The sequence below is a fragment of the Rosa chinensis genome, chromosome 4 (genome assembly GCF_002994745.2).
Source record: "Rosa chinensis cultivar Old Blush chromosome 4, RchiOBHm-V2, whole genome shotgun sequence".
In the NCBI taxonomy this organism is placed as follows: Eukaryota; Viridiplantae; Streptophyta; class Magnoliopsida; order Rosales; family Rosaceae; genus Rosa; species Rosa chinensis.
In genome coordinates, this window is record NC_037091.1 from 40097670 (window position 1) to 40169299 (window position 71630).

The 71630-nt window shown below is 37.3% G+C and overlaps 4 protein-coding genes and 1 long non-coding RNA gene across 7 annotated transcripts; all 5 read left to right on the forward strand.

The window, feature by feature from the left end:
- The first annotated feature begins 10860 nt into the window (after positions 1–10860).
- On the forward strand, positions 10861–21220 carry LOC112196494. 2 transcript variants are annotated; one of them, XM_024336853.2, is made up of 14 exons: positions 10861–10999; positions 11077–11153; positions 11256–11367; positions 12205–12287; positions 12706–12771; positions 14160–14260; positions 14505–14623; positions 15484–15524; positions 16807–16892; positions 17674–17851; positions 17937–18053; positions 18828–18872; positions 20121–20249; positions 20597–21220. In XM_024336853.2, the coding sequence occupies exons 1-14, from the start codon at positions 10936–10938 to the stop codon at positions 20729–20731; spliced, it is 1353 nt and encodes a 450-aa protein (XP_024192621.1). In that variant the 5' UTR covers positions 10861–10935; the 3' UTR covers positions 20732–21220. The 2 variants fall into 2 exon arrangements, with proteins under 2 accessions (XP_024192621.1, XP_040373662.1); XM_040517728.1 differs by lacking the exons at positions 20121–20249; positions 20597–21220 and adding an exon at positions 19514–20072.
- Positions 21221–26103: 4883 nt separating this feature from the next.
- On the forward strand, positions 26104–28578 carry LOC112198418 (transcription factor FAMA). 2 transcript variants are annotated; one of them, XM_040518927.1, is made up of 5 exons: positions 26104–26461; positions 26578–26722; positions 26823–27566; positions 27659–28135; positions 28227–28578. In XM_040518927.1, exons 2-5 carry the CDS (start codon positions 26696–26698, stop codon positions 28317–28319), a joined length of 1341 nt encoding a protein of 446 aa, XP_040374861.1. In that variant the 5' UTR covers positions 26104–26461; positions 26578–26695; the 3' UTR covers positions 28320–28578. The 2 variants fall into 2 exon arrangements, with proteins under 2 accessions (XP_040374861.1, XP_024195310.1); XM_024339542.2 differs by having other exon boundaries at positions 26105–26461; positions 26594–26722.
- Positions 28579–37943: 9365 nt separating this feature from the next.
- On the forward strand, positions 37944–40271 carry LOC112200535 (60S ribosomal protein L13a-4). Its single transcript, XM_024341571.2, has 4 exons — positions 37944–38307; positions 38598–38714; positions 38825–38912; positions 39910–40271. Exons 1-4 carry the CDS (start codon positions 38036–38038, stop codon positions 40051–40053), a joined length of 621 nt encoding a protein of 206 aa, XP_024197339.1. The 5' UTR covers positions 37944–38035; the 3' UTR covers positions 40054–40271.
- A 13312-nt stretch (positions 40272–53583) lies between these two features.
- Positions 53584–56131, forward strand: LOC112200347. Its single transcript, XR_002936287.2, has 3 exons — positions 53584–54257; positions 55454–55525; positions 55985–56131. It is a non-coding gene; the product is annotated as an uncharacterized LOC112200347 (long non-coding RNA).
- Positions 56132–57919: 1788 nt separating this feature from the next.
- On the forward strand, positions 57920–60381 carry LOC112200947 (probable pectinesterase 29). The gene is made up of 5 exons (XM_024341955.2): positions 57920–58240; positions 58328–58487; positions 58922–59131; positions 59388–59635; positions 60122–60381. The coding sequence occupies exons 1-5, from the start codon at positions 57990–57992 to the stop codon at positions 60279–60281; spliced, it is 1029 nt and encodes a 342-aa protein (XP_024197723.1). The 5' UTR covers positions 57920–57989; the 3' UTR covers positions 60282–60381.
- The last annotated feature ends 11249 nt before the right edge of the window (positions 60382–71630 follow it).

Here is a 71630-nt window from a genome sequence, read left to right on the forward strand (position 1 = left end):
CATTGGCGGATATCAAGGGAATCAGCCCTACAACTTGCGTCCACAGGATACTTCTGGAGGAGGGGTCTAAACCCACTAGAGAGGCTCAACGTCGTCTCAACCCTCTAATGATGGAAGTAGTGAAGAATGAGGTTATCAAACTCCTTGATTGTGGGGTAATCTACCCTATTTCAGACTCCAAGTGGGTCTCACCAGTTCAGGTCGTGCCCAAGAAGTCTGGGATCACTGTGGTGAAGAATGCTGAGAACGAACTGGTGCCCCAAAGGACAGTCACAGGCCACAGAGTATGCATTGACTATAGGAGGCTCAACGCAACTACAAGGAAAGACCACTTTCCTTTGCCATTCATTGATCAGATGCTTGAGCGCCTAGCTGGACATGACTACTACTGCTTCCTGGATGGATACTCTGGTTACAACCAGATTGCAATTGCAAATGAAGATCAAGAGAAGACAACCTTTACTTGCCCCTTTGGAACGTTTGCTTATAGACGTATGCCCTTCGGACTTTGTAACGCTCCAGGTACTTTTCAGAGATGTATGGTAAGTATCTTTTCAGATTATATTGAGAAAATCATAGAAGTATTCATGGATGACTTTTCAGTTTTTGGAAAGGATTTTGATGATTGTCTTAATAATCTGGAGATAATTTTGAAACGTTGCATGGAGACTAACCTTGTCTTAAACTGGGAAAAATGCCATTTTATGGTTAAGCAAGGAATAGTTCTAGGACATATTGTCTCTGCTAGGGGTATAGAGGTTGATAAGGCCAAGGTGGATATTGTGCGTCACTTACCCTCTCCCACTTCTGTGAGAGAGATTCGTTCTTTCCTTGGCCATGCAGGTTTTTATAGGAGGTTCATCAAGGACTTCTCTAAGATTTCGAGACCCTTATGTCAACTACTCCAGAAGGATGTGCCCTTTCACTTTGACAAGGAGTGTCAAGAAGCTTTTGACAAGCTTAAGGAGTTGTTGACGTCTGCCCCCATCATGTTACCTCCAGATTGGTCCTTGCCCTTTGAGTTGATGTGTGATGCCTCTGACTATGCAGTTGGAGCTGTTTTGGGGCAAAGGAAGGACAAGCTACCCTATGCCATCTACTACGCCTCAAGGACTCTGAATGATGCACAGATGAACTATTCAACCACAGAGAAAGAGCTCCTTGCAGTTGTCTTTGCCCTTGAGAAGTTTCGCTCTTATTTACTTGGTACCAAAGTTACTATCTTTACTGACCATGCAGCTTTGAAATACTTGATGACCAAGAAGGAGGCGAAACCAAGGCTCATCAGATGGATCCTACTCTTGCAAGAATTCGACGTGGAAATCAAGGATAAGAAGGGTAGTGAAAACGTGGTAGCTGACCACTTGAGTCGCTTGGTGCATGCAGAGGATCATCTCCCTCTGGTGGAGACATTTCCAGATGAGCAACTCTTTGGACTTCAGGTAAGTGAACCATGGTATGCAGATATTGTGAATTACATTGTTTCTAGGAAGATTCCTGATACCATGTCACGTGCTCATAGAGATAGGCTTAAGAAAACTATTAAGCAATATGTTTGGGATGAACCTTATCTGTGGAAATATTGTTCTGATCAATTGATTAGAAGATGTGTGCCTGAACATGAACATAATGCTATACTTTCGTTTTGCCACTCTAAAGCATGTGGGGGTCACTTTGGGTCAAAGAAAACTGCATTAAAAGTGTTAGAGTCTGGGTTCTATTGGCCAACATTGTTTAGGGATGCACATGCCTATTGTTTAACTTGTGATAAGTGCCAAAGAACAGGAAACCTAGGTCCTAGAGATCAAATGCCCTTGACTAATATCATAACTGTTGAAATCTTTGATGTTTGGGGTATAGATTTCATGGGACCTTTCCCATCATCTTTTGGGTTTGTATATATCTTACTTGCAGTGGACTATGTTTCCAAATGGGTGGAAGCAAAGGCCACTAGAACTAATGACTCTAAGGTTGTTGCAGATTTTATCAAGTCTAACATCTTTAGCAGGTTTGGAATGCCTAGAGTTCTCATTAGTGATGGTGGATCCCATTTTTGCAATCGGACGATTGAGGCTCTCTTGAAGAGATATGATGTGACACATAAGGTTTCTACACCTTATCACCCCCAAACTAGTGGGCAGGCTGAGGTCTCTAATCGTCAGATCAAGGGGATATTGGAGAAGGCTGTGAACCCCAACAGGAAGGACTGGTCCTTGCGTCTAGAGGATGCTTTGTGGGCCTACAGAACTGCATACAAAACTCCCATAGGTATGTCCCCATATCGAATAGTCTATGGCAAACCTTGCCATTTACCTGTGGAGTTGGAGCATAGAGCTTGGTGGGCTGTGAAGCAGTTCAACATGGATATAGATGCAGCTGGGCTTCATAGGAAGTTGCAATTGCAAGAGTTAGAGGAGATTAGGAATGATGCCTTCGAGAGTGCTAAGATTTACAAGGACAAGACTAAGGCATTCCATGATAAAATGATTTGAAGGAAGACTTTTGTTGTGGGACAAAAAGTTCTTCTCTTCCATTCTCGTCTCAAACTCTTCCCAGGTAAACTTCGTTCTCGTTGGATTGGGCCTTTTGTTATCACTAATGTGTTCTCCCATGGAGCTGTGCAGATAAAGAGTGAACAAACAGGCAACGAGTTCAAAGTGAATGGCCATCGCTTGAAGCCTTACTATGAGGCCTTTGTGGAACATGAAGTGGAGGATGTACCCCTCCAAAACGTTCCAAACCCTGAGGATTAAATGGAGGTACAAGTCTAGGCTGAAAGACTATAAACATTAAGCGCTGCTTGGGAGGCAACCCAATTCAGAAGTAGCTGTGGAGGAGTCGTCAACGCAGATTTGCTTTCTCTTCCCCTTTTTACTTCTCCAATTTTTCTTTATTTTAGTAGTTATTTTCGTAAATTTCATCCCTATATGCTTAAGTGTTTCATTGCATGCTTTTTCTTGATTACATTGAGGACAATGCAATATTTAAGTGTGGGGGAAGGGATTTACACTTTTATTTTGAGTCATATATTGAAAAATACAAAAAAATTGAAAAATGTCAAAAATTTAAAAATTTTCGTTGCTTTTGTTTTTGTTTTAGGATGCCCTTTCAACTGTCTAGGATGATTCTATATCTCTGAAATCATGACTAAAAGAGGATCACAAAATTGAGATGGCTTAAACATGGTATTCTTTGGTTAATTGAGATATATGAAAAATGTGTGCCTTGTAGTGGATATGGATTTCGAAACTTTGGTACAGAATATGAGCATGTTAGGATGAGTTTTGATTCATATAAACCCATGTGAGATATTTGAACCCATGTCCGTTTTTCTTGGAGTGAAATGAAATATATATTCTTATTTTCTTGGCGATGTTTTGATGATCTCATTATTCTTCATTTGATTGACTACTTGCCATAGATTAAGTTTGATGGACTAGAGAATGCTAGAATTCACTCTTGTGCTTGTTGAAACGTTATATCAATACATGGCCCTGATTCTGGAAGGGATAGAGGCACCCTAGGAATTACCACCATTGCCAAATAAACCTGTGTCCCCAATTGTGCCCGTCGTGGGACCCCCCTAGATAAGCCCCTTTGAGCCTACATTAAGCCTTTTCATTCATCACCCTTAAAACCCTTAACCATGAAGCTTAGTATAGTTACAACCCTACCCTTTGTTCTAAGAACTTAGTGGAGCGATCTTTTGAGACATACTACGTGGGTTTGGTGCTAAGGATGAAAATTGAGAAGAGGTTAAAGTTCAAGTGTGGGGGTAGACTTGTCCATAAAGAAAAAAAAAAAATATGTGAAAGCGTGAGAAAATGAAAAGAAGAAAAAAATTGTGTACGGCTAGAAAGAAAAGAAAGAAATATTTATGGATTTTAGTCCCCCATACTTAGTGATTTTGGAGTTTACGTTGAAATGAAGGCCTACTAAAGAAAAATTTGGCCTTTGTCCATTCACTATAGTTCAGGGGAAGTTTACAATGAAGATTGGGCCCAACATGAAGACATTAGGCCCTTTTATGTTACCTCTAGGGAAAGTGACGTTTTTGCAATGCCTTGGTGGATTTCTTGAGGTCTCTACATTTACATGTGCTCTGCTAGGTTTTTAGGACACTTTGATAAATCCTTATCCTTCATTTCTTAAAACCTTGAGCCTTGGCCCCATTACAACCTTTAAGAAGACCTTCTTGATCCTTAAGATGGGACAGCCCTTGATGTGGAGATGAGTTACAAGAGTTGAACCTATGGCTTGGGTCCATCTGTGCAAGTAGTTGGTATCCTTCATGAGATCTTTAAAGAAAATTATACATGTGCTTTCGTTTCTTGAATTATGTGATATACTTGCTATCTTTCACATATACTTGAGTGTATAAGCTTTTAAGCATTGCCATGATCTGAGAGAAGAAAGAGTGGATATAACTTGTGAGGATTTGAATCATACTTGTTTGAAGCATGCTTAACAGAAACCATCACCATTGTTCCAACCAAGTCCTACTTGTGTATATGTAACTTATGTGTTTTAATTAACTCTCGAATGCCTAAACATTTATTCTTGGTGAAGTGCTAATCTTGGTGTTGTGAAAGTAAGAGATTGTTGAGACAAAAAGTTGAAAGGCTATAGAGTCTTTGTATGTTTAGAGTCTTTAATTTCTGTTGAGTCTTAGTGTGATTTTGCTAAGGGACTAGCAAAAGCTAAGTGTGGGGGAATTTGATAGGAGCATTTTAATGCGACGTTTTACTTGCTTTTCCCTGCATTTTCTGCGTTATTTCCTTAATAAAACCCTGTTTAGGAAAGTTTCTATTCTTTGATTGGGAAAGTTCCTATTTGTAGAAAGTTTCTATTTTTGTAGTTTCTATTTATCATTTTTAGTAAGTTTCCATTTTCAGTAATTTCTATTTTTCATTTTTAGAAAGTTTCCCATTTTCAGTTTAGGAAAGTTGCCATTTTTCATTTTAGGAAAGTTTCTATTTTTCTTATTAGTTTCTATTTTCAGGACCTCCGAGCTAAAAAGTGGAAATGAACTCACAAATGGAAAGAGGAGCTTGCGAAAGTCAAGGGGAGCAAAGATGAAGAACAATGAGCCACAGAAATGAGCAGAAATGAAGAAAAGAAGTTTTCCTGGTCCAACCAGGAAACCCTGCGACAAGGAGGAAAGCTTACCTATGAAGTTTCCAACGTTATCATGAACTTTAAATGGAAAAATGAAGTGTTATGACGTTGGAAGGTGACAAGGCTTGAAGTTGAAGCAACAAGGCCCAAGAACTCTCAAGAATGAAGTGGATTTTCGGCAAATGGATCAAAGGCCCATTAAGCCCATGCAAGTAGGGTTTATGACGCATGAATAAACCCTAGGGGAGAATTTGCCGTCCAAAGCAAGAGAGAAACAAGGAAGTTGGCGTTAAAAATCAGAAAATAAGAAGAGATTTTCTAGGGAGATTTTCTAGGGCTATTTTTATGGAAAGAAAATACTTGGAGATAAACCCTAGAGATATTATTGCCGTGGAATTCCAAGAGGAAAAGAAGGAATTGCCGTGAATTAAAGAAGAAACCCTAGAGAATTCGGCAAGGAGAGATTCAAGGGAGAAATAAAAGGAAAGAGAATATGTGTTGAACACAAAAAGCTCTAAAAGGAGTCTAGATTCATCCCCTTTAATCCCTAAATATATTGTTGCCGAAATTGGTGTATAAAATCAGAAATTATCTCTTTATTTCGGCAAGAATTATTTAGGGAATTAATATTGGAATTTTGTGATTGGTTGCACCACCTCATTGGGCTTATGTGGCAAGAATTCATTGGAGGAAATTATGTGGAGGAAGCAAGCACATGCCGTGAACTTCTCTAGGGTTTTGGACGGCTTGGACACCTAGGGGCCGTCCCCTATATATTCTCACACATTCTCAACGTCAAGGGTTCCACACTTTGACGTTTACACTTTGAAAAAAATCAGAAAAACTCTCTCTAGCTAGCCGTGCTCTTCTCCATCCTCTAGGGCAACCACGAAGTTCAAGCAAGGCCAAGGAAGAAGAGGTCAAGCCGTGCACATCCTCCATCACCATCCTTGAAGATTGCTTTCGAAATTCAAGAGACCATTCATCACTTCATTCATCTCATCTTCATCACGGTGTAATCCGATTCTCCTTGTAACCTTTGCTTTGTAATTTTCGTTGGTTATGCCTTAGTTGACACAATTGTTTGAACAAGTATTTATTTCTGGAATTTTATGATTAATTGTTAATTTTCAGATTCATATATTGCGATTTATGGTTGCTTTTGTGTGAGTGTTTGATTAAATTTGCATGATAGAAATCTTTTGTATGATAATCTTGAATGGTTCGAAACATTTAGGGTTTTTATGTGAATGTTGCTACGAATTTGAGAACATGGATCAACTTTTTGGTTTTGTGTTCTTGAATCGATAAGTAGTAAAGGTTTTGTACAAAAACCGAATTTAATCAAAGAAGATTGCAATTAGGTGGACTTTTCCATACTAAGTTGCACATTTGGGTTGATAGCCTTTCTAGGTGCTTAATGCATTAAACATGACATGATTGACTAGCTTTCTAGGGTTTGATTGCATGTTTGATAGAATTAATCTAGGTGCTTTCGCTTAGGTTAATTAGCATTGAAAGTAAAATATGGGAAATTGTTTGCTTTTGAACGTTTCACATGATCAACTCCTCTTGCATGACTATGATGAACAATGATGAACTTGAATTGATTTTAATTATATATTTCGGTTTGATCTTTGTTCTTGCATTTCATTTGTATTTTTATGTTTTTGCATTTTAATTATTTTGTTAGCTTAGCTTTTATTTTCGAAAAAGAAAACCAAAATCAAAAATATCCCCCCTTTTCGTAAATATGTATATATTTTGTCATATATTTGTAAATATTATACTTTGTTTTAATTTTAATTGTTTGTTTGTCCTACAATGACAGGTGTACCCTCAATCCCCAGAATAGAACGATCCCTATTTACTTTATACTACTAATGACATTTCAGGGTTAAATTGGTCGCTTCCCAAAAGCGACATCAGAAAGTAGAAGACTTTGGAGTTCATCAAAGGCATTTGGACCATGCCGCCGGCGCAGGCGTGCCATACCTGAGGATCCAAGCTTTTCTCCATGTCCTTCATGGTTTTGGGTTTTGTTTTAAGTGTTATGTTCTGGGTTCGATACTTGGTTTGATTGACTCTGCTATTTCAAAGCAATAAAGGCTTCAACACCACGAACAAAATCGAGAAGATTGAGTGTCCGCCAGACCTCGTTCTCCTACAAGTCCTCGCTGTTGATGAATTTTTTTGGGATTTATGTGATTTGAGTTTTTGTTCAATTTGGTTTTTATTGGGTTTTTTTATGATTTTCTTGTTAGCTTTGGTTGCTGGAAAATTGAAGACAAGAGAAGAAAAGAAAATGGAATGGGCTCTGTTTGAATCTGATTGTTGGTTTGATTTTATTTGAGTTCCCAAATTTGTTGTTGTGATCATTTCTTTCAAATTTTAGAAATGTAAGAGTTAATGGGGAGCTTGGCAATTTGGATCCTTTGTATATAAATGTTCAGAAAGATTTCAACTCTCTATCATTTCTTCTGGAGCTGGGAGAGAGATAGGGGCAACTCTGGAATTTTGCCTGATAGGTGGGGCCCACGTGGTCTGACATGGCATGCCTCGCCAGCGAGTTAACGGTTCAAATTGATGGAATTAAAGACCTATTAGATGAGATTTGATAATGCAGGGGTATTTTTGATGAAATTGAAAGTCGAGGGACTGAATCGATGTCGGACTCAAACTACAAGGTACTAAACAGTATTTAGCCCTTGATGATATTAATCAGGCATTTTCAAACTTAACACTTCATGTCATCATCATTCATCGAAGGTTAGTCAAACTAAGGAAACTTCCTTGGTTTTGATTCTATTTATCTTCGCATCTTGCTGTTGTGAATTCTGTAATAAGAAATCAGTCAATCATGAGTCTTTTTTTTTTGTGCCAATTTGTTCTTTTTTTATTTGTGTCTCTTACTCTATTTTTTTATTTTAATCTGAATCATTGAAGGCTTCAAGCTCGAGCAAAATAAGAGCATTGGAGCAAACATTTGGAGCAAGAGGTTAGTTTATGTACCAAACTATGGAAGGATTTTATATGTTGTATATGCTAGTGCTAAGAATTAGACAATTAGTTTGATGCTCTAAGAATGTTTAAATGTTGGGTTATATGCTAGTGAAGTGTTTTTTTCACTTTTTTATTGAATTAATGAAGTTTTAAAGAGGGTTGCTACTTCAATGAAGACCAAGTTCAACAAATATTGGGGAAGCTTCGAATCAGTGAACAAGATAATCATGATAGCTAATGTTCTTGACCCAAGAGACAAGTTGCAATGGGCAAAAGTAGCTATGGAAAAGGTCAATACAAGCTATGAGATGATTAACTCAATTCAAGGGGAGTTGAAGAAAATATTGCTAAATATGTATAATGAATATAAGGGCAGTGCGGGCAGCAACCAAACTGAACCTATGGGAGAAGATTTTGGATCGGAAGGGGATGACTTGGAGAACCTTGATGAAGTCAGCAGGCAAATAACAAGGGAGAGGATGCAGAGCAATCCCAATGCATAAGAAATGAAGTTGATCAATATGTCAGCCTCTTTGCAAAGAATTTTGAAATTCACAAGTGGTGGAAGAGCAATGAGCAAACCTATCCAGTCCTATCAAAGCTAGCAAAAGATATTTGTGCTATTCCATGCTCAATAGTGGCTTCGGAGAATGCATTTAGTTTAGGATCAAGAATGGTGGATCCTTTCAGAGCTTCATTGACACCTAAAATGGTGGAAGCCCTTGTTTGCACTCTGGATTGGTTAAAATCTGATCCCCCAAACTTCTACAAAGATCCCACTAAAGATGACCTTGAGATGTACCACACTAGAGGTGGCAAACGGGCCGGCCTGGCCCGGCCCGACCCATTTTAAGCGGGCCTAGTCGTGCTTTGTGCCGTGCTTAGGCCGGCCCATTTATTATCGTGTCGGGCTCGTGCCAGCCTATTTACTTAAATATTAAGCCCGGCCCGGCCCATGGCCCGAGCCCATATATGTGCCGGGCAGTGCTCGTGCCTACCCACTATAAAGTACGATTTTAAAATCTTAATTTGAACAAATAAAAATTAATTTTATTTAACTATTTAGAAAATTAAAATAAATTAAGTTCTACAACGTTTTTCTTAATCTTAGCTTTTTAAGATTAGATTTCTAATAATTTTTTATATTCCACTATAAGAAAGAAAGAAAAAAAAAACTCAAAATATATTGTTTTTAGTATATTATTGTGAGATTAATCTTTATTAATATAATGAAGATTTAGTATCTATTATTCTTTCCTTCATTCTATAGTTGTATTATTATGAGATTAGTCTTTATTAATAAACATATATTTAATATTTAGAAAAAATACTTATGTCAAAACAAGGATATAATGTTTTGTTTCATTATTTTGACAATATAAAAGAAAGCATTGGTGAAATTGTCATAAGATTTTAAATAAAAATGTCTCATATTCAAATCTCATCATTGTAGTTTTTTATATTTTTAAAAACAAAATGAATTTTTGTGTGTTGTAACGGGCCGGCCCACAATATGTTGTGCTCGGGCCGTGCCGGGCCTATTACGGGCTCGGGCCGGGTCGGGCCAATGGGCCAATATTCTTAGGCCCAGCCCGACCCGTTATTCTAACGTGCTCGGGTCGTGCCGGGCTACTAACGGGCTTGGGCCGTGCCGGGCCGCTTTTAAGCGTGCCGGGCCCGTGCCGTGCTCATGCTTAGTGGCCCGTTTGCCACCTCTATACCACACTTTGGAGGAACTTGAGAGGGGTAATCTACTGAAAGTACATATTTTCTTATTCGTAAATGAATAATCATAATATTGTTATTTACCTCTTTTTTGTTCTTTTGTAGAAAACTCTTTTAATCAAGGAATTGATGCATCAATGAATAGTACCAGTTCTGTTCAAACTGATGCCTAGATGTGTTTTAAGGTATGCAGTTGTCTAATTCCATCTCTAACTAGCTTGTTTTAATTATTGTATGTCTGTGAAGTTAAAACAGTTGTTTGACTTGTTTCAAATCTAATGAATTATAGGTGATGTAGTCTTCTCTTAAGTGTTATTAGATTTTTGGTTCATTACTGAGCTTCATTGACACCAAACAAATTTGATATGTATGATTGGTGGAATTGCAGATTGGCAGAATTGGCAGCATTGCATATTGGCAGATTAGCAGCATTGCATATCGTCTACTTTTTTTCAACTGCTACTGTCTATTTGTTATTTTGTTTAATTTCCTTGTTTTTTCATATGAACTTTTGGTTTAGTTATTCAGTTATTGTATATTTGTATGAACTTTCAATTCAGTCATTTATTTTATGAACTATGAATCATTGAATTAAAATTTCTGAATTTGTATGAAGTATGAACAATTAAGTGATGAAATGAAGTAATGAAGTTGATGAATCATGAATCATGAATGAGAGTTATTTACTTATTTTTCTGATTTTTTTCATTTACTTATTGGTCTGGGTTTTTTAAAATTAGGGATGGGTCGTATTGATTGGTCTAGGCTTTTTAAAATTACAGATGGGTCGTATTGAAATTTTGGCCCAATCATGAACTCAGTTGGAGGCTAACCAACCGATACCAACCAAGTCTCTTGGTATACCGACTTCAGTAGTTGATAATGATTCTCCATTTTATGTACCAAACTAGTTCGATACTATACGTGGTTTTGGGCCTGCGGCTCTGGTACCGAACTGAGCCCAGCCAAAAATAAAAAACAAAAAACTAGTGACTAGTGAGTGAGGACGTCTGGGCAAAACAAAAGAGACTATTCCAACTTTCAGGGTTTAAGAGGTTTTCCCACAAAACCATCACCACCTGGTAGCGAATGGCGATGATGAGTCGCACTCTAAGTTCCAAGACGCTTCCTTTGCTCTTCCGCAACCCCAAAGGTACTCCCTCTCTCTCTCTCTCTCTCTCTCTCATACACTCTGCCACGCTCTAAGCACTGTAAAATGAATGTGTGCAGTGAGCCCATGTGAACTCTGGGCACTTCCATCCCAAGCCCTTTTCTCCACACACATTGTTGGTGAAAAACCAGTTCTTGTAAGCCACTTTACTCACTCTTCCTATCATTTTCAATTTGGACTCTTCACTTTATGCAATTCAAGATAATTGGTAAAAAGCTTATGAATTTAATTGGGCCAGGTTCGTGATTTCATTCATTCTGCACTATATGACCCTCGACATGGTTATTTCGCTCAAAGATCGAGGTCGGTTGGTGTGCTTCAGAAAGCCATTAAGTTCAATCAGATTGAGGGTATCTAGCTCAAACTCTGATATTCTGTGTTGATTTTTATATGGGTTTGTTAATCATAATGATAATTCTGTAGAAGTTTGGGTGGTTTTGGCTCCGTTTTTGTGATTATGCATTAACCATACTGGAACAATGACATTGGGAAGATTGAACGTATCGTCTAGGATGCATTGGCTGTCATATGGTGTGTATTGTTTCTTCTCAGGGTAGAACATATCTGCTAATATAGAACGACATAGAGATTTCTTTGTTGTCTAACCTTTTCGACTCATCTTGTCAACTAGTTTGTTTGACAATTTAGCTGAATTGTTAAAGTGAATTTGTTTATTTTCATACCAGTCATCTTTTCTTTGGCCTAACATATCAAATGAACAGCATTCCACTATTCTTCTTCCTGAAAAAGTTTATCCAAGTAATCTCTCTGCAGAGTTGAACTATATATATATGGCGGTTCTATTGTTCTTCTCCACTTTTGTGTAACACAAAACTTGTAGCATTTTTTCTTCTCTTGGTTGAGTTGGATATGTTATGAAGAAATACTTTCCATTTTTGTACTTAATGCAATATGAAGTACTTCTTTTCTATGCATTGCGGATATTATGATTAATTTCTTATTTAAATAGTTATGATGGTCATTTTGGTAGATATTTCTATTATTGATACATCATTGGCACTTTTTAAGGACATCAGTATAAATAGCCTGTGTCTGCAAAGAATATAAAGCTTAGATTTTTGAGAATTAGGATCAATTACTTATAGGCCAACTATTAATAAAGTGGCCACCATTATGGTGGCTTGCAATTTGTGGAAGGGGATGTATACTGACTTTATATATTATAGGCAGGAAAGCTTACATGAAATACTTGGATAAAATATACAAGGGAAGTGAGATATCGTGGTTTACTCCTGTGGAACTTTTTAAGGTTTTCTCTCTCTCTCACATCTATTTTCTGGTATAAAGAAAAATCAAATTCTAAGATCCAGAGAGAAATCATTGTTGAAAAGGCTTCATTTATGTTCTCACAGGAGAAGAAGATAATCTCTTGTAGAAAATATTAGTTTCCAAGCATTTACCAAAAAGGCAAAAACATTTCAATAATTGTCAAAGCAGTCGTTCATATCTGGTTGCAAAACCTTCAATTATATGTTATACATGTCTTTTCTCCATTGAGCCATATAGTAAAAAAATGTTTGGAGATTCTCTAAATATGATGTTAGGATGAACTTAGAGGATGACTTTATAAATTTACCTGGTCTTGAAGTTTATGAATGATGGTAATTTCTCATTTCATGCTTTTGCAAGCTCAAAAAGTTAACATTATAAACTTTTCTTCCTTGCAGCCTTGGTATGCCCACGGGATAGCTGAAGCCATAATGCGTACTGCTAACCTTTCAGTTCCACTCAAGGTAAGATTCCTCTTTTTGAGTATCTACTAGTGGACATTTCACTATTAAATGTGGCAATTTGTATGCTGTTGGTGTGAATGCTTATTGCTCCTAGTGCAGGTCTAGTGCAGATTTGAAATCTTATTCAATTTAAATATTTAGTTTTTTTTTTTGGTATGTAATTTAAGAGAAAACTTTTTCATCTGTTACACCTTGGCATTCATCTGTTTGTGTCTGATTAAAAATTTAAAGTAATCAGTGCATGCCTACGTTTGTTGATATATCAGAAAATAAAACCCAAGTTTTAACATTTTATGGATGCTTTTACTGAGGGTCCAGTTTTACCTCTCACCAAACAGAATTGTCAAATTACATTGCAAACAGCATAATATTCATGTGGTTTAAGTAGTAGCTAAAATATCTTTATACTAGCCGAGTCTTGTACCAGAGATTTGTAACTAAGCAGCGCATTAGGGTGATTGGTGGGTGAGTGAATCTTTGCTTGATGGGGTGTGGTTGTCTTAGTTTGTTCACTTCAGTGAAGGCACTAAGCACGCACCTGAACCCTCGGGTTATATTTTTTCCCCACACTAGATGGCTAGCGAACCACAAAATATCCTTATACGATGCACTTCCTCTTTATTCTTGAAACTTTTTTCTGTTTTCCTTGTAAGATATGTACCCGTTTTATGTCTCATTTCTAAAATCTTCACTCCGTGCCTTTCAATTTGGAAACCATAGTTGACTGACTAGTGATTACTACAATTGATTGGCAAGGCCTCAGATGAAAAAAAAAAAGAAAAAAAAAAGAACGCTATTTGAGGCTATATACTCACCCTACTGCCTAAAGTTAACTGGATATGTCAACTTAATTGTGCAAGTTGCAAGGTTTTTTTGTCCTCAAGCTGACGATATAAGTCAATAGAGTTTCCAATGTAATGATGGTTTACAAATCAGGTTGGAGCACTTAATTGCACTCAATACAATTCTATCTTTATATTGAGTCTCCATACAGACTTTAGTATCTAGATGCCAAGATGAAGTCCTTTCAGTTTTGCTAGTTTGCAGTCTAGCATTGTGGAAAGCAGATAGGAGGAATTTGTTTATTACTCAGACATTCAATTTGTTTTTTTATTTTTATTTTATTTTATTTCGTTATGTTTCTATGTGCCAGATATTTGGATCTTTTTATTCATTGTTTGTTTGTTTATACTACTTGTATTCATTGATAATCCCACTAAAGGGAAGTACACACTGTTAACTTATAATTTTGAGATCTTTGTTTATGGTTCTAAATGGATCCTTTTCTGTTTATGCCTTTTAATGTTCGTTCCTCCTGTTACATATGCATCGAAGCGCTTGATACTAGTAGGATAAAGTTTAATCTTTCCTTTATAATGTCCACTCAGATATATGAAATTGGTGGTGGATCAGGAACTTGTGCAAAGGGAATCATGGATTACATATTGTTGAATGCACCTACCAGAGTTTACAACAATATGACTTACGTGTATGTCCTTGACTATACCTCCATGTAACATGAATAATTGAATATCTATATTCTTCATATAAGCTATAGCACTGAACAAATTTTACTTGAAGTGCCTAATTTAACTATGGGTTCTAGCTGATTAATCTTTTCAATCTGTATTGATGTCAGTGTGTATGTGACTTGTCTGCATCAAGATATCAATATCTTGTGTGTGTATGTGAGTATTTCTACTGACTACAATTACAATCATGTCAAACTGTAGCTCAGTTGAAATCAGTCCCTCACTGGCTGAGCTACAAAGAGAAACTGTTGGAGAAGTTCGTAGTCACTTATCAAAGTTTCGAGTTGAATGCCGTGATGCTGCTGACAGGAAGGGATGGGGTATGGAGTCTTAACTTTCATTTAATCATTATCTATATTTTGTCTAGTATAGGACTGTGTTGTTTCCATAGATGATATTTTCTTATAATGTACTTAAATCTTTATGGAAGATTTATATATGTACATGTGTTTATCATGTATTAATGATATGATGTAAGCTTTTAATAGAGTTGGGATGCGGCTATTTGCAAGCAGGACTCATTACATCCCATAATGTTTTTTATTTTTTTTAATATATTTATTTTTATAATTTTAATTTATTTTTTAATTTTAATTTTATTTTTTATAGTTCTATTTTGTCCTCTCATTCTCTCTCTACACCCGACCTCCAACCTCATAGGGTTATAAATTGCCACTTCTGTACGTATCTACTTCCTTTTAGGTATATTCCCTAATTTTTATGTGGTTCTTGCGTGCTTTCAGAAGTACCTTATTAGTAGCAATCTTAACCCTGGGCTTCCACAAAATGAGAATTCTTCTGCAACTGTGCTATCTTTATTTCCTCGCAAGGAAAAGATGTAAAGTTTCTCCTCAGGCCCAAAAGTACAGTAGTAAAAGCCACACCTTTACTAAACTGCTCTAGCTGTCCCGAAGATTGCCTTATCTACTTGATAAGATTTCTCTATGACATCTATGCACAGCAAGCAAGTCCGAATGAAACTTAAATAAAAAGGACTTGCCTTAATTAGAAATATGTAGAATTCTCCACTCTAGCATTTCACATGAAGTGCCTATTATTTGGGTTTGCTTATCCCAGCTCAGTACCTTTTCCATTTCTAGGTGGTTCAACTCTTTGTATTTATTTCACAGTGCAGTTGGTATCTATGTCTAGTTTTCACACATTTTTATTTATTTGATAGGGGATGTGGAGCAAGAGCCGTGCTGGGTAATAATGCTCGAGGTATTTTCTATCCTTGAATTGATAATATTATGTCTGTTATACTACTGAATAATAGGATCAATGAATTTTGTATCAAAGTTTATTTGTTTTTACCATTTTTGTTGGATGTAGTGAATGAGAATATTGTCTATTGAGCTTATGGAATCCCAGATCAGGAGTTTTAATCGTTGCATAACATGATATAAGATCTGAGCCTCTCCATCTATTGCCAATTGATTTCAGAGTTGGAAGTTCCAACTTTAACATTGTCTAATATGAAACAATACCAATGAACCATCTGAATTCAAATTTGTTGTAACTAATCCTTCTAAGCAATGGGTCATCTGAACTCCAAAGTTATTTTAAGTAAGATAGTTTCCGAACCAATATTTGTAACCCATCCATGATCAAATATAACAATGATCATCTCTTACAACTTAAGAACTATACTTGCCTGCATAGAAACCCCCGAATCAACAACCTTAAGCTTATGCTCAACAATGTGCAGGGCAATGATCTTTTCCAGGTGGGGATAATGATGGGAAATCCTAAGTGAGGAGGACGATGATGGCCTAGGGTGAGAACCCATCCTTGTCCGTAAGTCTGTGAATTGTGGATTAGAAAGTTTGAAGGTGCAGACAAACAAAAATTGAGTGAGATTAATGAGAGATAGTGTGAGGCTGAGAAGGAAGGGGCAAAAAAAAAAAAAAAAAAGAGGAGAAAGTTTTTCAGAAAAAAAAAATGACTATTGTGCATGAGAGGAGGTGGTTTTAATAGAAGTTTGGATAGCACCCTAAAAGTTTGATGGAAATGGGACATTGGCAGGTTTTTGAAAAGCTAATGGAAATTATTATTTATTTTTTCTTTGGTTCTTTTTTGGGGTGCTAAATTGATAATCTGGCGAATAGTAGGGGCATTGGCATTTTGGATATTTGCTTATACAAAATACCTTTATGTACTGATGCAAAAACATAAACCTAAATTATTATTTATCTTGAACTATGAGATTGACATTGGATTAAGTTCCATTATATCTTTTACTAATTCCATTCTTATCTGTCTGTATATTTTAACTTTTCAATGATGGCTGTTCTTAACTGCCTTCACAAACAGCTGCTGATATATAATGATGGCACAAATTTTTCTCTTGTCTGTTTCTCTCTATTAACTATACTAGTTGTAAATAATATCAATAGCCAAAGAAGGTTGTTAATTGGAAGTTTATATATTTTCCATGTGGTCTAAGTAAGTTCCAGTCAACCAATCTCTGGTCCGAAAGTGAAATTCGTCTCTTATCTTACAGGTACTTGATAATCTTCCACATGATCTCATCTATTCTGAAAATCAAGTTTCACCATGGAAGGAAGTTTGGGTGGAGAACCAAGATGGGTAAGCAACATTGTGTATGCACTACGCAATATCCATAAAATGCATTATTGCAGCTTATATCTTGCTGTGTTTCCATCTGAAATTAGTGAATAGTTGAGTAAGTATAAATTATTCATATCAGCTCCGTCAATTGGTCAATCTGACCTATTTTTCTAAAGTATGGGTACTTGGCATTATGTTCCATGAATATCTGTATTTTGGTTGGTCTGAACTTGTAAAAGTATTGAATTTTATTTCCATCCTTATTAATTGATCTTCTGGGATGGTAGATAGACAAAGGTATCGAGAGTTCTTTAAGGTTTATACTCGTTACAATTTTGTTTTTCGTTTGTCCAACATCATATTCTTTCTCCAATACAATTTGATATTATCTTATCTGTGACAAACCAAGGGGTATCGACCTTTTGTTAAAACTGGTTAGATTAGATCATACTGGATACTTAATGGTATTGCTATCACTGATTCCGGTCTAATTGGAGACTGATTCACTCTTTTTTCTCTCTCTCTTTTTATTGTTTTAAAGAAAGTATCCCATTTAAGTAATTGAATAAGTTATCAGTAAAAGTGTGTGCTCCTGGCCGTGGCTTGCAGTATCCATCTCTTACTCATACTATGTTGGGGTTAGAGATGGCATAACTTATCTCTGCTTATGTTTATTGTAAAATAAGTTATGGAAAACCGAACTTGAATTACATTTTAATTCCACTGAGCTCTTGTTGAAAAATTTGAGATCATGATTTTGATTTTACTGATTACAGTTTTTTCTGTTGATAATTGATAGAGAAACACTATCTGAATTGTACAAGCCCTTGCAAGACTCACTAATTAAGCGATGCATTGAGATCATCGACTTCGAGAAAAAACACGATTCTCAAAGCAGTGCATTATTGAAAGCAAAAAGTGTTTGGTCTAAAGTCTTCCCAAAACCTCGAAGAAGTTGGCTACCAACTGGTTGCTTGGTAAATAAATGCTTGGTTATTTGTTTTACTTCATTTGTTTTTTAACTAATGAAATCATGCAATAGTGTTGTGTTTGAACATCCAGAAACTACTTGAAGTGTTACATGGAGCACTACCAAAGATGTCTTTGATTGCTTCAGACTTTAGTTACCTACCTGACGTGAGAATACTTGGTGAAAGAGCTCCATTGGTTTCTACCAAGGTATGACTTTTATTTTATTTTCTCTTAACGATAGTTATACCATTTCTTTTGTTGATGTACCTGTCATAATATTCTCTAATTATGTGATGTGTTTATATTTTGACTTTGGGATCGGAAATGCATACTTTCGTATTTGTAATTCGGAATTGGGCAACGCTGATCTAATTTCGGATTGCCCAGCACAGCTCTAGACAGCAACAAGTTTATGTCATTCATGAAATCCCATATGCTTGAAATTGACTCATATGATGCCTAAAAACTAACCCTTTCACATAAATGTTCCATCTCCTCACTCTTTGTATCATCAAAGACCATTGTCTTCCTTTCAATTTTGCGAAACTCTAAAAATTGCCATCATAGAACCTCTTCCCAATACCACTCATCTCTTTCTTCCACAAAGTTATTCCTCTCACAAAGCAACACATTACAGGAGGCCATTTCTGTCCAGCGACTGATGGCAGCATCCCCTGTGTGGGCACTACCACCTGTCGTAGCCGCCATAGGTTTTCCTTTCTCTTTTGCCTTCTCTATGCTTAAGCGTGTTCATCAGATACTTCACAGGAAATAAAGGTGTATTTAGTGTGTGTGTGTTATATTCTAAACGGTAGGTTCGGACCATGGAGTAAATATTATGGGCGTGGCAATTATGCGTTCTAGTTGAAAATGCATACTTCTATGTTCCCCTTGTAATATATGCTACTCAATTCTAGTACAGAAAAGTATTTCAATGGCAATTAGCAACAATATGATTACTTTGATTTTCTCTATCTACAGAAAGATGGCAGCAGCTCAGACTATGGCAGTTATCTTGATGCAAAGGTAAACCTTTTGTTTATTTATTATTATTATTCCTATACTTCTATTGTAATGTGTCATGCTTGTACAAAATGCTGTTTATAGCCTCCATTAGACTGCTTGTGTTTTATGCTACTTTTGTTTTCTGTAGTGTAATTAGGTGCATCGCTGGAAGTATGACAACATGATCTTGGGTGTTGTGTTGATGCATCTTGTACTTGTATATATTTTTCTTGAAAAAATTTGCATCGCTATTATGACCTGAGTTTTTTTTTTTTTTTTTTTTCATAGCACATATACTAGATGTTGAGTCAGTGAATTTGTTGAACATCATAAGCTCATACCTAAAGGCTGATGATGTGGATCAGTTACTGTAGGGATTCTGGTCTTCATTATAGGCGTTATAGGCGTCTGCAGCTTTCAGAGTACAGGGATTTCTCTTTTTCTGCTATATAGGGTCATGAGCTGTCTTTTGGGTGGTATTCAGATGTTGTCTAATTACCTGTAGTTGTTTTGTTCTGCCTTATTCTGCGGTGGACTACTTAACTACTGTTATATGCTTTATAATCTTCTGTATTTATTTATGAAAGTCATTTTATCATATGAAATATGAATTGGTTGTATCTCATCGTTAACTCCTGTTCCATCCTGCTTTAAAAATGCAGAATTAAAGGATATATAGCAGTTAGTTGTCAACTTAAAAAAGGGAAAGGGGTGCAAAGTTTAAAAAGGGATTTCAAGGTCCACAATTAACTGCCATAATTCCTTTTGAAATCGCTCTTTTAAAAGGGCTGCTCAGTTTCTTGATGGAAGAAGCTGTTTAGGGAGGCAGGAGTGGATTGGACAAATTCCTAAGGAAGATCAATTTGATAAGTAAAAAAGCCTAATGCTTTTGCAAGGGAGAAAAGGCCAAAATTCTTTGGGGCTGTGGGGTGTTAACTGTAATTTGGGTGGTATGGATGGAAAGAAATAAAAGGATCTTTGAAACCTATGGTGGTGTGGAGTCAGAAGAGTTTCGGGAGAGAGTTAAGTTCTGGGAATCTCTTTGGGCCTCTATATCTGAGGGGTTTAAAGATTATACCCTTTCCTCTATTATTCGATCCAGATTGGCAAGCTGTTGTTGTCTAGGAGTCATTTCTAATCTGTGCTAGAGTCAATTCAGCATTTTGATCTGTTGCTCAGAACTGTTACTATATTTTCATTATTATTGAAGTTCTAAAGATAAGCAACTTTATGGAAATGAAGGGTTGTGTGATTTTGTTTTTTTTGCAGGGGGATGCTGATATCTTCTTCCCCACTGAATTTTGGTTATTGGAACGTATCGATCATTACTGTTCTGGATGGATGAAGCTGCAAAAAGATAACTCATCCAAAGAAGGAAAGAAGAGGCGAACAATTATAGTGAGTTCATTTCTATTGTACTGCACCTTTTTGTTTATGGTGACCTTAAATACGTTACAGTTTCTAGTGGCTTGTCAAGATTAATGTTTTTTAGATGGATAATTAAGGGTAATCAGGTTCGCCCTTTCTGCTACAATTTTGTATGTTGTCTAAGTGCATACTGGGACCTGGGACCCTAGGTTCCAATTTTCATTGTCCATCAATATGAACAAGAAGATAAAAAGAGAAAGAAAAGGTAGAACCGGTAAAAGGATCAATAATGTTTAAATTTTGTAGGACTTTTTCACATACTAGTTTAGAATGTCAATCACTCTGCACTTTGCTAATTGAATTTGTGTATGTTGTAGCTTGATACATCTTCATTCATGGAAGAATTTGGATTGCCCTCGAGGACAAGAACCAAGGATGGATACAATCCACTTTTGGATGACTTCAAGAATACAAAATTCTATCTAAGTGTCCCAACACATAATACTTCATAGAAGACTGGTACTAGTGACCTCTAAATTTCCAAGAAAGTAGCTGGTTCTGAAGCTGCAGTTGGCTTACTTTGTCTTGCTGAATCTGGGTATCAAAACTATATGAGTGGTGCACTTCCAGCTCAACATTTACTTGTAGTTATCTGCATGGTCAAAGTTATATGGATAAGAGTATCTGACTTCAAAAATAGATATCTGTGGGCGAATCGCTATAAAACAATGATATTATTGCTATTGAAGATGAAAAATGCAACTCGGCTTTGGTATGAATGCACAAGATGAGAAGAAATTTAAAGAGTAGGATCCTGTAAAAAAGAGGATGCCCATATTGCCGTTGAAGCTGGGGCATTCTCATTTTTGTTTCACTTCTACCTGTCTTTTCTTTTTGTTTCAGTTCTCAACTTCTGAGAGGAAGATCTCATATGGTTATATTTCTACACCCCTAATAAAGCAGTTTATAAAAGTTACTACAATAATCCAAAATTCTTTGCATCTTAATCGTGGTACTGGCCGATTCACTGTCATTTTAGATTTTATGTTACTTTTCTTATATATATACTAGCAGGACCCACCCATTATGTGTGTGTGGAGAGAAGTTAAAGATAATGAGAAAATTTTTTGTATAACTACCACATTTTCTGCTTTTTTTTAATATTTTTATTCTTTTATTTTACAATTTACTATATTATCCATATTGATTAATTATATTTCATAATATTTTAATATATAAAGGTCATATTGGTAAAAAAAATTTGTTTTAGAGAGCAAGCTCTCTTCTCTTAATAATAGTATAGATATATATATATATATATATATATATTTTTTTTTTTTTAAGGAACTTTTCTGAGATTTTAAAGGTTTGAGGTCTAACCTTAATATAATTAATGCTGAATTACTAATATACTTCTTGAATTTGATCATAGTTGTAGATCTATCGCTCAATTTGCGACAATTAGCACAATTTACTTGACGTCAATTTATACCCTCTGTCAAACTAGATTTTTATTAATAATTCTGTCAAGCTAGAGATTTTTCATCCATAATTTCATCAATTTACCGTCTTTGTCAAATTAGGGATTTTTCAGCCACTTCTTCAAGCTTTTTCCAATTTTCTTCTTCTAAAATGTTCTGAAACTTATTGTAATTTTTTTGATTTATAATTTGTCGTGGTTGGTACTGTAGGGTTGTCAATAGGTCGGATATATCATTGGGTCGGATCGTGTCGGGTTTGTGTCGTGTCAAGATATTAAACGTGTCACAATAGACAAACCCAAACTCACCCATTTAATAATCTTGTCAAATATACAAATCCAAACTCAATCTATTTATTAAACAGGTTACTCGCGATCACCCACCCACCCGTTTATTAAACAAGTCGTTTTGGGTAGAATTCGATGACATATTTAAACCATATGAAACTGGGCAGCACTTGACTCATTTACAATATTTAATTTAAAAAATATTGAGTGAAATCTTAAAATAATAGTTCATAACTTCACCGATTAATACATTTAAGACGTTAAACCCCTAAATATTTAAATAATTATTTATATGAATTTCATACAACCGAACTTGATCATTTTAATAAACAGGACACACAGGTTGATTTCGTATTAGCGAGTTGACATGAAAATGACCCGTTTATGAAATGGGTCTTGATAGGTTGAAATGTAATGACCAACTTTTTAATCGTATGGCTTGAACAGGATGTTTTAGTTCTGTTTGAGCCCAAAAGTATTTTGGCAAGATCCCTTGAGGGGATTTAGCGTGGTGGGCCGATGCCTGCGGCCCAAAATTAAGTCTACTTGGGTTTGGGTTACAGCTCCACCCATTCCGAGATCCATGAGGAAAGCGAGCTCTTATAGGAGTCAAGTAGCATAGACCAATTAGGAATCTTCAATCAATAATCCTTCTATGTCAAGGAACAGTCGAAACCCTAAGGTAAAAATATCAGGTTTCAAGGACACAACAAGACACAACTATTCAATTAATCAATCTCAACGATTATCAAAGTCTCTCCGGAGCAAACCTACCTTCAGCCTAGTTGAAAAACAGCAAAGCAAGGGTAACTCCCTCGCAACCCAGTGACGCTAAAGTCACGCTTTAGCAAAACCTGTACTTTCTCTTACTTCCCGATGATTGCTCTGCTTAGTCTACAATACTAAGTATTGACTCGGTGATGCAAGAGATCACACCAGAAGCCCTTATTCGTAAGGCAAGAAGTCCTTTTCCGAAAGGTATAGAAAAGAACTCGGTGACGAGGTTGGTGTTCTCTTCGTCCACAGCGTTTGAGAAGAAGTCAGGTCAAGGGACGCCCCGACGACTGCACCCCACGGTGCTGGCACGCCTGCGCACTCAAAAGAGACTGTTTGCACACCAGACTGATTTTTGGAGCCAAACATTTTGGCACGCCTGGTGGGATCCGCATAGCGTTTCTTCACGATCGCCACCATTGAGAAGTCGAGCGGAAACCCTTACCAAAAGGTTTACTTTAACTGCCAGAAACATAAGACCTCCAGTTACAGGCCGCACTCTCGTGCAGATTGTCGTGGTATTTCTGACGAACAGATAATTCCAAGCATCATAGACAGGGAAAGGCACTAACTGGGCTAACCCGAGTTATCGAGCAAAGTGATTGGGGGAGCAGAGCTCGTAACTGATGTCGTCAGCTGCGAGTCTGATGTCTGAGCAGGAGATCGCGCTGTGAAAGGCCAAGCGCGCGCGATCGCTATATTCAGGATCCCCAAGAAAGAAGCCATGTTCAAGAGGAGGTGGAAATCTTCGGTTGAGTACCAGGTCTGAGTCTGGTTTCTCATCTAGGAGGTACAGATATGAAAAGCACTCAGAGTAAGGAGGGGAGGTGTACATTTCCCCGCAGCAGAGCCATCGACCTAGAAGCGCGTCAGCCGGTGGAAACTTTGGGATGTCTAGCTGGCGGAAGTGAGGGAAGTAGAATTGTATCCAGAAGTCTAGGATCCAGAATGGGCCAGAAATATTAACTTCAAAGGGATGCATAGTGGCCTGGTAGAGGGTGCGATATAGCGCTCCCAGTACAGGTTGTCCAAGGCCTACACGGTTGCCGTTGTAGAGGGCCGTGGCCAGAGAAGCCCAAGGACTATTGGGCTTGTTAGAGGAAGTGCAGAAAATGAATTTGCAGAGCCAGTATTCCAAGAAGGCAATGCCACCAGTCGCGTTGCGTTCTCCGCAGTAGTGAGTTCTCCATAGAGGGTAGGAGCAGCTGTGGTGGCCACGACCGGTTTGAATCATTTGCGAAGAGAATTCGACGGCGTCGAACTGACCATGCACATAGGGCTCGTCGTCGATAGGTAGCCCCGTGATGGTGAGAATGTCCAACAATGTTATGCTCATCTGGCCGAACCTGAAATCAAAAGTGTTGTTGGCAATATTCTAGAAACAAAGAATAGCGGCCAGCAGCAAACGATTGCCATCGCTAAGGAGTTGGAAGCACAGATCAATGGTGTGGGTAATACCTGTAGCATCCCAGCGGGTCAGATCCCTTGCTCGAACTTCACGATACCAGGTGAGTTCCTCTGCGCTAATCGTAGGCAAAAACCCTATTTTGGCTTTGTACTAACGCTGGCCCTAGCTACTAAAATCTCCTGGAGTCCTCCGGAAGACTGGGATGGGACGGCGAATCAGCAGGCCATATAGAGCAATGGCGTCTTCTGGAATGGATTTTCGCGGGGTGGGACCCAGTCCGACCTGAGAATTGGGGAAACTGAGTAGCAAGGGTCTCTGGATGATGGTACGGGCGAAGCAAAGGCACCAATCTAGGTTCCCCAAGCATGGGCAGCCTCCTCGGTGGTTTCTTCCTCTTGATCGATGATGATTTTCTTAGGTGGAGCCATTTCTGGGTTTCTCTGAAGAAGTTAGTGTGGAACAAGAAGTGTTTTCTGGGTTTAAGAGACTAGAGGGGTTTCTGATGTGACAGATCTGAATTTGCGACAAGATTTACATAAAGAATTTTATGAGGGAAACGATGCTACGAAAAGACGTTTAGCATGAGCAGACGCAAACCCACATTTATGGCCTCGTTTCTATCACAAGTCGTGTCGCTTAAGTCCCCTTCGATCAGTTACATTTTGCGGGCCTGATCTCAAGGCCTGGGGGCAATGTTTAAGCCCAAAAGTATTTTGGCAAGATCTCTTGAGGGGGTTTAGTGTGGTGGGCTGATGCCTGCGGCCCAAAATTAAGTCTACTTTGGGTTTAGGTTACAGCTCCACCCATTCCGAGATTCATGAGGAAAGCGAGCCCTTATAAGAGTCAAGTAGCAGAGACCAATTAGGAATTTTCAATCAATAATCCTTCTATGTCAAGGAACAGTCGAAACCCTAAGGTACAAATACCAGGTTTCAAGGACACAACTCTTCAATCAATCAATCTCAACGATTATCAAAGTCTCTTCGGAGCAAACCGACCTTCAACCTAGTTGAAAACCAGCGAAACAAGGGTAACGCTCTCGGAACCCAGCGAAACTAAAGTCACTCTTTAGCAAAACCCGTGCTTTCTCCTACTTCCCGGTGATTACTCTGCTTAGTCTATAATACTAAGTATCGACTCGGTGACGCAAGAGATCACACCACAAGCCCTTATCCGTAGGGCAAGAAGTTATTTTCCGAAAGGCATAAAAAAGAACCCAGTGACGAGGTTGGTGCTCTCCTCGTCTACAGCGTTTGAGAAGAAATCAGGTAAAGGGACGCCCCGACGACTGCACCCCACGGTACTGGCACGCCTGTGCACTCAAAAGAGACTGTTTGCACACTAGATTGGTTTTTGGAGCCAAACAAGTTCGTGCGAATTTTAGGTTGTGTTATTGGGTCATGTTGAAATTGATAGCCCTAGTTGGTAGGAATATTAACAAACAAATGGAACATATAAGTGTCATATTACTTTTTTTTTATTATTCCTTTTTGTATCAGTGTCACACACCTGCTAACGAAAATAAATGGTTTCCATCTATGTCAATTTTAACTATTGTAACCACTGCAAGTGGCCTAGTGGTTCTTGCCTAATTGGGTGTGCTCCCCAACCTAGGTTCGAACCCCGAAGCTGTCAAAGTGGCCAGACACTGTGCTGCAATGCACAGTTGGAGCATTTCACATGCGCCGAATGGGTTTATTTTGGACCTAGGAAGCCTTTGGGTTCCCCTTGACAAAGTCAAAAAAAAAAAAATTTAACTATTGTAAGGTTAGAGTATAAATGGACCAAATTTAGGAAATAAAATAATTTCCATTTTTATTTTTTTAAGTATATAACTGAGAGTTGCTGATTAGAAAAAGGAGCTTAAAGATCACGAATTCCGTAATCGATCGAGTTATTGAAAAGTTGAAAGTTGAAATGTAAAAATGTTGAATCACAAGCGCTGATCGGGAGCCTTCAATAATAAGGGTCATGGGGGAGGCTATCGTTAGAGCCGCTTCAGTTAGCACCGCATGTGACACCCATTAATTAAAGGGAGAGACGCTGTGAAAGTGAGAGGTGAAACTGTGACTCTCAATATTAATCCCAACAGGCTCCTCTCTCTCTCTCTCTCAGAAACAAACACATCATACGGCAACCCTGGCCCTCTACATATATCGATACAACTCGACCACGTATCCATGCCTTCTCTTAGATTTCAGCTCAGGCAGAGTTGTTGGATCCCTCTTCATTTTCACGGCCAGCTCCATCTCTGTCTTTTACATATGTAATTGACTCTACTACTGCAATCAGGTTTGTCCTCTCTCAGAGTTATCAAACTTTGTCTTTATCATCCTCTCCAAACAATTATTTTTATTGATTTGTTTCTCTATTTACTGCCTGTAATTTCATGCATTGACTTTAGTTAGATCACTGCTGTTTCAGGTACAGGGCCCAACCTGTCGCTAATTTTCACTAGGGTTTGTCGTTGCATGCCAATTCAGCTCGTCTTGCTTAGGGTTTTCGATTAAAGTAGTTTCCCTATATATGGAGAAGGAAGAGAACAACTACTCGGTACAAAATTAAGCTTTTCGTTGACGAATCTTGTCTTCCCTCTCATTGATTGATCATCATGATCCATGTTTGCTCTACTAATAGTTATGAACTATTGCAGGCTGCTTTCCTGCCAACTAATTTTAACGGTCTGGATTACACCTTAGATCATCATCATGATGAAGATCAGCAGCAGCAGCAGATGAACTCATCCCATGTCGACCTGACTTCTTCGAGTCACGAAAACAACAACAATGGAATGATCAATTACTTGATGAATGATCATCACCATGATCAGCTTCAACTTCAACATCAACAGCCACAGCAGACGCAACATCCTCCTCCGGCAGGGTTTAGTGGTGCTTCAACTACTTCTTTTGATAAGCTGAGCTTCGCCGACGTGATGCAGTTTGCCGATTTTGGACCCAAACTAGCCTTAAACCAAACCAAGATCTCAGAAGAAGAATCCGGGATTGACCCGGTTTACTTCCTCAAGTTTCCGGTTTTGAACGACAAGTTGGACGACGATGACGATCAGTCTCTGATGCTTCCGCGGCAGGATGGACCAGACAGTCATCAGGAAGAGAGATTTACAAAGTCCGGGGAAGAAGAGGAAACTCGAGGGGTTTCGGGTAGTACTAATTCGGTGCAGCTCCGGTTTCTTGGAGATGGTGTTCCAAACCCTAGAGGAGGACTACCGGAGCTGCCAAAGAACAAGAGGAAAAGACCAAGAAGTACTAAGACGAGTCAGGAAGTTGAGAGCCAGAGGATGACTCACATCGCCGTTGAGAGGAACCGAAGGAAGCAAATGAATGAGCATCTTCGAGTGCTCAGGTCCCTCATGCCCGGTTCATATGTACAAAGGGTACGTGTACCTTGGAATTCTTAACCTTTTGAATATGTACTATTTTAGTCTCTGCACTTAAATTAATTGCTTTTGCCTTTTAACAATTATAGGGGGATCAAGCTTCTATTATTGGAGGAGCCATAGACTTTGTTAGAGAATTGGAGCAGCTCCTGCAGTGCTTGGAATCACAGAAGCGGAGAAGGCTCTTAGGTGAAGCGCCTCCTCCGAGACAAGTGGGAGCTGACCCTACTGCGGCGGCTAATATGGCGGTGCTACCTTCACAGCCAGATCATCAAGGCGGTGGTGGTGTGCCGTTCTTTCCGGCTCCTAATCTGCCTCTTAATCCAAATGATCCAATCAAGTTTGTGGACTTTGAAACGGGGCTCCGCGAAGAAACTGCCGAGATCAAGTCGTGCTTCGCAGATGTTGAAGTGAAGGTTTTAGGGGGTGATGCCATGATTAAGATTCTTTCTCAGAGAAGACCGGGCCAGCTCATTAAGGCCATTGCTGCCCTTGAAGATTTGCAGCTTAAAATTCTTCACACTAACATCACCACCATCGAACAAACTGTTCTATATTGCTTTAAGGTATGTACTTATATACATCTATGTATATGTTTGTACTTATATCCAGCTGATTACTTGTATTTAATGAATGTACGTGATATATGTTGAGCAGGTTGCAAGTGAATCGAGGTTCACGGCTGAAGATATAGCAAGTTCGGTTCAGCAGATATTCAGCTTTATTCATGCAAACACAGCCAGCATGTGATACATATATATGATGATGATGACTTGATGAGCTATAGCTCGATTCTCTATTTGTATTGTAGAAAACAAATAAAGAAAAAAAACATTCAAAGCTTTTAGCGATTGTAAGAGGTCTCTGCAGGTAGCTATTGTTAAATTAACCTGCAGCGGGTATAAAAACTTCGAATATTCTCCTCACTAGCTAGCAAGTTAGCTAGATACATATGTCCTCTTATTTTGTGTTTGTAATGAAATTATATGTATTCCGATTGATCTTCCACATTGTTAGTCTAGTTTCTTTTTCTTCGATCATTGGTGTGGTTAATAGGAATAATAATCTTGAAACAAACAAATCAAAGCTTCGGTCCACCTGCATCGATCTAGTGATTAAATTATTCGACTTGGTAAATCTTCTTTGTATTAACTATTTGGAAAATGTGGTTAATTAGCAATGAAATCGATAAATGTATTTAGTGTTGGTGAACTATAATAGGTTGGTTAATTCTCTGGAATAATAGATATTGTGGTGGTCACATGTTTAATTTTCATTAACATCATTGAATATATAGAGTGAGATTAAAAATGTCGTTTTCCTCGAAAAAGCTAGCATCATTTTCACCCCAAAACGAGCAAATTATTACCTTCATGGATTAATAGTGTAATACATAACTGCTGGAGGCTAGTGTATCCTATCACCTTAGTTGAGTTCTTGATCATGAGTATCCTAAATTTGACAGTTAATGTGGTCCGATCGGACAATCTAGTCAACGTCGATCTGTTTAGTACTTTTCATTTTTTCGGTCACTATTTCCTGCATTTGATTCCCTTTCCTTCTGTGTTTTCTTCCCCATATAACGAACAATGATGGGATGAATTGAAGGAGCTGCTAAAATCCACATGCTTCTTTCTCTTGTGGGGAAGGGGAAGCTTAGCCAGCTTAGATATGGAGACAACTTCTGTGATGGATCGGTGGGTACGTTTATTTGACTTTTGATGAAAATAATTTGGCTTCCGAGTTGTGGAAGGTCAACTGGTACTGTATACCAGCTCTGCTGCCGGGGGTCGTTGACATGTCAGAGATGTACTCTTCTGGTGGCATTCGGCTGCATGCTTGTTTAGAGGTCCCTTAGTCTTTTGGATTTCTACTGATGCTTCATCATCCAATTAATATCCATCACTACCTCTCGATCCTTTTGTTGTGTTCATGTTCAATCATTCATGTTTGATTACTCATATTAATTTGTCTCACTCAGGTTTGACCCATGTGGGTTTTCTTGGCTTCTCTAGCTTTCAAGTCCAGTACTGACAACTTAATTTCCAAGGTATAGACGGTGGCATATGGACAATGATTTGGAGAGAAAGGTCAACGTACCGACAATGTACATTGTTTTGTTGGAGGATTTGAGAGTATGGAAAAGAAAATTCAGTCGTTTTTTGTACGTGTTTCATATTAGAATCTGTAGAAGAAGGAAAACTGGGAGGGAGTGAAGTCTCTCATACTCTGAAGGGATTCGTTCATTTTCCCTTACTATTTCTTTGTGGTTTTATTATCTTATTGTTTTACTTACGAATCTTTCAACAATTTCTCCTAAGTATTTTCAAACACCAAAACGAAAAATTCATAAAAAAAAACAAATGAAAAACTTTTCTTTACGCGAACCAAATGAAATCGAAAAATCTCATAAAAAAAAATAAAAAAAAGGTGAGCGTACTATTAATGTAAAAGCTATATCGAGAAATTATAATTTTTACAATTTCAGTATTTTTTTTTTTTAATAAAAAAAATTATTCATCTCAAGCCAAAATGGTCATTATATATCATTCCGCTATCTGACAGACAGACATGAAGATGTGTTAGTACCCATAATAGATTAATAGTACGTAGAACTAGACCACTTATTAGACATCAAACATATCAAAAAATGGATCTCTTCTTTCGGTACCACTCCAGAAGATTCACTAAAGGCACATAGAGGGCATAGGTTTGTAAACACTAGAGAATTATTGAAAATAGACCAGCAAACTACTAACATAGGTTCCCATAACAAAATAGGGAGTTACAAGCTAGAAAGAAAAAATTATCCAATTAACAGCCCACTAGCCTAAGGGGATAAAAGCCCAAAGCCAAAGTGATGGCCGAGCCCAAGCCCGATCTAAATTCACCTCCTCCCAGCACAAGTGCAACCTCACCGTGACTTGCGCGCTGATTGTTGCCGTCCCTATGCCATAAGACTGCGACCACGCCGTCATGACTCCATCGCACTGAAGACGTCACTGTAGCCCTGTGCAATAGTCCAAATCCAACTGGAGTTGGAAAAGAACCAGCGCGCTTGGAGTTGCAAGACAACTTCCTTGATACCACCTTGTTGCTGCCGCTGTCGCCTTCCGGAACAGAATTGGATCGGTCTCCAATCCAACCCCAACGCCAGTTACCGCCCTTGCGTCGATGCCTAAGCCCAAACTTGCAGCAGAGAAGCTTCGAACCAGATCAAGAGTGACCTACCACAATTATCTTCAAGCCATCTATCCCAGAACCCAGGGCAAATGATGTACCCATCCGGCAGCCAACCCAATGGCAATGCGGCAACACTGGAGCTACTATTAGTCGTTGCCAAACAGGAACTCTTTGGTGAAGTAGTCACTCTCTCGCGGCACTAGGGCTAAGAGAGGAAATCTTATCTAATACACAATTTCATTAATAATTTTTATCAAACATGGAAAATAATTATTAAATCATCAATATATATTATTTTCTTGAGAAAAATTCAGCATCAGTGTCCAAATTTTAGTGTTAAGGTCAATTTGATACCCAAACTCTCAATCAATTATACCAATGTGATATCTGAAGTCTTATTTTGATATCGACGTGATACGTCCGTCCAATTTCTGTAACGGCTTCGTCAAATTGATGATGTGGCAAGCACGTGGAGATAAAAAAAAAATTTAATGACCGATTTACCTTTTTCTTTTGTTAATTAATTTTTTCTTTCTTCTCTTCTTCTTCTTCTTCTTCTTCGTTTTCTTCTTCTTCTTCTTCTGGGATTTTGTTCTAGCTAAATCCAATGAAACAAAACAATGCAAAATCAGCAGCTTGTTAAGTTTATGATCTCTGACCCATATCAATCAAACCAAAAGTCCATGCTTTGCTCAAGTAAACTAAACTTTGACCTTCTACAACTAACAATCTAACATCCTGGCCTATATTGACAAATACCCATATGCATAAAACCATTAATTTGCATTCAAAAGCTAAAGACTTTGACTTGAGCTGAAATATCAAAAATTTGAAAACCCACATTGAATCTCTAACCCTCATCCCAAAAATTAACAAGCATTTCAACTGGATAAAAAAGAAACAAGATTTGGTATGATCTAAAAACTCATTTTGCTTTCTTCAACAACTTTAAATCTAAATTTTTCACCAAGGAAAAGCCCAGGTAGCTTTAGACATGCAAAGAAGGAAATGGAGCAATCTTTGGAGAAACTAATGAATGTTTTTAGATGTAGAGGAGGAAGATACGAAGGGTGTTAGTGAATGACCCCAAGTTCTTCGTAACCTCTACCGTCTCGCAAAACCTCTCGTGGCTCAACCAGACTCCTCTCCGGCTCAAAATCATTGCCACCACTCGAAGACCCCGAATCGGAGTCATAGTCCCTCTTCTTCTTCTTCTTCTTCGTCTTCGATTTGCTTCACCTCGCCTCTCTTACTTCGTCGTTTCTTTCTCCTCTCCCTTTTCCTTTCTTTCTCTCTTCTAGAGCTATCGTCGCTTCTGTGATGGTGGCGACGATGCTGTTTGATTGGTGGAGGAGACTGAAGATATCTTGTTCTGTTTGTCATCTCTCTCAGATTCCCTGGCTAGAGACTCGCTCGATTCGAGTGTTTCTGGTAGAGTCGACCATCTTGGGGTGAATGGTGAGACTAATATTGACTATATTTTTAGTGCATTTCTCTATACATTTTGCTTAGCTATTTCCTTAACAATATCATTTCTAACTTATTTTGTGTTTTTAGGTAGTTTTGAGTCTAGAAATGGAAGGCAAGGCCGAAATGTGGCGCATAAATGAGAAGAAATGGAGAAATGAAGTTTTCCTAGTTCTACAAGGAAAAGGAGTCCCAGTTGGACTAGGAATCCTAACTCAACTAGGATTGAGCTCAGAAAAATGATGTTCGGAAATGAGAAATGACAGAGTCCCAGTTGGACTAGGAAACCTGATCACACTAGGAGTCCTGATGCTACTAGCTAGGAGACCTGGTGAGACTAGGAGATGCTGTGGGTTCAAGATGACTCAAGATAGCTCAAGAATGTTCTAGACTAAATGAATATTTTTGGCAAACACATGACATGGACTTTCGAATTGACCCATTTGAGAAACCTGGCCCAAAGATTGAAGCATGTGACTTGCACATGAGTCTCTAGAATCATATATGTCATCTTGGAGGAGTCTTAATCCAATATTGCTTGCTTTTTGCTGTGAGAATTAAAGGAAAATACAAGGAAATTTCGGCAAAGACCAATTTGGGATAGTTTTGAATTTCTATGGAATTTTGGAAAAGAAAATAGGGGAATAAATATTGAAATCGGATTCCTAATTCCATTCTACATACAAGGAGGCCGAAATAGGGTCTAGGTGCATTGAAGATTTCGGCCATGACAAATGTGACTTGCTCTCCAATTCTCAAGGAATATTTTCATTGGTCGAATGATGCAGAAGAAGAGAAATCCTAGGAAACCCTAGTCATTGCCGTGCACTATATATAGGGAGGTTTGTGAAGACATTCTACAGACCACAAAATTCATAATCAAAAGCCACAAACACTTCCCCTTCTCCTCCAAAGTTTCGGCAACCATTCAACAATCCAAAGTTCAAGGCTGTGAGCATCCTCCATTTCCATTTAAGTATCCTTGCCATGATCCTCATCCATTCCACCACCTTTTGAAGTTTCTTGCATCCTTGAAGATCAAAAAGTGTAACCATGAACACCATACTTTGTTTTATGTCTTGTTATGTAAAACTATTTCGGGTTTTAATTAAATTGCTATTCGGTTTTATGTTTTTGGATTATGATTTGTGACTTCTATGGTGGATGAAGTGTTGATTTTAGATATGTAGTTTTCGAATACTATGAAGCATGTTTTAGGTTTTAGGTTTTCAAAATAGAAAATTGTGATTTCTTATATGTTGAGCATGATTATTAATTTTGAGCTTCAATCCAATCTTTTATGTGTTAATTGATCTTTGGATGAATACTTTGATTGATGAACATGTAATTGAATCCATATTAAGGTGCTAGCATTCTAGGCTTTGATAATTAAAGTGGAAAACCTAAAATTACTTAGGTAAATTAACAATGAGTCTTGCATGCTTGATTAGCGTTCTAATTTGTGTTTTTAGCTTGAATTGATCAAACTTCCATTGTGATTTATGCGTTGAAAGTGTTTTTGTTAGTGATTAGCTACAAAAACTAATTGCATGCTTTATATGGTTAATTATGGTGAGTTCATCTAGTTAATTTAATTAAGGGAAGTAAAAAGAACTTTGTATGCATTCATCTTTGTTCTTGATTGATTCTATGATATGACATATTTTGATTCTTGATTTGATGCTTTTTTTAGTAAAGCCACGAGGGCGAAATAATATATTCATTACAAACCAGAATAGGCCGTTACATACCCTTCCGCTGCCATTTATAGACAGACAAGAAGCTAGTGGTAGTATCCACAAGTGGTACATACATATAGTCCTACTCATTAGACATTTAAATACGTAGAGATAGCGGATACCCTCTTTTAATACTACTCCAGAGGTGCTAGAAGTATATAGAGTGTTCCTAATACAAGGAACTTTATTGTAATTGCACAAACTAAAAACATAGGGATGGGCTGAGAGCAAAACCCTAACCCACCATAGAAGCCCAAAGGCAGCCCAAAGAAGAGTGATCCACAAGGCCCAACAGGATGATGTGACCCAAGCCCAATGTTCACCTCAGCCTCCCAAGCTGCACACAGCATCGAAGCAGTCGCCGGATCCCATCGCTACATCCCACCGTCTCAACCCTCGACGCGGGATTCCACCGCTGCATCCCACCTTCTCAACCCTCGACGCCGGATTTGATGTTTGAAACCTTGCCAACGTGTTAATAGTAGTTAATTCTATCTAATGTCATTTCATTCATTTATCTCTATTTAATTCTGTGTTTTGATGTGTCACATGTATATATTTAATTAGTTGTTACATTAGAAAATAAATCCTAAATCCCCATCACTTGTATTTTCGTAAATAATGTGAATAATGTATTTTTTATTTGTCTAACGTTTTATTTTTCAGGAATTAATAAGACCCTAATCCCCAGTTGAGAACGATCCTTACTTATTCTTACTACATTGATAGAGTTTTAAATTGAGCACTAACTTTTGTGCAGGAACTACTAAAGGTTTACATGGAACTTCTAAAGGTTTATTGTTTAAAGCGTTTTTCAAGTCAGTGGATGATATCGGCCTATTTGGCATTACTTTTCAGAGACCCAAAAACACTTTTGAATTAATATTTTTTTTAATTAAAAAATGATAAATGATAAAAAAAAATCCATATTAGATAATCAAATGATAAATTAGGTGCAAGTTATCTAGGATCCTAATTCAATTCATAAATTTTTGAATTTATGTTGAATTAGTCCACCTAATATCAAATTTGATTCCAATGCTACCTTAAGCCAAATACACTGTTATATTCACCAAAACCCAGATTCCCTTTTCTCTATAATTTGATCATGGCTGATTCAACCAAACCCACCACTGTCGTCGATGATTAGATCACCGCTGCCGCCACGAAGCTCAACAACCCCTACCAAGACCTTGATGCTTTGACTAAGAAGCTCTACCATCTCCCAACTTCACCCGATGTTGAACATGTATCAGAGGTTGACAACAACCCGAGCTCGATAACTACACCTTCCCTTTCCTCCTATAGTTCTTCAAAGCCATTCCTTACCTCTAATTAGGAAAACGAATCCATGCCCAAGTCTTTCTCTTCGGGTTTGATCAGGATCCCTTTGTCCAAACCTATCTCATTCACATGTACTAAGCTTGTGGTAATTTGATGCTTGCATGCCAAGTGTTTGATGAAATTACCCAACTAGATTTGCCATCTTGGAATTCGATCATAGATGCGTATGTGAAAGTGGGTTTGATTGATGCTGCACGAGAGATGTTCGATGAAATGCCCAAAAGAAATATGATCTCTTGGAGTTGTAGGATAAAAGGGTATGTAATGTGTGGTGGTTATAAGGAAGCGCATATATATATATATATATATATATATATATATATATATATATATATATATATATATATAGACACACACTTCATTAAAGAAAGCAAAGCTTTCATTAGCTTTGATTTCTTTAATGAAGTTGACACCTGGAGCTTCGAAAAGTGACATGTTCAGCGACATACTATGATATGAACTGTGACATGGAACAATAATCTGTGACATGAACCAATAAATGGTGACATGAACAGTGAATTCATATTGTGTAATTTGAAGTGATAGTTCATGTCACAGTACATGTCACAGTGCATGTCATAGTAAATGTCAAAATGCATGTCTGGAGACAGTTTAAGCATGTCACAGTTAAATTCACTGACATATTATTACTTTTTCATTCAGAAATTGTTCAAATGGGTTAAAACAGATGAAGATGATGATTCAGAATCCGAGGGCCCTTCTGAAGATGAGACTGTTAAACTGAAAGAGCTTGGTGAAGATGAGAGTGTTAAAGAGAAAGAGATGATGGGAACAAGTTTGAAAAAAGAGAAAAGGAGGCTAGAAACAGAGATAGAGAAAAGGGAGGGAGAACTTAGAAAACTAAGGGGAGATAAACTCAGTTCAGAAGAGGAGAAAAGGAGATTACATACTAAATTAGAGAGAAATGAGGAAGCCCTAAGAGAATTAAGAGAAGATAAAATGAATTTGGAAGAAGAGAGAGCTATGCTAGTGGCAGAGAAAGATCTCTATTTGCAAGAGTTAGTACATTAGAGAAGATGATCTTCTCAAGTAGAGAAGAAGGCGGCAACGGAATTGCCAGAGATTGATTGGAGAATTGAATTGGTGTGGGAGGTGATTGGAGGAAGCTGAGAACTGAATTAACATAAATTATTATGCTTGACCTAATCTAACATAACACATGTTAAAATGACCTTATTTATCATTTGTAAGCTTTTATTCATACCTCCTAAATTGGCATTTGAATCTCCCCTTCTAAACTTTGCACAAAACTTCCAATCTTGCCCTTTTTTTGTATCCTTTTTTCCAATACCACATCTACTAGTAATATATTTTTCCTCATCACTTAAAAGCCAGGTCATAGCCATGAATTAACACCATTAATCTTGTAAGCTTGGATACTCTTATGAACCCCGTTCTATTTCTTAATAAATCGTGCAATTTATAATACCACAGGAGGACTATTATCAAAATTAATTTCTGTAAACTCAAATCAGGCTAGCAACATAGCCTACTCTAACAAAAAAAAAAAAAAGCATAAAAAGAAACCAAGATATATAACAATTGACGTCACCTCCATGAAGTGAAGCAATTAAACCAAACCAGAAACAAAAAGAAAATGCAATAGAAATTATTTTTCAATCATTATTTTCTCGATTCTTCTTCTCTATATTTTTTGTTATTTCTTCAGTTTTGGAATCTTTAACATTCTACCTTAATCAAAGTTGCCCAATAATCTTCAGGTATATATGGTTGCAAGAGAATGAGGGAGGGAGAAGAGAAGGCTTGATTTAATCTTTTATTGTCATGGAGGTCTCAAAAGATGAGGAAATAGAGTTTTAAGTCTAACATGTAGGTTCAGTTTGGTTTGTATATTTGAGGCTTTAGGATGGAACTTCTTTACTTTCTTAAGTCTAGTAAGCACAATGATATAAAGACAAGTTTCCTAAAGAAAGAAACAAAAAGGACAAAGTGAATCCTCTTATAACAATTAGTACGTACCTTCATTTTTTCCCTACATTAATTACAGAATTTTCTATTTACTTTTCAGCTTACAAAACACTAGTATAAAAATAAAAACCAAATTAGGGAGGCTCTCAAGCAGCTCACAAAATCCTAGGTTGGTGAACACAAGGAACACGTGTTACCACAAGATATCCTTGTTAACCTCCTAACCCTAGTTTTAAGGGCAACGAGAAAATTTAGTTTTTGTTTAAACTTAACATATTACTATATGTTGTCTAGTTCATCGTTGAATATGCTGACTTTATTAAGTAATAGATGTTTAATGAGTGGACCTATCCCTATGTACCACCGTTGAACCACCACAATTTTTAGTATGTCAATAGATAGTAGCAGAAGGGTATGCAATGACTATTCTAACTTGAGTATTATAATGAAAATTTATGTGATGATTTGAATAAAAATAGTAGTTGGACAACTACAAAAGTTACAGAGGAGACTTCTAGTCACTAGCCCAACCTTTGAGGGCCAAAATCGTATCCCATGACCTGGAATGGGCCGTATCCCAAATCCCCTAAGCAGGCACGCGACCCTTTACAATATTACACACCACACCATATGGTCCATACACCCAGCACCAGCCAACCTTACCCTACACCATATATAACCCTCTTTTATAAACCACACCTCCCAAAACCCTAACTCTCCCGTCCCCATTTCTCACTCCGCAGCCGCTTAGGGTTAGAAAGAGAGAGAGCCAGAGCTTCAACAATGGTGTCCGGGTCGGGGATCTGCGCCAAGCGCGTGGTGGTGGACGCTCGTCACCACATGTTGGGCCGCTTGGCTTCCATCATCGCCAAGGAGCTCCTCAACGGCCAGAAGGTCGTCGTCGTCCGCTGCGAGGAGATCTGCATCTCCGGTGGCTTGGTCAGGCAGAAGATGAAGTACATGAGGTTCTTGCGTAAGCGCATGAACACCAAGCCCTCTCACGGCCCCATTCACTTCCGTGCCCCCGCTAAGATCCTCTGGCGCACAATCCGTGGGTACGTCGTCGTTTTACTCTCTCTCTCTTTCTGTTTTTGATCTATGTGATTTTGCTGGTTCTAGTGTAGCTAGGGTTTGCTTGATCAATCATTCAGTTACTTTTATCTGGAAACCGAATTATTGCAACGGAAAAAGAATGCTCCTTTTCTTTACTGTTTTCGAATCGCTATCAACCAGGGCTCTGTAGCTCTTTCATACTTATATTAGATTATTTCGCTGTGAGGTGATGTTTGGATTTGGTTTATGATTAAAATGTGAGAGTTGATGTGATTTGTTTTTGTTTTTGTAGGATGATTCCACACAAGACAAAGCGTGGAGCTGCTGCGCTTGCTCGTCTGAAGGCCTATGAGGGGATTCCACCTCCTTATGATAAGATTAAGAGGATGGTCATTCCCGATGCTCTCAAGTGAGATTTTTTTTCACAATGGATTTTGTTTGGGAGTTATTTGGTGTTGTTACGTTTGTATGTGTTCGGTTTTCTGTTAGTTAATGGTTTATTGGTTTGAAAATCAACAGGGTCTTGAGGCTTCAAGCAGGACACAAATACTGTTTGTTGGGCAAGCTTTCATCAGAGGTTGGATGGAACCACTATGACACTATCAGGGTGAGAATTGGCTAAATTCCTTGCTTGCTTCTACTGTAGTCTTAAGTATATCTAGTTTAGGTTGATTACCTCTTGAAATTTGTACGGTCGTTGATATTACTTCAGAGTAATTGTTTTTTTTATTTTTATTGAGTCATATTGTTCAACTCGTTTGACATCGCATGTACTTGGTTAGCACAGTCATGTAGTTCTTATGGTATTGTGTGCGTTGTTCTTATTAATTCATCATGATGAGGTTTTGTGGTTGTGTTGATGCTTTATACATACTCATATTGCTTCAATCTGCATGTATAGTGGTTACTTTTTCTTTCCTACTCTGTTTCGTTTTACCGTAAGTGCTAATGCTTTTTCTATTTTACTTAATGTCCTTTTTGCTCTTAATCTGTATCAATACTTTGACGGGATAAATGGTCTTGCACTTTAATGTTTTACTTAAAAAATGTGCCTCCTTTGGATGGGTTTTGGTCATAGTGAACTGACTTTGAAGGTACCATTTTACATAGGTGTTTTTTGTATCTCTTTGTATATTGTATCTAAGTGATGAGTTCCAGACAAAAAAACAAAATTCAAAACACTAGAGACCAAATTTGTATATCTATAAGATGTTAGAGATTTTTTTTTTATCAATTCAATCGCATTCTTAGAACGGGGCTACTGCAAGTGGTATAGGTTAAGAACTGCTCCTTAACTTGTCAGATACTATTTTTTTTAATTATTAACTTGCTTTAGTTTGCTGGGGTCATTAGTTAACTTTTTTTCCTTCTGTGTTATTCCCGCCTCTTGGGAGTTCAGAGTATGAATTGAGCTTAATTGTGACCTCATGTTCTGTTAGCTTTCCTGCCATGTTGTGTTTAAACATCAGCTAAATGTTTGAAGTGATATCCTGTATGTTTTAGCTTAGATTAAATGGTGCTAGATTGTTTCTTGGATTATTGATAGGTTGACGTTACATTGTTTAGTAGCCTGTTTCCTGTGCTCACTGATGTTGTATGTGCAGGAGCTTGAGAAGAAGAGGAAGGAGAGGTCTCAGATTGCATATGAGAGGAAGAAACAGCTGAACAAACTGAGAGTCAAAGCAGAAAAGGTTGCTGAGGAGAAACTTGGTCCTCATCTAGAGATCATTGCCCCGATCAAGTATTGAGCAGTAGACATTTGCCTTTTAAGATGAAAATGTTGTGAACTGAGTGGAGTCTGTTTTCCTAATGATCTTCATTTTTGTGTTTGATGGTTAAAATAGTCGTAATTTTGTATGCCAACCTTATTTATAAATTAGCCAAGTTGTTTTTTCAATTCAATCGGATTGCTACTTTATGATTTCCTGAATAGCTTGATCCCTGTTGAAACAGACTTGAAATGCTTTTTATGATTGTTAAGATGGGGCGCGCAGATGATAGCTTACACGGTGTAAGGAATGCTTAAGTACGCAAGCTTTTTATTCTCACAAGTTTGTGACAATTGATTGCATTAATAAAATTCCCAAGTTTTGAAGCAGGAAAGACCAATGTTGGAATTAGGACCTAGGCTAGATTGCAAGATCAATTATATTCCTCTGGAAGATCACAATATTCCTTCTCTACTTCCAAGTCTTCGGACTTTTTTTGGTTTGTCTCTCAATTTACGGTTTGGACCATGCAACGTTAACTTGCTTTGATGGGGTTTTTATCCACATGAGCATTTGGAATTGCTGGTATGACAAATAGCTGCTAGATTTCCAATTGCTTTCGAGTTAGACATTATAGCATTTTTGGTTCTGCTAGATTTCCCACTGTATGCAAGTTAGATATTTCACCATTTTTATCTCACAAGTTAGACATGACGCCGTTTCATGGACTTAGGTACAAACGCATTTCCGAGAGGGTTTCAATAAGCATAAGCATAAGCATAAGACATTTCTATTTATTAGATAAAGGGAAAACATCACAAATGGTGTATGAATTTTAGGTATTTCTACATTTTGGTGTACCAATTTTCATAACTATCAGAATGGTGTATCAAGTTTGCTCCAATATTTTATTTTGTTACAAGCAGTTAAATTTTCCGTTATCTTTACAAAAAAAAAAAAAAATTGGCAAAGCTAAAGGAAAGATAACGGATTTTTTTTTTTTTTTGCAAAGATAACGGAAAATTTAACGGCGTACACCAAAATGAAAGATTTGAGCAAACTTGATACACCATTCTGATAGTTATGAAAGTTGGTACACCAAAGTGTAGAAATGCCTAAAGTTCATACACCATTTGTGAATATATCCCTTAGATAAATGATATCCAAGTTCATTGTGTGAGTACCCTTTGGGCCTTTCTAGTTGTGCTTTGGGTGGTTTTTCAAGCCCTTCTAATGCATTATCTGTTGAACAAAGTAAAAAAGGTATATTTTTGGTGGAGTTTTTATACCACTAGGGTCAAAACTTTCTTGCACCGGACAAAAAGATACCTAACTTTCAAAAGTGATCAAAATGATACCTAAATTTTTAAAAAGAAATCAACTTGATACCCAACTTTCTAAAGTGATCAAAATGATTTCTAAAGTTTTAAAACAAATCAACTTGATACCTCGGTTTATTTTTTGTAACTTCTCTGTTAAAATTGATCACGTGTGGTGCGGTGTTTTATGGGTTTATAATAATATTTTACACGAAAACTGTTTTTCAATTAGTTTTTATTTTACTTTGTTGATTATCTTCTTCTTCTATCTCTACCTCTCTCTCCCCCCATTTTTCGATGGGAAACATCCGAACTTTATTTGTTTCTAAGAATGATGGTGGAATTGAAATTGAATGGAAGATTTTAATTATATAGAAGAAGAAGATTCGGTTATAGATGGTTGATGATCCTCTAACCACAAATCACTTCAATTTCTATGATATCTATATTTAGTTTCGGATTCTAATTCTGCAAATTTTTTGAATTCCAATTACAGAAAGCTCACAGATAGAAGAACGAGGAAGAAGGAGAACAAAAAAAGAGAAAGAGAAAGAATTAGAGGATAATATTTGTCATTTCCAACTAATAATTGAGTGAAAGGTTGTATATACTCTTAGCTTTAATGAAGATGTGACGGAAAATGGATGGAGGTATGAAGTTGATCAATTTTTATAAGTCTATGTATCTCTTTAATCACTTTTGAAAGTTGGGTATCATTCTATCCGGTGCAAGAAAGTTTTGATTCTAGTGGTCATAAAAACCCTTTTTGGTGCAGTAAATTGATCTTTTCAAATCATGCCTATCTTAGGCCTGGGCACGGGCTAGGACGAGCCAGTTTTTTTTAGGTATAACAGATCTTGGGCCTAGAAATATGTTTCGGTACGGGCCGAGCTGGTATGTGACACTTTGAGATTTGATACCGACAGTACCGAACTCGGGACTGAAAAAAAAAGAAAAAAGAAAGCTTTCAAAGTTTGCAAATTGGGCAATTTTCTGATTTTGCAAACTGCTAGCTTTCAGATCTTCTAACTCTGCACATTTGCAAATGAACATTTCCATAATTCCAGCCCTATGAAAGTATGAAATATGAATCAAATGAACAATCTCATCATTCCATATTCCATCAAGGCTAATCCATCAAGGTTGATCTGATTCAATAAGTACATCAAGCAAGAAAAGAACAACTATATAAGTTACAACACTAACAAAGTAACAACTAACAAGCTACAACTGAAGAAATTAAAAAAAGGCAGTTTGCATTAAAACTAAAAGAGTAAAACTGTAAAAGCCATTAACACCCTTAAGGCAGTTTGCAATTCTACAATTCTGCATTACAATTCAAGTATACACAAGCACAGGGTACAACTGGATAACAAGTTTGCATAACAAGACAACAAGTAGCCAATCTGAACAACAATAAGTCATTAACAAAAATACACAAGCACAACTGCACAAGCAGTCTGCACCTCTGCAATTCTGCATTACAGTTCAAGTCTCACACTTCACACTCAGTTCACAGTTCACACATCAACTAAACTACTTAAAAGTTTAAAATTAATAGATTGCATTACAAGAAATAAAGAATACAAGGTGCTCCAATATTCACACTTTATCCATTACAATTCATTATTCAATAACATAAACTCATAAAGTTGGGACAACATTAAAAATTGAAGACAACTAAAATGAAACAGTTTATAGAACAATTACATTACCAACTACAACAGATTTTCCCTTCCCTTTGTCTTTTGGAACTGGAGCGGGACACACATTTTTGCTAGATGCAGTGCTTTCATGCTCTGCAAAAATAAAAATTACTCTCAACTCTCAATGATACAAGTTAAAGCACTGAAAATGAAAAGAACCTAAAAATAAAAACAAGACAGAAATTTTTACCATGCTCAATAGCTTCATAAAACTCTATGTTTTCAATGGTGCAATCATCTTGGATCTCTACAATTTGATCACCTAACATCCAGTTTTGCATGCAATGAGTCCCTCTACAGTTTTTGGAGTTAATGAGCTCCTAAATGTGACAATAACCCTGCCTCCTGTTGAAAAACATGACTCTGATGCCACTATTGAGGTCTGAATGGTAGGAACATCCCTTGTTATTGCTGCTAACACTGGAAACTTTGGGCCATTGACCTTCCACCAACACAAGATGTCAAAGCAGTCTTCATCATTAGTTGGTTCCAATAGACCATTCAAGTATTGATCTACTTCACGAGCCATCATTGCCTCTGCACTTGATTGTAGTCATTGTACAATGTTCCTCCAATCATTGAGCAGCCCCTAACACCTCCTTTACTATTGCTGCTTCTGCTTGTAAGAGTACTAGTTGAAAAGCTTGGAGAGTCTTGCGGTCTTGCCTCACCATGTGTCTGTCTCCATCTACATGAATTACATACTAAGGAAAAAAAGACAGCTCATTAATATCCAATTAAATCCAAGTAAAAGATTGAAAATTATAGAACAAACAAGTTAAATACCTGATCATAGAGAGTCATAAGAAGGTTTCTAATCTCCAGTGTTCTTATTTGTTGGCGTGAGTCATGCCATGTAATTAGGAATGTGAATATTGTGTATTATTAGGATTATTCTGTTGTAATTAGTTTCCTAATAGGTCTGGTAATTAGTTTCCTAATAGGTCTTGATGTATCTTGTATATATACTCCATTCTTGGAGAAGGTAAAAAATATCAGAAAATTCTCAATCTCTTATTCCTTTGTTCTGTTTGACTTGGTATCAGAGCCGAGATCCATTCGGATTCGGTTTGTTCTTTCCGCTGCGAATAGAGGGTTCTTTTGATTTGGTCCTTTTTGATTTGGTTGAATTGGTTCTTTTGGTTGGTTGATTCTCTTGCCTTGGTTCTTTTTATCGAATTGATTCTTTTGCTTCTGCAAGTCGTGAATTGGTTCTTTTGCTTCTACAAGTTGATTTCATCCTTTGTTCATCAGTTCATCTTTTTTGTTCTTGTGTCCGTCCATATCCATCCTGGTTCTTTGGTATTCTTTTTGTTACAATTTGTAGGGTCTGAAAAAAAAAAAAAAAAAAAAAAAGGATGGTGGATTTGACTCTTACCGACAGTAATACTAGAGGACGTGGTGGTAGTCAAAGAGGCAAAGCGGCAGTCCAATTGGTGCCAGAACCTGACTTCTACGGCATTGCAGGGCAAGATCCCTCACAGGGTAATGTTTCCTTGACTAAGGGAACTCGAGGTAAAATTGGTGTTGCTTTACATGTTTCTGACTTTACTGGTAGTGATACATGGATAATTGATTCTGGTGCGTCTGACCATATGACCTATGATAAGTCCTTCTTTATGTCTATGTCATCCCCTTCTATATCCCATGTTTCTAATGCGAATGGTGCGTCTTTTCCAGTCTTAGGTATTGGGTCTGTTTAGGTTACACCATCCATTGTATTGCATGATGTGCTTTATGTACCCTCATTGTCTCATCATCTTTTGTCTGTATCCCAGTTGGGGTCACAAAATAAATGCTCTGTAACCTTTTATCCAATGTATGTTATTTTTCAGAATCTGTGCACTAGGGTGATCATGGGCAAGGGAGACCTGAGGGGGAGACTGTTTCACTTGGATTGCATGTACGCAGAGCCAACACAAGCACCAGAACAACCTTTAGCCCTGACATTGAATTCTGACAGATTAAGTGAGCTATGGTTGTGGCATAGGCGTTTGGGTCATCCATCTTTTGGAGTTATGAAGAAGTCCATGCCTTCATTGTTTTTGGGAGTTAGTGAGTCTAGCCTGCATTGTGAAACTTGTGCTTTGGCTAAGAGTCATAGATCTAGTTATCCTTCGAGTTTTCATTCTAGTACTATGCCTTTTGAGTTAATTCATTCAGATGTGTGGGGTCCTTCTAAACATTCTACCCTTTCTGGAATGCGATATTTTGTGTTATTCATTGATGACTTTACTCGATTATCCTGGGTGGTTTTACTTAAGTCCAAAGATTCTGTTTTCTCTGCTTTTACAGCATTCCATAAGCTTGTTCGTACTCAATATGATGCTCATGTTAAGGTCTTTCGTTCCGATAATGGGGGTGAGTTTGTCAATCATTCTTTTCATGAATATTTCCAACACCATGGCATCATACATCAAACTTCATGCTCACAGACACCTGAGCAAAATGGGGTGTCTGAACGGAAAAATCGTCATCTTCTGGACATGGCTCGGTCTCTTCTACTTAGTGCTAACATGCCTAAGTATCTTTGGGGAGAGGCCGTATTGTGTGCTTCTCATCTAATCAATCGTCTTCCGTCTGTCCCTCTTCAAGGTCGTGTCCCACTTGAGGTCCTGTCTAACTATGTTTCTATTCCATCTTCTAATACTCTTCCTGCTCGTGTCTTTGGTTGTATTGCTTATGTTCATCTATATAAGAATCAGAGGTCAAAGTTGGATGCTAGAGCCCTTAAGTGTGTGTTTGTGGGGTATAGTTCTCATCAGAAAGGTTACAAATGTTATCATCCTCAATCCCAGAAGTTTTATGTCACCATGGATGTTACGTTCAGTGAAGATGCATGTTATTTTTTGCCTCCTGTGACTCCTTGTCAGGGGGAGAAGTCTTGTTATTATGAAGATTTGTTTAGTGGGCAAGATGGGAGACTAGCATCCGAGTTCTCAAGGCTGGAGTGTTTTGGAACGGAACTTGAAAAAGAGGACAGCAGCCCACCGAATCGAGAAGAGAATTTGGGTGGAACGGAACTTGAAAAAGAGGACAGCAGCCCACCGAATGGAGAAGAGAATTTGGGTAGTCAGTTACTAACCAGTCTATCAGATCAGTCTGACCGGTTGGTTGAAGAGGAAGTTTCTGATTATGTTTCCGATGAAATTCCCGATGTCACCAATGCCGTTTTGAACAGTTCTTCTGTCTCTCCCTCTCCTTCAGTGGTCTCGCCTGCTCAATCATCACCCAAGGTATGTTCTAATCCTTCTTTATCTAATACTCCTTCTGTGTCAACTAGTGTTCCTTCTTCTGTGTCAGATATTGTTCCCACCAAAACTCTGCCTAGTCGTTCCACCCGTGGTCAACCCCCGAAGCACTATGAACCTACTCTAAATGCCAAAGCTAAATACCCCGTTGCTAATTATGTGTCAACCCATAGGCTGTCTAAACCGTATGTAGCATTTGTGAATCAATTATCTTCTGTGTCTCTCCCTAGTAAAGTGCAGGATGCAATGAGGGATGAGAAGTGGATGCAAGCAATGACAGTCGAAATGGATGCTCTTGAGAAGAATTGTACGTGGGAGCTAGTATCATTACCACCCGGGAAGAAGACAGTTGGTTGTCGGTGGGTGTATACTGTGAAACACAATTCAGATGGATCGGTGGACAGGTACAAGGCAAGACTAGTGGCTAAAGGCTATACTCAAAAGTATGGAGTGGATTATGATGAGACATTTGCACCAGTGGCCAAAATTAACACAATTCGGGTACTTCTTTCGTTAGCTGCTAATCTTGATTGGCCTTTACAACAGTTTGATGTTAAGAATGCATTCTTGCATGGTGATTTGCATGAAGAGGTTTATATGGATTTGCCTCCTGGATATGGTACTTCTACTGGAGAGCAGGTGGTGTGCAGATTGAAAAAATCTCTTTATGGTTTGAAGCAGTCTCCCAGAGCTTGGTTTGGCAGGTTCACCAAGTTCATGAAGAAAATTGGCTACCGGCAAAGCAATTCAGATCACACCTTGTTCCTTAAACATCGGTGTGGTAAAGTGACTGCCTTGATTATTTATGTTGATGACATGGTTGTGACAGGTGATGACTTTGAGGAGATTCAAAGGTTACAAGATCAGTTATCTTTAGAATTTGAGATGAAAGATTTGGGTAATTTGAAATATTTCTTGGGAATTGAAGTTGCTCGTGGGAAGGATTGTATTGTGTTGAGTCAGAGGAAGTATGTTCTCGACTTGCTGGCAGAAACAGGTATGCTTGACAGTCAACCTGTTGATACTCCTATTGAGCAAAACCATCGGTTAGCAGAGTACTTTGATCAAGTACCTACGAATAAAGCAAGATACCAGAGGTTAGTTGGCCGGTTGATTTATTTATCCCACACTAGACCAGATTTAGCCTATGCTGTTAGTGTGGTGAGTCAGTTTATGCATAATCCCAGTAAGACTCATATGGATGCTGTATTTCGTATTTTGCGGTATTTAAAGTCTGCTCCAGGGAAGGGATTACTCTTTTCAAAACACAGTCACTTGGATGTTTCCGGGTACACAGACGCGGACTGGGCAGGTAATATTACAGATCGCAGGTCTACTTCGGGCTACTTCACATTTGTGGGTGGTAACTTGGTTACTTGGAAGAGCAAGAAACAAAAGGTGGTGGCTCGTTCTAGTGCAGAAGCAGAGTATAGAGGAATGGCCCGAGGACTTTGTGAGTTGTTGTGGTTGAGAAATTTGTTGAGGGATTTGGGGTTCAGGCAGGAAAAGGCTATGCAGCTTTATTGTGATAATAAGGCTGCAATTGAAATTGCTCACAATCCTGTTCAGCATGATCGCACGAAGCATGTGGAGGTAGATCGACACTTCATTAAAGAGAAGCTGGATGGACAGATCATTATGTTTCCCTTCGTTCCTACTGAAGAACAGTTGGCGGATATTCTTACAAAGGCTCTCTCAAGTAAAGCCTTCTATGACTCACTTGACAAGTTGGGCATCCGTGATCTGTATGCACCAACTTGAGGGGGAGTGTTGGCGTGAGTCATGCCATGTAATTAGGAATGTGAATATTGTGTATTATTAGGATTATTCTGTTGTAATTAGTTTCCTAATAGGTCTGGTAATTAGTTTCCTAATAGGTCTTGATGTATCTTGTATATATACTCCATTCTTGGAGAAGGTAAAAAATATCAGAAAATTCTCAATCTCTTATTCCTTTGTTCTGTTTGACTTTATTTACACCTCATCATCATCTAAACTCTCACAAGTGAAGATGTGAGTCACATTCTTCAACTTGAACCTTGCATCCAATACTAGGCCAATGATCACCATGCGATTGATTTCATGAAATGATCCATAGTACTTTAACCATCTAGATCTCATATTTATTGCCATGTCCATCAACACTTGCTCAGTTTCTGATCCAGCTGCAAACTCAGGTGCCAAAAACATGCCTTCTATATTTTTTTTCCATGGTAATCACATCATGGAAAGTTGTATGCACAGTAGGATGCAATGAAGCACTAATCCTCAAAGTGACATCATAGAACACCCTCAAGAAATCCACAAACACTTATGCCTTCTCCCAATCTCCATCTTCTGGTGGTCCAACCCTGTTTCTCTTATTCTTTCTTGATACTACATCCCCATCCTTGTCATATTCTTCCTCTGGTTCTTTAAAGTATGCTACAAAGTTGCTATCCTTATCCTCCACCATCAAAGCAAAAGCCTTCTTGAATTTCAGACCAGCTTTTAGCATGAGATGGGTGCTGTTCCACCTAGTTGGGACATCCAAATGCACCAGTCCCCTATATGGAAGTTTTTGTCTCTTAACAGCCTTCTTAAAAGAATCCAATCTTTTCGGAGAATATCTCACAAACTTCATAGCATTCCTAATTGCCAACAAAGGCTTCTGCAACCTCTTTAACCCATGCCCCATTATTAAATCAGTGATGTGAGCAGTGCATCTCACATGCATATATCTATGTACCATTTAATATTTGTTACTTGCTAGTAATATGAAGACTTGTTCATCTTAGAAACAAGCCACTCTAAAGCAGACTTGTTTGCAGATACATTATCAACTGTAATGCACATCACCTTCTTAATTTCCCACTGCATTAGGCATGGCTCTATAAGCTTTCCCATAGTTGACCTTTGGTGATTTTGAATCACACAGAAACTAATGACCCTTTTGTGCATTTTCCAATCAACGCCAATGAAATGGGCATTGTAGGGCAGAATGTCTGCTCTTTCTTCCCTACCAAAATTACAAAGAGTTGAAGGAAGAGATTATATATTTATAGGAGGAATCAATTAACACATTCAATCAAATGATTTCCGACCGAAACAGATGATTAGTCTAAAACTTGATCAACAATAAAATTATCCATGGCATAGGACCTAATGTCAGCAGAACTAAATCAAGAATATGTCAACATAACTAAATCATATATATTTTTTTAATCTTCTGCACCTTTAATGCTAAAATATTTGTAAATTCATGCATAGTAGGTTAATTGACAGCAAGAACAATAGTGAAAAACCTTAGCTTGATATAATGAGTTCATTCAGTGGAGTATATATATTTTGATTCACTATCATTTTTGGTTGTATTAAAAGTTTAAAATATGAGGCAATCTTTGGGGTTAGCAGAAGTAGTGAAGGGAGTTGAGAATTGGTTTCAGATAAGGGTAGATTAAGAGTCGTTCCATCTCTGTAACCAAAAAAAGCATATGTTAGTCAATGTTCACAAATTACTAGCCACACAAATAATAAGACAGGGTCACGTCTCATAGTGTTTACCTTCTTTTTTTATTTTTATTATTTTTTTACATTTAGCTCATATATATATGTGTGTGTGTGTGTGTTCGTTAGTCAATGTTCACAAGTTACTAGCCATACAAATAATAAGAGAGGTCACGTCTCATATTGTTTACCCTTTTTTTTACATTTAGCTCATATATGTGTGTGTTTGTGTGTGTGTGTGGCTCTTTTAGTGAGGGATCCATTTTTTTGGCCAAAGGGATCGTTTCTTAGAGCAATTTTTCAATCGCATACTGGGATTTCAACTATTTAGTTTTTAGGTCTATAGGAGTAGATCACTTCTGCAAATTTTTAGCCAAATTGATAATTATTAAGTCATTCAAAACTGTGATTTACAATTATAAACATGAAAAGTTTAGGTTGGATAGATTTAATTCGTTCTTTCTCTCATCTAGTTCAGTACCTTAACGATCATCAATTTGGCTGAAAATTTGTAGAGGTAATCTATTCATTAAGTCTTAAGAACTGAACGGTCGAGATGCTGATATGTGATTCCAAAACGGATCCCACAAAATTCCAGCGAGTGCAGTAGCAGCTAAATTTCCAGCGAGTGTAGTAGCAGGATTGGAAGAGTATGAGTGCAATAGCAAAGATGGATGAGTACAAGTGCAGTAGTAGAACTAGACGAGTACAAATGTAGTAGCAAAACTGAACGAGTATGAATGTGCAGCAAGTGTAGTAGTAGGATTGAACGAGTGCAGTAGTAGGACACGAATACAAGTGTAGTAGCAGAACTTGACGAGTATGAGTGCAGTAGCAGGATTTGAACAAAAAAGAGTTTGAATTAGAGAAAAAAATTTAATATTTAGTTATCCATGCATGAAGGTTAGAATTGTAAATATCTTATTGACATATGACAACAAAATAACAACTAGTCTTATGTGTAAAATTTTGTCCTTATAAACTCTAAATCAACATGTGAGGATGTATTTGTGAATTCATCTTCTGTCAAGGGCTTATGTGTGGTTTGCTAAAAAAAGAATCCATCATATGCACACACACACACACACACACGCGGTCCTTGTAGTGAGGGATCTTTTTTTTTAGTGTTTTTAAGGGATAGCTTATTAGACCCATTTTTTGATCACATATCCACATCTCAACCGTTCAGTTTTTAGGTTTATATGAGTAGATCATCTCCGCAAATTTTCAGCCAAATTGATAATCATTAAGGTATTCATAACTGCGATTTACAATTATGAATATGAACGATTCAGGTTGGACGGATTCGGTTCGTCTATTGATTTAATTTAGTTTATATCAAGTTATATCTTATCGATAATTAATTTGGTCAAAAATTTACAGAAATGCGAAATGCGATCGAAAAGTGAGTCCCACAAAGAATTCTTTAGTGGAATGACCCTTATATATATATTAAGACTTAAAAACTAATACATTAAGACTTAAAAACTAGCCGGTCAAGATGTCGGAATGTGATCGAAAAGTGGGTCCCATAAGGAATTCTTTAGTGGAATGAACCTTATATATATATATATATATATATATATATATATATTAAGACTTCAAAACTAGCCGGTCAAGATGTCGGAATGCGATCGAAAAGTGGGTCCCGCAAGGAATTATTTAGTGGAATGACCCTTATATTTATATATATATATATATATATATATATATATATATATACAGATTTTATCCAGAGCGAGGCCTTGCTTTGAAATTTCAGAGCGAGGTTAGGGTTTAGAGTCACTTTTTGGTCTCATATCCACATCTCGACCGTTCAGTTTTTAGGTACTAATGTATAGATATACAAAATTTCAACCAAATTGATGATCTTTAAGGTATCTAACTCACTTAAACCAGTGGACGAACTGAATCTGTCCAACCTGAACCGTACTAGCTTTCAGGCAGTTATCAATGCCTTAACGACCATCAATTTGGTTGAAATTTTGCAGAGATGATCTATACATTAGTAGCTAAAAACTGAACGGTCGAGATGTGGAAATGCGACTGAAAAGTGACCCTAAACCCTAACCTCGCTCTGGATAAGATCTGTGTGTGTGTGTATATATATATATATATATATATATATATATATATATATATATATATATACTAGCCTCTTAACACACGCTCACGCGTGTGTCAATTGACATTTTTTACTTTTTTTTTATGTATAAAAAAAGAGTTTGTTTTAGTAATTTCTCTAAAAAAATGTTGATTTTTTATGAAATTATGAATAACTTTTTCTTTCTTAAAAAAAAAAAGTTAACTTTTTGTTTAATAAGTAATATTTTTATTTAAACTGCCAACTCCAAAAAAAAAAAAAAAACTGTTATTGTAGTTAACAAAACAACAAAACGTCTAAGATCTTTTTTTTGTAATTTCTTCAATTCATTTTGGTATTATATTTACTATTTTAGCCTTCATGTGTTAAATTATAAATTTTTAAACTATTATCAAAGAAGGGTAAATTGTGGGTTTTTGAAATTTAACCATAAGCCTTATTGGCTTAATTAATACTGATATATATATTGCATCGCTCTGGATAAGATCTGTATATATATACACACGTGTTTAAAACTGAATTGGGAGGTGCCTAGGTCACGTTTTGGTCGTACCATAGGTCTCCCCCTGGGGGATGGACAACTACAGGAGAAAACAATTTCTTAGTGTCTTAGATTAGGGAGCTGTTAGAGATGCTCTAAGTTGTGCTAATATATTTGTCTATATATAAAATCCAATATTTATCTATTTAATTTTAAGTTGAGAACAATATCAATGCAACATGGCGGAGTTAGCTAAAGCCAATGTTTCAGCATGACATGTCATAGCTCAAATAGAAGTCATGTCTAGGCCTGTAAATGGACCGGGTTCGGATCGGATCGACCTAAATCCAAATCCGTTTACTAAAAAAAAAATTCGATCCAAACCGCTCCGTTAACCCGGCGGATCATTGATACCTCGATCCAAATCCATATCCGTCGGATTAACGGATACCCGATCCGCTAATCCGATCCGTTTATAATTTCAAATATTTTTAAATTTTAAATAGTAATATTAAATTTATATCATAATATCTCATAAGATATTAATAAAATATTAAAATAACATGATCTACATGAAGAGTATTAAAATAACAAGTTTTCCCGTGAAATTCCGAACGTCACTTTTTGACAGGAAAATTTTTCGCGACCTTTGTTCGGCTAAATACTTTTGGAAATAGTTTGGGCTTGGGCCTTGGGCCCGAGAATAGCGTAAGGTTAGAGTCCAAAATTTACTCTGGACACCCAACAGACGGGTATGCTAGTGAACCAAGCCCAATAAGTTAGTTGACCTTTGACCCGAACATCTTCCTTGATCCAATATGGTTGTAGCTCATAATGACATCTTTGCATAATTTTGAATTATACTTGTGCGTGCGTTTACGATTTTCTTATTTTACCTTTCTTAATAATTGGCGAAATTTCTGCTCGCCTTACCCGAAGCTTACTCGTATAGCATCTCACCGACTTTCAAAAGCACAATTTATTTACTCCTTATGTTTTTCAAACTCGAGCAAACTCCGACAAAACTTGTCTTGCCATTTTTCTATCTAAAAATAAGTTTTGTGAGACCCGATACTTATTTGGCATTGTCAACACTTTAATTTGAGTTTTCATGTATTCACTTATTTTACTTTTATTTTCCCCATCATTTTGATTTTTACCACCTTATTTTTGCCCCAAATTTATCTGCCCAAAACTGAGCCTTCTCCTTCACACGCAAAACTCAGCTTGACCTCTTTCCTTGTTCACGTCAGAGTTGGGCAGAGAGAAAGGGAGCCTCGTTCAGCTCCTCCCCTCCACGTTTCCATCATGCAAAGGGCAACTCCTCCAAGAACATCTTCTCAGACCTTCAAAAGAGAGAACCCAGGCCATGAATCGTCATTCACCCTTCTCTTCTCACCTTTCCTCTCGTCCCTGGACACATCAGTCTGTTTACGAGCCCCAAAACACCTAGTTAGAGACCTCCGATCAAAAAACTTTCTTCACCAAAATTGTTCGTCTATGTCTCCTCTATTTAGCCTCAAAATTTCAGCTCCATCGGAGTCGATTTGAGTCCTGTACACCCCTCGAAGCGGAAGATGTTCCGGAGCAAGCCTGTTCCGGATTTCTGCTAGAATTCCCTCTCTTGCTCTACCCGAATCCCCAACACCTTTCTTGAGACTGATACTAACAGTTGGTAAGATTCTTAAACTATCAAGTTCCTAATTCATTCCTCAATTTTTAGGCTCAATACGTTCAAAACAACCCATCTACATATTGAGCAGTCTCTGTTTCACTTTGCATGTTCGAGATTGAGCGAACTTCTTGGCCTGCAGCTGGGCTCGATCGAATCAGCTCCCTCAGCTCTCTTTCCTGTTGAAATCCTCAAGAGAAACTCACCTTTTTGATTAGTCTTTGGTGAGTATCATCTTTTCCATAAAACTCTATATATTTTTGGTTGTATTACGAATTCTTGGAGATTATGAGCTTGTCACTGCTGTTGTTGGTATCTTGCTGCCTAAATTTTGATTTGTCATCCATTCTAATGTCTAGGGATTCTGCTAGGTCATGGCTACACCTTGAGTATTAGAATCGTGTTTGGTTCAAAGGTTATGTGTTGTTTGTAGCTGTCCAAATATCATGTTTCAATGCATTTTGTCATCGAGCTACAACACCTGCCCATATAGAATTAGAAAGTAACCTGAGCTATAGATCATTAGGAGCATTAGACATGCCTCTTAAGTGTGTTAGATTTGTGCTAGAACATGGTTATTTCGATTATACAAATCATGCTTGATCATAGAGTTTATTTGTGTTATTGTTGTCCAAACACCATGTCTTCAAAACATCATGTTAGTGAACAACAAGACCTTCCCCTGATAGAATTGAAGGGTGACTGAGACTTTAAGCTTTTAGAAGCTTTAGATACTTTCTATAGGTGTCTTAAAGGTTACTTAACCAGCCATTTTGGGTACCAAAAGAGCTTTACACAAAAGAACCAGTTTCTGCAGATTTTCAGTTTTCAGTAAAATCTGACCCAGTTGCATTCATTTCAAAACTGGAGCTAAACCGTTGAGAATTTGGGGTCATTTTCTTCTAGAGAAATATATTAGACACATATATGAACATTCCAGAATTTGAATCACCCTAAAAGCATTTTTCTAGAATTAGTTATGCAATTTTGAAATAGGGGGACAGAAGCTTGTATTTTTGGAAAGAATCTGCACATTGTTTTACTTCAGCCTTTAAAACCTTTACTCTTTGTTTGGTTTCACTTGAAATTCAATAACCATTTCAATCTTACGGAGTTGGTTGTCAAGCCATCCTTCTTTCAAAATTTCTCAAGAGTTTACCTCAAGTATTTTGAACAATTCCGTGACCCTTGGCAGCTCCTTTAAAACTCTGTTTTCGGTTTTCAGCAACTTGTCTTTTAAAAAGTGTTCTTACCCCCTCTTCCTAACAACAAACCCCGTATTGAAACCCAAATGGTCTGGTTATTAGTTAGTAGTTAGGTTAAAGGAAATGTTTTCTTCGGAGAGTTATGTGAGTGAATAGCTAGCCTAGTTTATCGTGATTAATGTCACTTATTTGGTCTAGGCTTGATATCTTGGTAGGATCTTGTGAAGTGGTGGTTGCTACAAGGTTGCATTGAGGCCAAGTGCTGCAAGATAAAGCTCGAGTTCCAGGTAGGGGATGCCTTTAACTCTATCTATGCTTTTCTTGCATATACAATGTTTTATATGAGGCCTCTTGCATGTTTTGGAAATTATCTGTTTTTACAACTTGAAATGGTTTGCGTGGATTGGATTAATGTGTTGGCAATTGATGGGGATGTAAGGAGAGGTTTGTTCCTCCTTGAGCCACCGGTGGTGGGCAGTGTGCACCATGCCCTTGTTTTCTCCCCTTGGTCTCTAGCCTTGTGATTAGTGAATTCCGGAAGTGATTGGCTATATGGACGGTTGTGATAGAAGTGTGAAAGATGATCAATTGCCGTGGGATTGTAGTTACGTGGTGACGATCACGTGGAAGCGCAAACCGGTTTTTATCTACTTCTTTTATTCAAAACGATAACTCATGTTTTTAAACTTAGATATGGGGGCGGGCATGGGCAATGACTGGATGTAGGAGCCTAACCCCTACTTTAGTTTGTTTTGCAGGCTGTTGTTGTCGAAGCTTGGGCACGGAGGATAATCCTTGGAGGACACAATTTGTTTTATTCTATTTAAAGTTTATTTCTTTTTGGCTTGCTTGATTTCACTAAATTTTTGTAACATTATGTATGGTTGATGATGTGTGTGATTGCTTACCACCAAAGTGGAACCCTAGGGTTAGAACCTCCATTTGAGTTTAGGTCCTAGTGGGCTAGACCTAGAAGACTCGCATAAATTACCATTTAATGAACTTAATGCAAACTTGGGCTAAGAACTAAAAATTGACATAGGTTCTAAAACTCAACTCAACCCCACCTTCCTTTCATCTTATTCGCCTAGTTCGTAATCTTGTGATTACGAGCCAAGCCCACTATACAAACCCAAGAATTTTGGGCTTATAGATTTCTTGCTTTCCAACCTAAAGGCCTTGTCTCTTTAAGGAATTCTAGGCCCAAAACACTTACTCCAAGTGTCGCGGGTGTAGGGTTCCTTGGGGAGGCGGCGCTGTGGTAATCCGGTCTCCGGGTCGCACAAGTATCACCAAAAATAAAATTACGAAAACTGTCTCTTAGATTTCTGCAAAAAAGTAATATTAGAAATCTTTAATATTTTATATTTTTAAAAAATAATATTTTTTTATTACTAAAACGGGTCGGATATTGATTAACAATATCAAACTTTTCTGTTCCTGTAACAAAAACTTTTACAGGAACAGAAAAGTTTGATATTGATTTTTTTAATTACTAACGTCTAAGCTGGTGAGTCAAGAAAAATAAAACCATCAAAATCCAAAATTGTAGTATTTGCGTAACATAAGGATGTACTGCATTAACTTGGTCATAATTGTTAATGAACGGGATTTTCTTTTCTCCATTAATTTCTCTCTAGTACTTCAGTTAAGCAAGGAAAGTAGCTGCTAACGCTCAGAGTCTTAATTTTTGACTTTATGAGGTCAAAAGTTGGGTTTCGTGGCCTCAAAGACGGCATTGTCAAATGAATCACACAAATTAACCTACCACACTCGCAAAGAGTGCGTTTCGAACCACACATTAGTAAGAAAATTAAATTTCCAAACATTCCCAAATTGATTGAGTGACCAATTGCTGGACTTAAGAATGTGGACATTTGATTTAAGGATTGCCGTCTCTACTTCTTGATCAGTAACAAAGTGATGTTCACCCTAAGTTTTGATGACTAAAAAGACTACTTTAATATCCTCTAAGTTATTGTTATTGTTGGCCAATTTTTGAGATAGCACATACGAAAAATGAAGCAAAATAAAACACATGGTCAATCTCTATCTTCTAATTTGATAATTAGTTAGCGTAAGTCATTTATTTTTCTCTATTGAGATCACGTGAAAAATTTATCTGGAGCTTATATTGCTATATTCAAATATAGCCATTACGCTTGTATAACGGTTTATCAACTGTATCAAATAACTCTCTAAAAAGGGAATGAGCAGAAAAGTTTGATATTGTTTTGTTATTTTTTGATTTACAATATTTCCTTCCATCTCTACAGGAAAAGACGTTCATGCATTGTGTTAATTTCATTTAAGCTTTAAGGAAAATGCTCATATTTGGGATGAATAGATCTTATATCTGATTCTCAAACCTTATCAAGTAAATCTCTAAATCTGGATCTAAGATCCTTATAATCTGTAATATATAGACAAATGGTCCGAAATAATGTTCATTCCCAAATTCTAGCAAACATATATAGATAATATGTTTTTATTTTCTTTCTTTGTTAAAGCTCAAAACCGCCCTATTAGAAATGTTTATGTGATTATAAAAAATCATTATCTAAATTTGTTATAAATGGACCCATAAAGGAGACCTTTGACTTCCCCCTTTTCCCTCCAAATTCCATATTAGTACTTTCTCTTATTGCCATATATATGCTATAAAAACAGAATCACCAATTTACATATCATTTGATTTTCTTCGATCTCCCATCTCCTCTTCTTCTCCACTCTCCATAATCAAAGAAGAAGATGTCATTTCTTCTTCCATGGTTAGCTTACTATTCATTTGTTGCCATCTTGCTAGGGATTGGATTATTAGGGCAACTAGGTGTAGATGGCCAGGTCTATAAGTTGTACGGCCAAAAGAAATTGGCTATTTACACCATCACCGTAGATCAATCCGGCCAAGGAAACTTCACCAAAATACAATCTGCCATTGATGCTGTTCCTTCAAACAACAAGCATTGGGTTTGCATCAAGATCTCCGCCGGCACCTATAGGTTTAGATATATTTTTGGTTTCTCTTTTTCAGTAATGAAAATTAGTTTATACAATGTAAATTTGGGAATTGAATTAAATTTGTGCAGGGAGAAGGTGAAAATCCCTTTTGATAAGCCGTACATACTTCTGAAAGGAGAAAACAAGCGACAAACACAAATTGTTTGGGATGATATTGGCCCTGTTGACCAAAGTGCCACTTTCACTTCTGAAGCCCCTAGTATCACTGTCAAATCTATCACTTTTGCTGTAAGAAAAAAACCTCACACTCTTTTTTTTTTTCTTTACGGTTTCTATTGGTGAATACAATTGGCAATTATTTATTTTTATTCGACATCTTTTAACTACGAAGAAAGGGTATGAATTGATCGAAAAGAAGCAAAGATGAGAGGGCGTGAGTATCTTTTCTCTTTTATTTGGGAACGTACTTGCTCACCACTTTTAGTCAATCAGTCTCAGGCATTACATATCCCATTAGATGCGTTTGATTTAACTTTGGAGCATCACAAACATTAACTTATTGGTGGTGAACTAGATTTTTTTCCCTGTTAATTTGTCTTCTTTTAGAGGTTCGGTTCTAGAATTAATTTTTGTAAGTTTTGATAGAAAATGTTGCTCTTCGTGTAATTTAAGTATATAAATTTTTGTGAAGAATGAATTATTTAATTAAGTCCGGTATGCAGAATTCATACAACAATCCTTTTAATAGCAATCGTCAAATTACACAAGCATTGGCAGCGATGATAAGTGGTGACAAAACTTCCTTCTATAAATGTGGATTCTTTGGGTTTCAAGACACTTTGTGGGCGGTTGAAGGACGCCAATTTTACAAGCATTGCACTATCCAAGGTGCTATTGATTTTATCTTTGGCCATGCCCAGGCCATTTTCCAGGTAATAAAATTTAATGGCTTGTTTATTATCTTGAATTAGAAAGTGAATGAATCGGAGACATACTTCTGAAGTTAACAAGATATGATTATATATCCTCCCCTACGTAATCTAATTCCCGAAGAATATATGTAGTTGACTTATGTTTTAATGTGTGCTTATTAGATGTTGGAACTCATGAGTCAGAATAGTTTTCTTTCTTTTTTGAAACGGTAAGCGATTACTTTGGGTGCCTTATGTTGATTAAGTTTTCGTGTAGGGATGCTCCATATCAGTGCTTGCGGGAAATCTGCAGCCCGGTGGGATAGGATACATCACAGCACAGGGGAGAGAACATCCAAATGAACCTGGTGCTTTTATTTTCAAGAATTGCAGGGTGCATGGTACTGGTTTAACCTATTTGGGAAGGGCATGGAGACTGTACTCGAGGGTCATTTTCTACGATTCCAACTTATCAGACATTGTAGTCCCTCAGGGTTGGGATGGTTGGCAGGCTCTTGGCCATGAGTAAGATCCTTATACATCTTGTACCTATTTGGTTTTGGTAATGAACCATTGTTTGACTGTTATATCTTGTACGCTTTTGCACCTCTCACATACGCCTTTACTTTTATTTTTGTTCTAATTTTTCAATACGGCTCCTTTTGGTTGGAATCCACCAAGTTACCATTTCATATTTTGGTAGCCTCCTAATGATACGTTGCCTTAATATCGATAAGAGGCCACCGAAATGTTGGGTGTTGAAATACAAGTGAAAATTGATGACAGCAACCAAAATTATTGGTTTGTATAAAAAAAAAAAAACAAATTTATTAGTTTTGCACCATAGAACTTTTAAAAAAATGTAAAAGAACACAGAAAGTAGAGTCTTCCTTATAAATGACCAATCATGTTTATGTTTGTCAAATTTAGAGCTCCGAACAGACTTTGATTTTAGTTATTTGTACTGGAGTAACATCTCTTATGTAATCGGTAATTGTGTGTAATCTGCAGGGACCTATTGACATTTGCCGAGTATGGGTGCTATGGTCCAGGAGCCGACACTTCGAAGCGTGTGAGTTGGGAAAAGAAGCTTAGCCCTAATATCGTGCAACAGTTTACTAGCTTGAATTTCATTGATTCTGATGGATGGCTCATTGACCAGCCTTTCTAATTGTGATTAAAGTCATGGTTCTTTCTAATCAAAAATTGCTATATTTTTTTATCACTTCTTCATGATGTCAAATTATGTGCAGATTGATTAATAAAATTCTGTTAGTTTAGCAATGTAACAGGTCATCTAATTTTTCTTCTGAGGTTCTATTTACATTACGAACTCTCTTAATTTTTGAGTTATTTCTGACCTATTTGGATATTATTCACTATTACCAGATGTAGTTAAAAAGAAAAAAAAAAGAATCCTACTTGCACCAAGTTTCTGCCTGAAGGTCACACCAGTTATGCCAGCATTCCTTAGGATTCTTTCAACTGGTAGCGCAATTTCTAATCAAAGACTACTCTTATGCTTCCAGACATTAGGTTTCGGGTTTTAGATAAACCCTGAAACAAAAACATGGCGAACTTCGAAAATTGAACAAAAGTAGGTTTTGTCTATCGATCTATCAAATAGTGCACTAACGAATGCACAAAAAACATAAATAGTTTCAGGTGGCATTTCTCTATATGCTGTTTGTTTCTCATTCTGGATTTTGAATTTACGGTCTAGTCAATTTTGTGCTCCTCTGGACTTTGAACTTCATGTTCTTCTGAGGCCTGATTTCTTCATGCAATGTGGTTTTTACGTGTTGATGCTCGATGAACAACTAAACCAACTGCATGTTCACTGATCTACTTCGCTAACGAAGGTATTACCAAGTTCTGTCTAGTAATTAAGCTTGGTTTGTCAATGTGATGAAAAACTACTGTGGTTTTTGAATAAACCCGTTCACATATTATGGATCACGGATAAGGATATATACTCTACTTTTGCTTTGTGTGAAGAGCATGCCTATCTTTTCCCCTGTACTAAAGTGCCTGCCACGTACTATTTGCATTATGGATCAATATTGACGAGTATCGCCGCATCTCCACCAACCCAACTCCAATTCTTGGTTATCCCCTTCCATGCACATCAACACGTTCCCACGTGATCTGTCCTCCATTCTCTACAAAAAAACAGAACAGGAAAGTTCCCAGTTTTTCAAAAATTCACAATACAATCGCCATATAATTACATCATGCACGTACTTCCATTCATTTCGTCTTTACTTGATATGCGGTGCCTCGAATGTTAGCATATACGTGGATGTAGTAGACACTAGTCACCTTGCATTTAAGCTCCACAGACAAGTGTACTTTGCATGCAGAGTCCTCACCTTGTATAAATACCTCGGCAATCTCTGCTATGCTTTCCCACAGACTCACTCGAAAGCAATAACCATGGGGATACTCAGAGCTTTGTTCATTTTCTCTCTTTTCCTTGCCTCCATCTCTGTGTCTCTTAGCTATCAGGATGACCCTCAACAGCAGTTCCAGCAATGCCAGCACCGCTGCCAGCAGGAGATGCCCCGGGGGTTGCAACAGCAGCAGTGCCAGCAAGAATGCCGAGAGAGGATGGAGGAGCAGCAACAACAGCAGCAGGGAGGCCGCGGCGGGCGAGGACAACAAGGTGAACAGAGATATAAGCAGTGCCTGCGGAGGTGCGACCAACAGCAACCCTACCGCGGACAAGAGATTCAACAATGTCGTCAACAATGCGGGCAGCAATTGAGCCACCAAGAGCGTCAACAAATATGCCAGCAGCACTGTCAGAGGCAACAGAGTGGCGATTGGCAACGGCAACAACAGTGCCAATCAAGGTAATTATGGTTTTAAAGTGATTGAACTATTGAATGATGTAGCTCAAAAGATGACTAATAATTTACTTTTTTACTCAACAAAAGGTGCCAGCAGCAGTTGCAGCAAGGAAGAGAAATCGAACAAAACATGATTAACCCAAGGAGAGATCCTGAACAGCAATTTGAGCAATGCCAGCAGAGCTGTCAATCTAGGCAACGTGGTGGCCGGCAACAACAGCAACAATGTCGTCAGCAGTGCGCACAGCAATTGAGCCAACAGGAGCGTCAGCAGATCTGCCAGCAGCGTTGCCAAAGACAACAAGGTGGGGACTGGCAACAACAGCAACAATGCCAAAGAAGGTGCGAGCAACAACTACAACAAGGAGAACAAGACGTAGACATAAACCCGCAATCAAGAGATCCCGAGCAGAAATTTGAGCAATGCCAGCAAAGATGCCAATCAAGGCAACAAGGCCAACAGCAGCAGTGCCGTCAACAATGCGGACAACAGTTGAGCCAACAGGAGCGTCAGCAGATCTGCCAGCAGCGTTGCCAGAGACAACAAGGTGGGGATTGGCAACAACAACAGCATTGCCAAAGAAGGTGCGAGCAACAACTACAACAAGGAGAACAATACATAGACATGAACCCGCAATCAAGAGATCCCGAGCAAAAATTTGAGCAGTGCCAGCAAAGATGCCAATCTAGGCAACATGGACAACAAGGTCAACAACAACAGCAGCAGTGCCGTCAACAATGCGGACAACAATTGAGCCAATACGAGCGTCAACAGGTGTGCCAACAACGTTGTCAGAGGCAACAAGGTGGGGATCGGCAACAACAGCAGCATTGCCAAAGAAGGTGCGAGCAACAGCTACAAGAAGGAGAACAATACAAAGACATGAACCCGCAATCCAGAGATCCCGAGCAGAAATTGGAGCAATGCCAGCAAAGATGCCAATCAAGGCAACAAGGACAACAAGGCCAACAACAACAATGTCGTCAACAGTGTGCACAACAATTAAGCCGATACGAACGTCAACAAATCTGCCAAAATCGTTGCCAGAGGCAACAAGGTGGGGACTGGCAACAACAACAGCATTGCCAAAGAAGGTGCGAGCAACAACTTGAACAAGGAGACCTTGACACTAACGGCGACGAACAACTGGAACAGGGTCAACAGGGTCAGAGCCTACCCTTATCTTCAATTTTGGACTTCGCAGGCTTCTAACTTCTAAGCAGTAATCAGTACCAGAAAGAGGTTAATGTACGTCTTATGAATAATGATGTAATAAAATCTACGTAGTATGTAGATCTGCAGTACTAGCTATAGGGCAGTGCTAGAGTACTTTTGAAGTTATTGCTCATGTAGAGTGAGCTTTAATTTTGGGTCTTGAAGAGCTCTAGCTTTGTGCCATATAAATCAATAAATAATATTCTCTACATATTTTCTCTTTGATCAGTCAGTCATCAGTGTTCAAGATATTCTTTTGCGATGCATCTTTATCATAAAGAAAATAACAAAATGAAAATTGCCCCATAATTATATCATACATATAAATCCATTCTAGCCTATATAAGTACATTTCTGTGATCTAATGTCATTCCCTAGATCTCAAATTTATGAACAGGGTAGTGCCAAACTAACTAACCAGACTAAATCTTTATAGGAGGAAAATAATTCCTTCACCAAGTTGTTAGCTGGGGAAGTAGAAACTATTGCACATATCATATTTCTATATGCTTGTTTACATAGAGTTTGGTTTGGGTCTCAATGGGAATACTAACAAGTTTTTCTAGACATAACAACATTACATACAGTGTTATCAAATCTAACTTCTATTTTTGACCTAACCTCCCAGGCAAAACAATTAGACTCTCACCTTGACAAGCTTTGCTTGCAAGAAACTTTGGAAGAGCAAAAAGCTGCTCGTGTAGTTAGCTTTCCTAAATAAAAAAGAATATAAGAAAGTATCTCAATGATAAGAATATTAATAATAAAAAAGAAGAAGATAAGATCAACAGTAGAAACTACACAATCTCTCCCGTACTTGCAGAGATTAGGAGCTTACAAACTTCTTTTGCGATGTGAATTGGAAATTGTCTCGCTAGAATCAAAATTTGACAATAAGACGGCAGATTAGAAATATCGGGCTCATCTATATGCTAGCATTTTTTTTTTTGTTGTTTTATGAAAAATCTTGACGGCACAAGGAAAAAATTTGTTAAAAAGAAAAAGAAAAAAGAAGACAATAAACCAAAGTTGGAGGGAAATAGACTTTACTCCGCAAGAAGAAGCACTACTAGAATTTTCTCAATTCTACATTGATTCTAATTAGTCTCCTTTGTCCCAATACACACTGATAACAGTTGCTAATAGCATTAGCCACTAATAAGAAATTAGTCCTCTCTATAGCAGGTGTCATTGGGGCAATAGGCACTGAAAAATCAACAGTGGAATAACTTCTTCCATGATAAAGCTAGCATCTAAATCCACACTAATATTGGTGGCTTTAGAATGCCACTGATATCAGTGGCAAATTTATGAGGTTGTATTAGAAAAAATAAGGTGCCAGTTTCTTGTACTGTACTTTATATTGTATTTAAAAATGTATGATACAATAAATATACTAACTACAAATTTACACATGCACCCATCAATATATAAACATCAAGACTCTTCATCCCACAGCTGCAACTCTTCTTTGATACGGACAACCTGCACATTACATCAGGTTAGTTAGTTCTTATTCTAACAATTACACAGACTGACATCTTAACATAAACATTACAATGAAGCTAGAGTTGTCTCTTTGGTTCTGAACATGTAGTATACAAGGATATAATATATCAGCTATTTCAGAAATTTAGCATTCGAATTAACATAACTACATAACATAGGTATAAAATTTAGCATTCGAATTAACATAACTACATAACATAGGTATAAAAAACTGACGGACAAGATAATGAAAAGGGATAGCAGTGCACATCTGCATACAAACTTTCAATTTTGAACCCTTTTGGTCATGAAAACAATTTGTAGAAAACATAGGAAAATACCTCAAAGCCACACGATATTTCTGACCCAACTTCTCAGGCTCTGCCATTACATAATCTGTGGTACAAGGAGTGCCTGTATGTTTAAAAGATAAATAAACCATTAGAGAAAAATAAACAAAAGAGAAATGGAATAGTACTGTGCATTATCTGCCGAATTTTTGGTAGAGTTATTTCTAAGGTGGGGCCCACAGGGCCACCTCGGATTTCATGGTGAAATTCGAGGCGGGTCCTGTCATTGCATATGGGCAGTCCATCATTCCCTTCTCCAAATCCAAATGCAGAAAGTGAACAAAAACAATTATATTACCCAGTGTGATACTGTTATCTTTTCACATTGATGATTTTTAGTGGCTAAAAAAGTGGTGTTCATTGGAGAAATTTCTAGGAGTTAAACAACAAAATCTAAAAATCAGAACTAACATAAAACTATGTTCGGAAGCCAAACTAATTAACCAATTAAGATTACAAAAGAAGACAATAGAATCCGATGACAAGTCTCACCATGTTAAACCTAATTAATAAATTTATCTCTTGATTTGCCAAAACATCCACAACTTGGTTGCTTCACTCAAAATATACTACTTCACTCAAAATATACTACTATAGCCTTGGAGCTTAATTATCTTTCCATCTTCCATGCATCCTGATATAACTAGATTGATTAGCCCCTTCTTAATAATAATATGATTGACAATAGCCATTAAATCACGAAACCTCCCTTTTAATGGTTGATAGTTCTTTTCTTTTTCTTTTTCTTTTTGGGTTGCAAAAGTGAACCCAATTAAGACCCAAGGGCAACCTACCCATTTATGAGGAAAGTACACAAGAAGAACAAAGGACGAGTACTTGGCTCTCAGTTAAAGTAGTTCGCTTTGGGGTTATGTGAGTTTCTTGGTGCCCCTTTCAAACCATTACAGAGAAACTAATATTCCCCAATCCTTATTAGGTTATAAAAAAAAGGAAATGATTTTTATTTATTTATTTAGTTTTGAAGAAAGACAAAGGAAATGAGAATAAAAGCTAAGTAACATAAGAAGGAAATTAAACCCGCCAATTTGACAAAAAAAAAAAAAAAAAATCATCAGTTGCTCTATTGTCCCATAGGTTGGGAATTTTTGGGGCAAACGACCCTAGGGATGGTGAAATGTCTTTGCTTGACCTAGTGGCAAGGATGGCACTACTTAGAGGTCCTATGTTGGGTAGAGTAGGGATGGCAGTTGAACAGGATGGAGATAGAATTACAATACAATCATCATCTCCGTTCCAATCTCTATTAATTTTTTTATTTTTTTATTTTTTAGCAAAAGGGATATATATTGAACGAAAATAGAAGTAAGGTTACACATGGATTGGGTTGGATCGGTTTTGACTCCAAACCTTTATGCCAAAGTGAGCGGTTTAAGCATTTTAGACAACCGGTCATCAAAAAAATTAAGCCTAATCCGATCCAATTCAATCCAATTAAAGCTAGTTTAGTTCGGTTGGTTAAACGGTTTTAACCTATATAATATTAACATGTTGTTTATGAAAAATTTCATAGTAAAATTCAATCAAAACCCAAAATCTAGAATAGATTCAAGGTGATTCACTTATTTGATTGCTTAGCCATCAGTACTAGCTTAATATGACAGTATTAAAGGTTAGAGAATCAAAGATTGAGAGATGTGATGTGAAAGGATCAAAGTAATTGTAGCAATTCTATGTTAGGGTTTTAGGTCTTTGGTATGGTAGTAAATCATTTAAGAATAAAGTTATAAATGAAGATTTAGAACTTAGAACAAACTTGACAAAAGAATATATATATATATATATATATATATATATATATTTATTATGTATATAAATTTTAAAATTTTCTTATTATATTCCAAACAAACAGGTCGGTTTGGGTTTCGCTGTTTAAGTACAAGAGAAACCAAACCAACCAGCTCATAAATGGTTTGGTTCGATATTGAATAGGCTTTTAATTTTTAAAGTTAAAAAACCTTAACCAAACCATATTTAACTGTCGGTTTCAGCCGATTTGGTCAGTTTGTATCGTGTATTGCACACCCCTAAACAGAAGCAACATGGGAAATTAAGAAAAAGAAAAAAATATCATAACACTTAACAAAGATGAAGGAGGATGAGCCACCAAGTTAGATGGACACTTTCCTCCATAAGCTAGAGCAGCAACAAGGTCAACAGCTCGATTAGCTTTTCTGTCGGTCCAAATCCAGTTGATTTGCCAGTTTAGAGAGAGGTCGATGGCTTTAGAGAAGAAATTTGTAACAGTCCAGTCCTTTAGGGGGATACTTGACTTGAGGGCATCATTAAGAATACTGGAGTCTAAAGCTAGAGTGACAAGACCTGGAGGGAGCTGAACAATGGGAACAAAACCTTCACAGATTACAAGCAATTCTGCCAATGGAGAGAGGGATGGAGACGCAACTGCAAAGCCATCAATGATTCGACCCAAATGATCGATCTCGGAAAACAGGCACAATAATTCCCCCATATTAGAGGAAACATGCCAAGAAGCATAAGTGTTCACTATAAAACCAAAAGTGGGTGGAGGAGACCATGATTTTGATGTAATGGACAGAGAATCAAGAGAAGTAGGATGCTAATGATTTGCCTGAATAGGAACAGCTTCCAAGAACTCCAAATCCATAGAATAAGCCACCATTGTAATTTTAATTCAGTTGGGGGTTTCATGATTAAAGATACAACGACATTTGTGTTTCCAAAAGGACCATAAAAAGAAAGAAATATGGGTGAATAAATCTTTGGAAAAAGAAAACATCTGAATAATCTCAAACCAAAAATTCATTGAAGTGATTGATTGTACAGACACTTTATAACCTACAGGGTGAGCAAATTAGGCAGCAACAACCACCCGTCAAGTAAAAAGAACATGCTCAGTAGATTTAGGATAAAGATTGCAAAGAGGACAGATGAGGCTACGAGCAATATGTCTATGAAAAAGATCAGATTTGATGGCTAGGATGTTGTCTGTTACTCTTCACAAGAGGATTCAGGTGATTCAGGAAGTTTGCCAGAGGATTTGGGCACGGCGGCGGTTTGAGTTTTCACCGTCAGTCTCGGTGATAGTGGAGTTGCATTATGAGAAGTGTCATGGGCTTTGTGCGACGTGTGGTTTCTTTGGTCATGGCGGTGGGCTCTGTGACAAGCTGTTGGAGGTTGAGACGATGTCGGTGAAGATGCCGGGTTAAGATGCAGTCGAATAGGGCTGTGCGGGTTTAGGGCTGGAATCCGTATTTGGACCATAGGCTGCTGTAGCGGCGGTCTTGAGGATGGAGACGGTGCCGAAGGGAAGTGGTTTGCTATCAGAGGCGACTGACATGGATTTGGTGATGGTGGATGGGTTGGCATCAAGGGCTACAAGAGTTGCAGCGTTGGCTGCTCCAAAAAACGTGGAAAACCCTAATTTTGAATTAGGGTTGACTGGGCTGCCATCTTATGGGCTGGGCCACATAGCTGATAAGGATGTATTTGCTAAGCTTTCTTCTAGGCTTGGATCTACTGGAAAATGGCCAAAGTTGGCTATAGGAGTGAAAAAGAAGAGTTTCAAGCCTAGTTTGGCAATTATACGATCATGAATTTCAGTTTGATGAGTTGGTGTATGTCTTGATTTCGATAGCGCCAGCTCTAAAGAAGCGGGGTCGTCCTTTTAGAAGCCAAATTAAAACTCCTGAAGTAAAAGGTAGTACTACAAGTGTTGGATTAAGCTCCAACTCGAATAGGAAGGAGCTGCTTATTGTTTTGTTGTTTTGGCGAGGGTTTTAAGCCTGTGCAAGTGTGATCAAGTTTCTATGAGCCTTTCGATGACGTTTTTAGTTCTTTGCTTGTACCACAATTGTGTGATTGGCAAGTGAGGGCTAGTGGAATGATTTCTTTCCGTAGGAGGCGGAGCTTTGTCATGCTTGGATAGGCTTGCTTAATTGGGAACTTCTCAATGATGTTAATTAGTTTGCTTTAACTTAGATAAGTTTTACCAGATTTTCTTGCCTGAATTCTTATGTAAGTTTTGTAAGCTATGGCAATTTGGCTGTTGATTATTGAATAACAATCAACTTCTATTCAAAAAAGAAAAAAAAAAAAAACAAGAGGGAGTGTGGTTTACAATTTGAGAAATGCAAATTTCACTCCCATCCCCCCCCCCCCCCCCCCCCTCTTTTTGTGGTGTGTCCTTATTGGTAATTTAACATGATTTGAAAAAGTCGACTATCACTTGTAAAATGAGAGACGTCCAAATAGCAAGTTTGAAGGTATAAATAGAAGCTCCGTTCTTGAAAAATAGAGTTATACTTAAAAAATAAGAAAACTGGGAGAAAATCACATGCGGTGGTACAGGGAGGTGGTTTCAACTTTCGAGACGTGCGGCTTCGGGAAAACACACTAACCTAAGTGCCCAACAATGTAGAAGGAAGTAGTACTGGAAAGACATGATGCTAGCCCAAGAAGCTATTATAGACCACTTAGGAGGATGTAGTACCGAGATGTATTATGGCGGATTTCAACGTGGACAAGAAGCCTACTAGTACTCCACACAAAACCATATCTAGTCCATACAACTCATAATCAGCACAAAAATAGGAAGTCTATATGTTGCACAAACTAGGGCTGGCCTTGAGATTTCCAAGGGTCAAGGTGAACAAAAATAACTGGGCTCCTAACCTTCATATATCTTCATATACTTTTTTTGTACAATTTATAGTGTCTTTTGCTTCTCTTTATTGTTTTTTTTGTTTTTTTTTTATCCCTAAAAGCATACTTTCACAGCAAAGCGTTCTCTAAAGTGTTATAACATAGTAAAATCAATATTGAAATTTCGTTAAAGGTAAAGAGTCCAACAAAATGATAAGAACCTTCATGTTCTATGAACAATGAACTATAATAAAGTTCAATTGAGTAACTAATTATTTACGTGTGTGTGTACACACACACACGTAAATAATTAATTACTCATTTAAGGGATAACTTATTAGACCAACTCTTCAGCTACATATCGGCATCTCTACTATTTAGTTTTTTAGGTCCCTATAAGTAGATCAATTTTGTAAAATTTTAGCCAAATTGATGATCATTTAAGTATTCATAATAGTGATTTACTAATTATGCACCCTTAGACAGATTTAGTTCGTCTATTAATTTAATCTAGTTTTATATCTTAACGGTCACCAATTTAACTGAAAATTTGCAGAAGTAATCTACTCATGTAGACCTCAAAACTGAACGATGGAGATGTTGGTATGTAATCAAACAGTTGGTCTAATAATCGATCTCTTAAATTGGCCAAAAAAAGGATCCCGTGGTGAAATATATATATATATATATATATATATATATATATAGCCCTTCCACTAAGAAATCTTATTTTTTTTTGGTTATTTTAAGGGATAGCTTATTAGACCAACTTTTTAATCACATATGCATATCTCCACCATTCAGTTTTAAGGTTTATATGAGTAGATGACCTTTGAAAATTTTTAGCCAAATTGATAATCATTAAGACATTCAAAATTCTAATTTACAATTATAAACATGAACGGTTCAGGTTGGACAGATTCAATTCATCAATTGATTTAAACTAGTTTGATACCTTAAAGATTATTAATTTGGCTGAAAATTATATATTATGACTAAAAAAACTGAACATTCGATATGCCCAAATACAATAAAAAAACTGGGTCCCACAAGACATTTATTAAAATAACAAAAAAAAAGAGATCTCTTAGTGGAATATATATATATATATATATATATATATATATATATATATATATGAGCCCTTTTAATGAGGACTAGTTGAAGACTTTCTAATTAATGTTTGGGAGATCCGCTTTTCAATTACATTACAGTGAATCAACCGTTAGATGTTTATGTATGCATGGGTAGATCGCTTCTAAAAATTTTATTTCAAATTGTTAATCGTTAAGGTACTGAATTAGATCAAATTAATGGACGAATTAAATCTGTCAAACATGAACATTCATGTTTATAACTGATAAATCATGATTATGAATGCCTTAACGATTTTCAATTTGGTTGAAAAATTGCATAAATTATCTACACATACATATCTAAACATCTAACGGTTGATTTGTAGAATTGTGATTGAAAAGTGAGTCTCACAAAAAAGTCCTCAACTAATTCTCATTATAATGGTTTTCGTTGTAGTCCTCATTATAAGGGATATATATATATATATATATATATATTGTTTAAGGACACCTAGTTTGTGTGTCTGGCCCTAATTACTTGTTTATGGTTAGTCTTATAGATATCTTCGTAGATATCTTAATTATTGTGTGATTATGTTTCTTTGTAAGACTTATATTCTTTGCTTGTTATGCTCTATATAAAGAGACCCCTATTATCAATGAAAGCACAACTCAATTCTCTCCTAATTTCAGTTTTCCTAAAACACGTTATCAACATGAAGCCCTAACCCTGAAACAAATAGCCAAACCTTAAAACAAAAGGCCAAAACCTAAATCTAAACACAAGACCTTGAAACCCTTTTTGCCTCCGCCGCACACCATGAAAATCTTGACTCTAGGAGTTCAGAACCGATGGCGGAATCAGAAGAATCGGTCAGAAAAGTACCGAACCTCTTG

Bases quoted from the DNA above. Each gene is read 5' to 3' on its own strand.
- LOC112196494 (XM_024336853.2), top strand. From the start codon at position 10,936: ATGGCGATGATGAGTCGCACTCTAAGTTCCAAGACGCTTCCTTTGCTC. The intron at 12,772-14,159 runs GTAAGATTCCTC...ATGTCCACTCAG, and splicing joins ACCTTTCAGTTCCACTCAAG to ATATATGAAATTGGTGGTGG. The intron at 14,261-14,504 runs GTATGTCCTTGA...GTCAAACTGTAG, and splicing joins TACAACAATATGACTTACGT to CTCAGTTGAAATCAGTCCCT.
- LOC112198418 (XM_040518927.1), top strand. From the start codon at position 26,696: ATGGAGAAGGAAGAGAACAACTACTCG. The intron at 27,567-27,658 runs GTACGTGTACCT...TAACAATTATAG, and splicing joins CCGGTTCATATGTACAAAGG to GGGGATCAAGCTTCTATTAT. The intron at 28,136-28,226 runs GTATGTACTTAT...TATGTTGAGCAG, and splicing joins CTGTTCTATATTGCTTTAAG to GTTGCAAGTGAATCGAGGTT.
- LOC112200535 (XM_024341571.2), top strand. From the start codon at position 38,036: ATGGTGTCCGGGTCGGGGATCTGCGCCAAGCGCGTGGTGGTGGACGCT. The intron at 38,308-38,597 runs GTACGTCGTCGT...TTGTTTTTGTAG, and splicing joins CTCTGGCGCACAATCCGTGG to GATGATTCCACACAAGACAA. The intron at 38,715-38,824 runs GTGAGATTTTTT...GAAAATCAACAG, and splicing joins GTCATTCCCGATGCTCTCAA to GGTCTTGAGGCTTCAAGCAG.
- LOC112200947 (XM_024341955.2), top strand. From the start codon at position 57,990: ATGTCATTTCTTCTTCCATGGTTAGCTTACTATTCATTTGTTGCCATC. The intron at 58,241-58,327 runs GTTTAGATATAT...AAATTTGTGCAG, and splicing joins ATCTCCGCCGGCACCTATAG to GGAGAAGGTGAAAATCCCTT. The intron at 59,636-60,121 runs GTAAGATCCTTA...TGTAATCTGCAG, and splicing joins TGGCAGGCTCTTGGCCATGA to GGACCTATTGACATTTGCCG.